At 39.3% G+C, this 71087-nt stretch overlaps 5 protein-coding genes, 1 long non-coding RNA gene and 2 pseudogenes across 7 annotated transcripts in view; 4 read left to right on the top strand and 4 right to left on the bottom strand.

The window, feature by feature from the left end:
- LOC111329008 (protocadherin-like protein) overlaps positions 1-11067 on the bottom strand; it is a 28035-nt gene extending 16968 nt beyond the window's left edge. Inside the window, exons 1-7 of the mRNA XM_022933568.2 lie at positions 8892-11067; positions 4821-5445; positions 3819-3913; positions 2395-2864; positions 1811-1950; positions 796-1247; positions 98-325 (exon numbers count right to left, since the gene is read on the bottom strand). Coding sequence (XP_022789303.2) covers positions 98-325; positions 796-1247; positions 1811-1950; positions 2395-2864; positions 3819-3913; positions 4821-5445; positions 8892-11052 — 4171 coding nt within the window. The 5' untranslated portion in view covers positions 11053-11067. The remainder of the gene's footprint in view (positions 1-97; positions 326-795; positions 1248-1810; positions 1951-2394; positions 2865-3818; positions 3914-4820; positions 5446-8891) is intronic.
- Positions 11068-14478: 3411 nt separating this feature from the next.
- On the top strand, positions 14479-17897 carry LOC111328986 (cytochrome P450 3A8). Its single transcript, XM_022933548.2, has 3 exons — positions 14479-15116; positions 15676-16391; positions 17480-17897. The coding sequence occupies exons 1-3, from the start codon at positions 14597-14599 to the stop codon at positions 17750-17752; spliced, it is 1509 nt and encodes a 502-aa protein (XP_022789283.2). The 5' UTR covers positions 14479-14596; the 3' UTR covers positions 17753-17897.
- An 8224-nt stretch (positions 17898-26121) lies between these two features.
- LOC148718906 (uncharacterized) lies at positions 26122-29610 on the top strand. 2 transcript variants are annotated; one of them, XR_015994322.1, is made up of 2 exons: positions 26122-26528; positions 27700-29610. It is a non-coding gene; the product is annotated as an uncharacterized LOC148718906 (long non-coding RNA). The 2 variants fall into 2 exon arrangements; XR_015994321.1 differs by lacking the exon at positions 26122-26528 and adding an exon at positions 26547-26651.
- A 7402-nt stretch (positions 29611-37012) lies between these two features.
- On the top strand, positions 37013-39048 carry LOC111328987 (uncharacterized). The gene is made up of 3 exons (XM_022933550.2): positions 37013-37421; positions 37898-38051; positions 38207-39048. Exons 1-3 carry the CDS (start codon positions 37101-37103, stop codon positions 38830-38832), a joined length of 1101 nt encoding a protein of 366 aa, XP_022789285.1. The 5' UTR covers positions 37013-37100; the 3' UTR covers positions 38833-39048.
- Positions 39049-50523: 11475 nt separating this feature from the next.
- Positions 50524-51385, bottom strand: LOC148718905 (uncharacterized; annotated as a pseudogene).
- A 1801-nt stretch (positions 51386-53186) lies between these two features.
- LOC148718904 (uncharacterized) lies at positions 53187-54114 on the bottom strand. Its single transcript, XM_088740036.1, has 2 exons — positions 53936-54114; positions 53187-53679 (listed from the first exon to the last, which is right to left on the bottom strand). Exons 1-2 carry the CDS (start codon positions 54112-54114, stop codon positions 53187-53189), a joined length of 672 nt encoding a protein of 223 aa, XP_088596162.1.
- Positions 54115-54177: 63 nt separating this feature from the next.
- Positions 54178-56570, bottom strand: LOC148718903 (uncharacterized). Its single transcript, XM_088740035.1, has 3 exons — positions 56393-56570; positions 55393-56100; positions 54178-54311 (listed from the first exon to the last, which is right to left on the bottom strand). Exons 1-3 carry the CDS (start codon positions 56568-56570, stop codon positions 54178-54180), a joined length of 1020 nt encoding a protein of 339 aa, XP_088596161.1.
- A 4853-nt stretch (positions 56571-61423) lies between these two features.
- On the top strand, positions 61424-66863 carry LOC148718902 (uncharacterized; annotated as a pseudogene).
- The last annotated feature ends 4224 nt before the right edge of the window (positions 66864-71087 follow it).

Raw genomic sequence — 71087 nt, 5'->3', positions numbered from 1 at the left:
TGGCTCATCTCATACTCACAAATAGCACATACTAACTAAGGAACAGGCAGTGGTAAGGCAGTCTTACGGACCTCACAGATTCAGGACAGACTCTTACCGCTTAGTGGCTGTGGCCGAGCACCGTCTTGTGCCCTGATGAACAGCACATGCTCAGCAGCTTTCTCGCGATCCAGAGGCTTCTTCAGGTTGACCCAACCACTATCGGGTTCTACCTCAAACAGCTCCTTACTGTCGCTCCTGACAGTCTGAATGATGGAGTAAGTCACTTTTCCGTAGTCACCATTGTCTTGGTCAGTTGCCGTCAAACGTATTAAACTGGGATTGACTGATGTGAAAAAAATATTTACGGGCGTTAGCATTTGTTGTGATGCGAACGAGCCATGTGCTGCTGTAACCTTGCTATTGAATTCCAGGGGCTTATATATCCAGAATTAGGAACCATTGGTTGAGTTTTGGAAGCAGTTTGGATGCAATACTGTTTAAAATCATAATTTATCCCTTTTTCATGAAAATATAAGTAAAATTCTATGTTCAGGTTTCTGCGTTATAGGATTTATTTGGCAAAAAAGGAACAAAAACAAAAGAAATCGAAAACCGAGTTCTTAGTTCTTAGACATCGAAGAGCTAGAAAATGTAGCACGATGTGAAGGGTTCACCTAATCATTTCATACCTTAGGAGGGCATTTCATGATTGGGGGCATTCCTGAGAAAGTTGGGTACAAATAAGTGTCTCGGAAATTGTGTGACTAACTTCGCATGGCATGAGGCTTTCTCATACACAAATGTCAAACAAACCTTCATTTTCAAGGACATCTATGACTACAATTGACTTCTCAAATGATGGTGCGTGATCATTGGCATCTTGCAAGGTAACTTTGACAACGGTGGTATCGTTTTTGTTATTGAGGGACACCATTACTAAGAGCTCATATGATGGCACCTTCTCGCGATCCAGAGGCTGCGCCACATTAATAACGCCCAAATAGTTTATACAGAATCTGTTGTCGGAGTCGCCTTTGATGATTGCATATCTCAACGGGGCAGTGGGGTCGTTATAGTCAGCTTTTATGTCGATTACACTGGTACCAACGGGACTGTTCTCACTGACACTTTTCAGATACTCCTCTTGTTTGAATGTCGGAGGCTTGCCGATATTCAGAACTGTTATTTCAATGGTTACGGCACTTTCTAGGCTGGCTCCGTCTACAGCCCTTACTACTATAGCGTAGAAGCTTCCTTCTGAAAATCTTAACACATCAAAAAAGTAATGAGTCAGAGAAGGAAAAGCATCTTCTAAGGGCCGAGTCGCATACGATTCCTGAAGCTTTCGAATCTCGAATAAAGTATCAGTCAAAAGGAAAAAGTGCTTTCAGTGTTGATTCGTTCATTGAATACACGCAGGCATAAGCAGTCCTAAACCAGACTCGATATAACGTGTACAAATAAGTGCATTTTTCTGTTGATCTGACGATTAGCTGAACGACTATTTAACAATTATTCGCCAAAGGCGAGGTGAATATCGTCGAATAATCCCCGAGACGAATTCGAGGGGATTATTCGACAATATTCACCGAACCTGAGGCGAATAATTGTTTTAGTATAATTCCAGAGCTGAACAACAGAGAAATTTCTAAAATCATAACATTTTAGTAACATTTATTAACATTTTATCTTAACAGTTTATATAAACCGCGCGGAGCGGTTTATATAGCGTCATATACGGAACCGTTCGACCAATCAGATTGCTGGAAACTCTTTTTTCAGCTCTGAAATTATACTAATAATTGATATAAATTATATTATAGTGTACTTGATTTCTCTGTTGGTCTTGAGTGAGCCGGTGACTGAGTTAATGGAGAATGGGATGTCGATGGATGGATTACTGGCGGATTCATGAATATTGTACGACACAGAGCCAAAGTTTCCTGTATCCTCATCTGTTGCCGTCACCTGAGGAAGAATTAGATTTGAATCGCACTTAAAGCGCAAAGAAACCACGTTCAAAAGTAGCTTTTGAATGGAAAAATAAATGAGGCGATTCGACTTGCTTTTAATTACATTACAAACAAAAGAGTGAAGACACAGTTTTCTCTGATGCCTAACAAGCTGGAGACAACGAAATAACGTAGAATTTACGTCTTTGCTCTTATAACAGCGGAAAGATTATACGAAAACATTATTTATCTCAGGCTCAGTGAATACTTTGTCTCGGATATCAGTAAAAGTAGCCTTTCTTCTCCAGCGAAAATTTGTTGAATATAAAAATATGTTATATTCTCCAGTGTTTTAATGCAAACGAGTTCTTTCCAGCAAACAAGAGAGATCTGCATCAATTTGTCACGAAAATCTGTCCTTTAGTTTATGTTCGAATCAATAACATGAATATATATTTACCTTTATCACTTCCGTGGCACTTGGTGTATAGCTCTCAATGGCAATCCGAGTCGGTCGGTTGTACAAGAGGAACCTGGGACTATTGTCATTAATATCTTGCACTGTAACCTGGCCTGTAACCTCAGCAGCAATATCCGGGATACTTCCATCGGAGAAATCAAAAGTTGCCCGAATGATCAACTTGTACTTCGTGGTAGTTTCATAATCAAGATTCTTAGCTAAGGTCACCTTCCCGCTTCTGGAATCTATATTAAAAGTATTGTCCAGATTTCCGCCTACTATGGAGTATGTAAGGATTCCTGAGTCTGAACCTGATCGCGAAGCACTTACGGTGAACACAGACGCGCCGATGGTAGCGTCTTCACTGAGAGAATTAAGGTAGCTGTTACTGCTGAATTCGACAGGTACGAAAGGCGTGCTAGGCACGGAGATTTTCAGTGACACCTCGCTTTCTCGTTGAACATTGGTACCTGTAGAAGATGAAAGATATTCAGAGATCAGGACCCTGTTTACCTGTAGTAGATGAAAGAGATTCAGAGATCAGGACCCTGTTTACTAAAATCTGATTGAAACCACGGAGTTTGGATGACTTCTCGTGTTGTTTTTGCAAAGAGCAGCCATAGAAAAGGAACGAAAGTAACCATCAAGACTGGCGACCAGTGATATTGTTTGAAACATTCACCCCTTGGTCCACCTCGTACGATCGTAGGGTTTTTTCTGATTGTAATTTTAAACTAACCGTCCCGTATGTTGTTTGTAGAATGTCAATTTGAAAAAAACTCGGTAGCCAGGCATCAAACTTAAATCTCCAACGCGTGGTTCACAAGCAGATGTTACTCTGGCTCTCACTCGCAAGAAGTCATTATTATCTAAGAATGCACTTTGTCGATCAAACGGCTCTTAAATAATTAAAAAAAATGAAACCTTGCCAGGTTATGGATGAGAGTCCTCGTTCTTAGGAAATTTTCAAAATAGCTCTCTCTATTATGGAATTTGAAGCATATTTAAAGAAGATATTCGAATGTATTAGTTATCTTATGGAGTCTTGAAGGACTTTCAATGCCATAATTTCATATAAACTTCTCAACAGTGGAGATGAAATGTTCATATGGTTTTGGGAGCACACCTCTTCTCCTGAGTCTGTCTGATTTTAAAAGATAGTCAGACGAAAGGCAACTACCTAGGAGTGTGAGTGGACCACATGTTAAATCCTCGTCTTATCAAAAAGGTTTCTTCTCGTTTCATTACGGCTTTTTTTTTCCCTGAGTGTAAACATATCATAAACCAAATCCAGCGGCATTTTTTAAAAATATCTTTCAATATCGTTTCAACTTAACAAAGCATAAATGCCTGTCTGATTCATAGTATGTTGAAAGACACTGGAATCAGGGTCACTACGAGTCAATGCTGAACTATCAACACACCTGTTTCTTTCGCCTTGACTTTGAGGTTGAACATTTTGTTTTCGGGTAGACCCGATGTAATCGTGCGAACTATGCCCTCGCTGTCTATCTGAAATCTGTCGAAATAGACCGTATAAAGGAGTCAAAGAAGAGTCAAGAGTAAAAAGATAAAAAAGAAAAAGTTGGCTATTTAACAAGTGGAACCAGCTTTACGAATTTAAAATAGGATCAAAATTTTACAATCACCACGGAAGAAAACTGAATTTGAAACATATATACATAAGAAGGCTTAAAATTAAATTGTTTGTTTTCACAAGTAAGGCTAAAAGTTCAAATTCTGTTGTGAGAAAGGTAACTAAAGCCTCGGCTAAATTATCAAAATTATCGTCCAAGATTCTGTTACGTTGGAAGTGAATTTTTCACCGTTTGAATGGCCTCCCATGTTTGATATATATGTCAAGAATTTCCGTCTGTTATGTTTTCTCTATAAACAAATATTTCATTCTTGTAGCGAACTCATGTTGTGTGCCGCTAACACGATGTTAAATTGATTGTTTGAAAAGTGTCAGTATTTTTGGATTTCCACAAGACACATTGATTACATCCTAAATTTTGCATGAACGTAATTTTTAATTTCTCCCTTCCAAAAGAAATTGAAGACAATGATATTTTTTCGGGATGGGATGAATAGGACAAGAAAACATATTACTGTGTTATACCACCTATCCATACTTCTTATTTCTCCTTAAAATACTAAGTTATATCAGTTATATCAGCCCTGAATCAAACATTGAGGTCACAGGAATAAAGAAGATGATCACTAACTAAAGAAGCTCTTGGTTGTGAAACAAATTTTCCTTGTCAGCACCTTTGGAAATGTAAAGAGAACAGTATGGAGAATATGCACAGTGAGGGTATGTTGTAAAGGGTGCGAGCGGAAGAACTACTGAAGAGACATACGGGAGATATCGAGGAGCATTATTCTAATTATTATAGTGGGTCTAACTTACAACAGTTACACACCTGTCATCAGCACCTTCGGACAAGAGCTCCAAAACAAACTCAGTTTTGCCAGGGGTATCTCTGTCAAAGACAGTCACTTGTACTAAACTGGTTCCCTGAGAAGTGTCACTGGCGACGGAAACCCAGTAGGAGGATTGCGTGAACTCGGGGGCATAGTCGTTCGTGTCTGTTATTTTAACCGTTACGCCAGCCTTGCCAATCAGGTTCCTCTGCTTGATGTCTGTAACGCGCACTTGAAAAGTGAATTCTCGGTTGGAAATTTGAACAAAATCTCGAATAACTTTTACCTGACATTCGTAACCTATTCTATTGACTTGAAAGTGATCCAGTATTTGTGTACTTGTGATGTCGTCCAGTGAACATTCAAAATCGTTTGCGGGCCTACTGTCAGTGGTGAAACGAAACCCATCGCCATCAATTAGTAGAGTTGTTCCAAATTCCACATCTTCCTGAGTTTCAACTTCATAGCTTTTCTTGACGAAGTTCGGCGGGCCGTTCTCGTTTGTTATTGATACTGTCACTGAAGCTGATGACGTTTTTGAGGAGCTTTCGCTTTCAGCTACGATTGAAAGCACATATCCTTTTTCGGTCCTGTGGTCAAAGGAAGCCAAAGCAGACAAGGTCCCTTGAGATGAAAATTAAAGAGGCAAATGAGAAATGAAGTAACAGTCAATTGAAGACAATTATTAGAGACCAATTCCCGCTAGAATTGCGGCATCTTTTCGCTTGGTGACGCGTATTACAATACTCTGCTGTTTCCTTTAGCTTTAACGTATTCAATGAAACGATTAGAAGGAAAAGTTTAAAGATAATGCTCTTAGGTTTCAATCAGCCTTCTGTGGTTTTGAAACAGTTGCTAATGTTGTCTACCAGACAAAGCACGGTGAGTTCTTGTATTTAAGTCGATAATTTTGAATACATTCGCCGTTATTTTCGGTAAGTTAGCCGTTAGTTACTTCTCGTGTTTACTGCGCTTGTAGCTCGTCACACATGTAGCACCTGACAATTTATTTTCATCAAACTTCTTCTATTCTAATCAAAGTTAGAAAACTGGATTATTTTGCCACCTCCTGTATTTGATATAACTGTGCGCCAGTTGCTTTTAAGAAATAAGCTGAGACCCAAATCACTTTTGCAAAATGTTTCTTAAGATCGTTTTTTGTGTCTGACGGTATATCTTGGCTCTTTTTCCTGGCCATAACTTGTGAAGTAATTAACTTGATTTGACATTAGCGCTCGTTTCTACCGCCGATTTTTAAAAGTCTCAGCGAGAATTTAATGTCATTCTTTCGTCAGTCACCCTCGGAATTTTCTGTTTAATCATTTTTATTGCGGTGCCTTTCAGGGAGAAAGCATTTTAATTTTTTACTACTTTTAGCTTATCTTGTTTTGAATCGCAATTTGATCGCGAGCACAATTATAGCCTTACAGTAGTCCTCTCTCTCGAAATGATAAAATATATTTTATTGCCACGAGATACAAACGAAAGGATAATTATTCTTCAATTGGAACATGATGGGTTTTTTTCGGAATCGCTTTTAGATTTATCATTTTACAAGCTATTCTAATCAAAACTAAAAAGCCAACAATTTATTGCAGAATTCCGTAATATTTATTGGACGAGGCATAATCAGTTGAACCTCAGAGTCATAATAGTGTCAAGTGATCAAGTTGAGGAGAAGCGTGCGTGGGAGGTTTTTGATACAGCCGCCAAATGCAAATGTCCCCTAATTGCAATATAGAACATAGCTAGCAGAGCCGCGCAATCATATTCAATATATGTAAGCGTGCTCAAAATCCCGATAGTGCACGCTGATAGCGTCAGCAAATCGCTTCGCCAGAATTTTTTTTTCCACGCGAGCGGCCATTGTTAGCGCGGGGAAAAATAATATATTTCGCGACAATAATGGATACAAACAGAGACTCGGCCTACTAGTCCCAAAACGAAGACAATTTTTCGACCTTCTCCCTTGGGCTAGAGTTCTTAAATGAGGCAGAAAAAGAGAAAAACAAGTTACAACGTAAAAGGAGACGGCATCAGCGCCGTTACGATTCGCTTCAATTGATATTGTTGTCCGTTTTTCGCGTCGGATTTGATGCACAATTCCACCGGCCATGTTCTAAAACAATTGGTTTATGCTTTCAGCTGTGCACTATCGAGTTATGGAGCACGTGGGAAGTTTGGAGAGCACTCAAGAAGCTAGAGTTACCCTCGGCTATTGCCTCGGGCAATTCTTACGCCTCTTTCGTGCTCTCCAAACTTCCCGTGTGCTCCATAACTAGATAGTGCACGCTAAAGCATGAACCAATTGTTAATTCTTGCTCCTCTAAACCGTTTGTATTAAGTCATGTGAGTCGGGCTAACTTCTTAACCAGTCAAATGCAAAATTCAAACCAATCGCTGAGGTTCACTTGTATATTCCCGTGTTTGATAACGGCTACCTTTGTTTTCTTTAATTTTCCGTTTTCTTTTTAAATACCTTGTCTTTCTTCCGTTTTAAGGTAATTCCTCAGAAGAAAAAATATGAATCAATTTTTTTAAAAATTTTCCTTAAATGTTCCCTACTAATATCTATTTCGAACAGTACATTCAAAAATAAAGGCTGATAGTTTCTAAAGAAACTGTTTGGGGCTAACGAAATAATTTGGATATATCAACAAAGTTGAAATGGTGAATTGGCCACCGTAACGATTACAAAAGCTGACGTTTCGAGCGTTAGCCCTTCGTGGGAGCGAAGGGCTAACGCTCGAAACGTCAGCTTTTGTAATCGTTACGGTGGCCAATTTACCATTTCAACTTAGTACATTCAAAAAGGCTGGTCACAGTGCTTGTTTAGGAGATATGATGGGCCAGTGTTACCCCATCTATGCCTGTGCTGGCACTTATCACACGCGTCACTTCATCGTTTCACAGTACATTTTGAGGGGGCTGGGGGCAAGGGTTTTTAATCAACACTAAAAAAATCTTGATAGATTGAAAGTCTCGAGCAAATGGAACAATTTGAAATATAGTTTGTGAAAAAAAATTCCCAATATCAAACGACATCGACTCAAATCGTTCCTCGCGTCGTTGCATTCAGGTCATAATTTGTATCAGTAACGGCTTCATGCACGCTTTTAGCCATATCTTTTTTCCTTTCGATAATTTTGTTTTTAATTTCTTCAGCTCGAAGATGATAATTTGTACACCGAAATTATGCAATAAAAATGTAGGTCACCGTGCTCGTTCAAGAGTTAAGGATCATCATACCAAAAACCAATACCGTTTTCTCGGAATGCGTGCGCTTATCCGCCTGATGACGTGATTGTTATGCGCAATACAGGATGCGCAATGGAATGGTTATTCCAAGTAACCTTTCGATTAATTTTGTTTTGGTTATAAGGCATTCAATCCAAGAGCACATTATCATAATTCAAGGCTAGTAGGTCTGTTAAAAGTAAAATTAGTCCAGTAAAAATGAGGAAAACCAACGCAAAAAGGCAAAAAAGAAAATAATAAATAAGTAAATAAGCTCTATGGTAGCAAAAGAAAGATCAAGAGTTATCTCGCCAATAGCTCGCATTGTTAAACTCTGGAACCTTACTTGCTCCGTCTTACCATTCGCCAGCTTTGACAACCCAGGTTCGTACCAGAAATCTGTCCGTAATGTAATGCTAGACCGCCTAAAAACTATATATGACATTGATTGGCCCTGCACGCGGACATTAGCCAGTACGTGCTCGTGCCACTAAGTTGAAATTATTTATTTATTTATTTTGTATTTTTGTAATCTTCTATTTTATAGTGTTTTTTAATTCATAATGGGCGGCGCCTCGCATGGAACTTTACGTCCCGTTCGCGCCTTCCCTTTTGGGTGCAGTTTTATCACAGTTTCTCTTCTGTTTTCTATTTGTTATTGTATTATTGTACTTTTGCCTTGTTCAAATATTTATCTGATATGCCCAATAAAGTCGTTTAAAAAAAAAAAAAGAAATATAACTTACAGCGGATTGAGTGACCTTGAAATTAGATGATCTATCACAGGTTGTTCTCGACTAGGATAACCTGATAAAGGTATTTTAATTTTTTACCTGTATTCCTGTCAATGGCGAATCTTTCGTTGGCTCCAGATTTAATCGAATATGTCACTGCGCCGTTACTTCCAGTCGCAGCTATGCACAACAAATTAGGAAACAGTCCCTGTTTTTCTCGCAAGGAGGCCTGGTACTTTTCCGGAGTAAACTTTGGACTAGAGTCGTGTGCGCTGGTGACACTGATATCAACATTCGCTTGCGCGGTTTTTCCCCCACCATCGTTTGCTGTGACATGGAGAAGGAATTTTCTGTCGCCAATAGCTCGGTCCAGCTTTCTTTTCGTCCTAACTACTCCAGTACCTGCTTCTATTTGAAATTCGGAAGACGATGTGGAAAGATCGTAAGATATCGAAGGATTGTCATGATCTATGGCGTGGATGACAGTGACAAAAGTACCCTTCTGGCTATTCTCGGGTACACTAGCGATATAAACTGGCTTAGTAAATTCAGGGTATGAGTCGTCCTCATCTGCAATTTTTATCATCAGAAACAGATGGCAATGGCGAGGAATTTTGTCCTTGTTTCTTGCTTCTATCATTAATTCATACACGCCGTGCTTTTCTCGATCGAGTGCTGCGGCCGTTTTTAATACACCCGTTTCTTCGTTCAACTCGAAGTATGGCAGCGCGGAACCGAATATTGCCGAATACACTACGCCTTTGTTCGTGCTCGCGTCGGAGATTACCGAAGCTGTGAACACAGATGTGCCAATTTTAATATTTTCTTGGACCGTTATTTCTTGTATAGGATTGCTAAAGGTAGGATAGTTGAATGGATTATCTATGGATTCTACTTCAATTTTAACTTGTGCCACAGCGCTTTTTGGTGGGCTACCCTGGTCTTCAGCCTTTACGGACAAGGTGTATGTCTTCGCGTCAAGTTCCTTGTTAATTGTCAGAACACCGCTGGTGGAATCCAGGGTAAAATCGCTTGAGGGAGTTTGCAGTGCATAACGAAGCGCACTGTTGGATCCCGGTGGATCTTCATCTACTGCCAAAATAACACCAAGACTACCTCTGATGGGAAACGATGCGTGAAGCGTAAAGTGGTACGGTGCTTTAGGAAAAAATGGTGCTGCGTTTTCTTGGTTGGAAGTAGTGGAAGCCGGGTGAGGGAAGTTGGGAATATCCAGGGGGACAGTGATGGTAACAGTAGCCGTGGATTGTTGACTGGGTGTTCCTGCATCCCGTGCGACGACAGTCAACCGGTGTACTCGCTGGTCTGTTTGTGAATAGTCCAGCTCACGCACCAGCATAATTGCACCTGTAAAGACATTTATCGTAAAATAGCTCGACAATGTTTGGAAGAAATAATAAACCTGACCGCTAATTCCCTCGTCTTTGTCAGTAGCTCGCACTTTGAGAACTTGCATCATAACCGGAGTATCCTCGCTTATTTCTCGTTTGTAGCTGTTTTTATCAAATACAGGAGCATAATCGTTCACCTCTTCAATCAGTACTTCGATTGTAGTTTGTGCCACTTTTGGCGGATTGCCCATATCCTCTGCTTCAACAGTCAACCTCAAAAAAGGTTTTTTCGTGTCTCGCTTGATCGGTCGATCGGTAGCTTTTAACTGCAAAAAACTGTGCTCACCAACGTCATATTTCTCAACCCTAAGATAACCTTTCTCGTTTCCTTTAATTATCTTATAATCCCTTACACCTGAGTTATCGCGGTCACCAGCGTAGCAATTTTCCAAGCCCATAACCACAGTTCCTTCGGGAGAGTTTTCTTTGATGTGTCCGTTGTACAGACCGTAGGTAAAAACTGGCGGGAAGTTATTCACGTCTTGTACCGTCACTCGCACTGTTGTGGCCAGGCCTCCGTTTGCCTCCTTGGAAGATCTTCGAACTATGGTCAAATCGTACTGGTTAGGTTTTCCCTTCTCGTAAATCAAAGGTTGAATTGTTCTGATAACACCAGTTTTAGAGACCTTGAATAAACCGACCTTGTCAAGCGCGTCCCCTTTCTGCGCGTAAAATAGCATGTACTCCTCTCCTCCAGTAGGATACGGTAGTCCACTGTAAACTACATAATCTTCTGGTTTTCCTTCCGGTACGTTCACCTCGATAAGATTCTTCCATTCCGCGCTAGTGTCAATTACTAGATGTAACAAAATTACCAACGCGCCCAAATGGGTGATAAAGGATAGCCACATTGTAAAAGTAGAACACAATATGTAAACTTCAGAATATTTGCAACCTTGTTATCGTGTATTGGTATCGCTTTTGTCGATCACTCTTTTGCTTGCTAATTGCCTCGGAGAAAATCTCGGTGTCTTACTTCGAGTTGCATTAGTTTTACACTACATAACCGGTTACAAAACTTGGAACCTTCTTAGTGGAAACGTCTGCAAAAATACAGCTGCGGTCACATAAAGAAAACTGTTTGTCCTTGTAACTTTAACTTGTAGGTTGAGTTGAACTTCAGAGTTTTCTGGTTCCTTGGCGTTCTGTTACTAGCCACAAACAAATGAAATCAGTAAAAAATATCTGATGAACTTTGTTTTCAGATGGCGCTAAGTTAGCAGCTGCTGAGATTTACTAGTCGACACACCTTTGCTGTAAGCAAAATTGCCGGTAAATGAGGCTTGTGATTGGTTAGTTCTGTTTCCGCTACCATTTGCGGTCGACCCCCACTCGCAAAAAGCGCGTAAACACTGCAGGTAGATGGAACTTTAGACATAAATATTCATGATAAATTTCCAAACATGGCAATGACACATGCTCTAAAAACGACTTTGTTTTATGGGTAGCGTGGTAATATCATAGAGCACGGGTATAGGTTCAAATTACGATGGGTCTAAACATAATTTGGGTTTCTTACGATTGCTATGCACGTGCGAAAAAGCTAGAGAGTTGAATTGAAATCAAAACTGGCAATCCCAGTTCATAAAACAATCAGAACACGTCATTCAGAAAACTTGGTTGCCTATACAAGATAAACATGGTGGGCTTAAATTCAGTCCTTTTCTGTGATAAAACTGACTCCCTTTCCGTTTCTATTTAACCACTTAACTCAACAACTTAAAACTTCTTTTTGCGAAAGCTAAGAATTGTTTACTACTAAGATCGCTAAAATCATTTATTTAAAGTAAACAATAATTAATTTCACAATAATGTCACGGCAGAGGAATTTAACAATTGAATTGGCTGTGTTTTACCATATGATTTACAACACTTATCGGCCATTCAGGCAAAATCAAGACTCTTAACAAATTTTCCTGTTATTCTTTGCTTGGCAGCAAAAAAACTTAAGTATAACGTGTTTTATTTAGGTTTTCCATTTCTGCGAAAGCGAAAAAAAAAAAAAAAAAGAAAAAAAGGACCGTTATCAGGAGAGAAATTTGAATGAAGCGATCGAATTAATTCATAACCACCTTTGGAAATGATTTTAAAAAAATTCAACCGTAGTAATGCTCCAATTATCACCTGTTATGATTTTACATTTTTTAAAATTATCCTCTTGCTTTAATAGCACGTTAAGATAGTTGCTTTCATTTGGAAAAGGCACCTGAATCCGCTACGCGCGTTGGATTGCCACAGTCAATTGTTACTGTGAAACTTGAAGATCGATGTTTTGGGAACGGTACTTAATTTTGTCTGGTCGTTTAATAATAATAATGACAAATGTGAATTATAGTCTCAAATAAAAACTGTCGCCTTATGAAGGTTTAAAGTACTGTTTAAATGTAAGCCGCCTGCAGAGCATAATTTGTGATAAAAATTTTGCATGTCGAAAAAAAAATTAGACCTTGAGCAATCAAAGGCCATCAACGAAAGTTAATCAGAGGGTTAAAATTACATTTTTTCTTTAGACTAATTTTGTTTTATAATTATAAGTAAATTAAAGTAAACGTTTTAGCTCAAATCAATTTCTACTCTGTTTTTGATTTGTTATTATTCTACATTTAAACTGCAATTATAATATTTGATACAGGGATTCCACCATGTAAAACCCCTCAAGGAATGACTCGCACCATATAGTCTTTTTTTCGACACTTTCAACTTGATAATTAAATTCATGGCAAAATAAAATTAAAAATCAGAACTAGTTTGTTTTCTTGTAGCTAGCAATGAAGCTTTAATCCAATTGATTTATATGAGAATTTCTAAATGTCTCGGGAAGAAAAATAGCTAAATGTGTTGTTAAATTATTTGAGAATATCATGCACAGACCCTTAGGTGACGTAAGCGAATAGAAAATATGTCAATCAACAGGTACCTGCATTTCTTTAACTGAACCTGTTAAATCCTTTTATCCCTAGCAACGGGTGTCTCAGGTTCCAAGGGAGCTGTAAACGTCATGTGGAATTGAGTATAAAAAAACATAAATATAAAAAACTTTCCGGAAACGCTATGAAACGGCCTCTAAACGACACGGAAACTCAAGTACTGTACAAAAGGGGAAAAGTAAATCGCCTGTTCTAAAGAGAGGGGGTGGGGGTGGGGCGTGCCCTGTTCCTAGATCCGTCATTGAGGAGGCGAGCAGACAAGCACACGTGCAGTTGAAATAATTTACATAAATTTTTATCGCATGAATTTTATTTGGCTTTGCAGCCACCACTCATTTCTTTCATGTCAACATAATCTGGGATAAGAAAATCTACCCTAACAATACCTTGCACCGCTCAGAATTGTAAAGAATAACTGAAAACCTTATGTAAAACTTAGCCGAGGGGAAAGTTTCATCAGCGTTATTAGAGCGAATTTCTACATGGTGGAAGTGGGTGGCAAGTAATATTCTCAGTTTTAATTATGCAGACTTTAGATTAAGCTACGGCAATGATTATATTGAGCTAACAACAATGTTTGGTGACAAAGGAATTTTTTCGGTGACCGACCTAAGCCGTGGTGGATATTTGCCCTTTTCTATTAAGACAAAGCTTTGGTTATAAGCCCTTGAATTTGGAAGTTTTGTGAGGGTTCTGGGTTGGGCTCGTAAGAAAAATAAAAACCTCAAGGATAAAAGTTTAGACAAGCGCTGATAAGAAATAATTATATTCGAGAGCAAAATTTAGGCGTTTACTTGGAAGAAGGTGTTTTTTTTTTTTGTAGGGCAAGTCTGTTGCTAAGAGTTAAGTTACTCGTCTTTATTTTTCATTCGTACTCTGTCACATATTTCTTTCCTCAAACAGCCAAGAAGAGAAAGATTTACCACTCCACTGGTTCCATCGGTAATCTTATTCCGTGATAAAGTTCACAAAATAAATAGTTAACTCAAGTAAAAAAGGCTGTCATGTTGTGAACTAATTAGCCCATGATGGAAAGCGTTAAACTTTCTGCTAATTCTAAATTATCATTCATCAGCTAGATTTACGTTTTACGAAAGCCTAATCCTGGATGAAGAACACTTTGAATTCGTCTTCCTCGATCTTAAACTATCCTGAATTTACTAAAAGTAATAAGCATCCTTTTCATTAATTGAACTAAAACTAAGCACACAAATGTCACTAAAATCTACATTCTACATTCATCAATGGGCAAGCACATCAGATATCAATATATCTCCTTGTCAAGTTTGATTCACATTCCTTCAAATGAACAAAAGATTGGCATATTTGCTTTACTCCTAATATCTTTGGTACTTACTTTGCGTTACGATAACGCTTTAAACGGTAGCGAAACAGATTTATGACTAGACTGAATCAATTTGAAATAGGTTGGCTTTACGCTTTTACAGTGTAAGGCAAACGAAAGAAAATGGTCGATTTAGCTTCAGGATTACCAGAATTCTGTCCTTATAGCTGGATAGGTCTTTTATTCCTCTTAGCAGCAGCTGTTTATTGGTTTGGCGTCTCTGGATACACTCTAACAAGTCATATCTGCCTCCCGGGACCGACGCCTTGGCCTTATGTCGGAAACCTACTCGATGCTTCAAAGTATGAAGGTCTACAAAACGCTTTCCTAGCATATACCGAGAAATATGGGAAGGTTTTCAAGATGTATATGGGCAGAGAACCCATTATAGCCGTTGCCGATCCCGAAATTTTGAAGAATATTTTGGTTAAGGATTTTCATAAGTTCAGGAACAGACCAGACTTTTTAGCCGGACGACCACCGCTCAGCAAAGGTTTGTTTGGTGCAAGAGATAATGACTGGAAAAGAGTTCGCTCCATTCTTACACCGACATTCAGCTCGCTTAAGATGAAAGAAATCGTACCCATAGTTGAAGAAGCAGCTGGAATTTTGGTGTCGAAGTTCGAAAATTTAGCGAACGAAGGTCAGTACATAACGCAGATATCAAAGGTACCGGTAACACATCGGTCAAAAGCCTGCGCTTGTATGAACGTCGTTGAAACAAATTGGCGTGTTTTTAGGCTATCAAAATCATGTTTTCCCATAGACAACCACACAAGAGAGGAAGCTACGATGTTTGAAAACCTTATAATGTTTTTGGAAAACCTCAAAACTAAATGGTAAATCAGCATGATACCTGTAATTAAAAATGCTTTTTGTCAAAAGAGTCCCGATTTCTGTCCTTCTCCCAGTTGCTGTTTCTCTTTGCCTATTTAGACAAAAACATCAAATTTTTAGCATATATAGCGTGACACCAGTTTTGTCTTGTTTTCTGTCCAATGCGCATGCCTACATTTGACCTCTCTGTTGGTACCGGCGTACTCACAAACCTGCGACGGAGTTGAATCTTAATCAGGATAGGTAGCAATATTCTTAGCCAAGAGTTTATCCGAAGCTTCAAAACCTTTGCAAGAGACTGTTTTTAACTCTAGAAAGTAGATATAAGACTATTTTAATCTGGGTAAAACCAAACTCTTTTCCAGATCGAAGTGTGGATGTGTCTACTCCTTTTTCCCAATTCAGCTTGGATGTAATTCTATCCGCTGGATTTGGACTAAAGGCTGACGCGCAAACCAACCCCGACCCAGAGCTGTTGAAGAAAGCAATGACAGTGTTCATCGTACCAGTGTATGTACGAGCGCTGTCCATGTTTCCTTTCTACCGCCAGTTAAGAAAATTTATCGACCTTAATCCTATCCAGCATGTGGAGTACTTCGAGACGCTAGCAAGGGGGATACTGAAGCTCCGAAGAAATGATTCAACAGGACGCAAGGATCTTGTTCAGCTCATGTTGGAGGCACAAGAAGTGGTCGATAACAACGAAGTCAAAACGTTAACGGACGAGGAGATTGTCGCCCAGTGCATAACGTTCTTAGTAGCGGGCGCAGAAACAACTGGGTCTACATTGGCCATGATCGCCTACCATCTCGCTTCTTATCCGGAAGTTCAAGACAAGCTGCTGCAAGAAATTGATGAAGCTACGCGTACACGTGGCAATTTGTCAACTTACGAGTTTGTGCAAGGCCTTGAGTATCTCGGTCGAGTCCTTTCTGAAGTTCTACGATTGTTTACGGTTGGTTACGTAAATGTTCGTGAGTGTATGGAGAGCTGTGTTATAAAAGGAGTGGAATTCCCTGCTGGTGTCAGCGTGTATATTTTGTCGTACTGTGTCCACCGTGATCCTCATTTCTGGCCAGAGGTAAAATAGGATTAAAAAATTTTATTTTAGTCTTTCTCAGTTGAAGGAGTCAGTAATCTCGGACGGACACCCAGAAATATAAATGTACCATGAAAAACGACACGTTGCCGGAAGCAACAAAGGACTAGCGATTAGCATCCCAAGGAGGGATCGTTCACTTTATTTTAAAGTGAAAGAGTTTTACAATGTTTAATGTGCGCAACGTTTCATTGGCTGTATCATTAAGTTTTTTTGCACTGAGTATTGCAAAAACAAACCCTAAGTTACGTATGATGCACGATCCTCGCTGTAGATAGCGCTATTTATGCAATAGCGAAAATCTGACCTGAAAAAGATCAGGCCTGTACGGGACTCGAACCACTGACCTCTGCGATACTAGTGCAGCGCTCTACCAATTGAGCTAACAAGCCAACTGGGAGCAGGCCGTTAAGTTGATTCGTAATAAACCCGTGAAAGTGATAAAGGAGATAGAATGAATATATGAAGTTCATATATTTTGAACTGCGGTATTAGATACGTATGATGCACGATCCTCGCAGTAGATAGCGCTATTTATGCAATAGCGAAAATCAGACCTGAAAAAGATCAGGCCTGTACGGGACTCTTACAGGCCTGATCTTTTTCAGGTCTGATTTTCGCTATTGCATAAATAGCGCTATATCTACTGCGAGGATCGTGCATCATTCGTATCTAATACCGCAGTTCAAAATATATGAACTTCATATATTCATTCTATCTCATTTATCACTTTCACGGGTTTATTACGAATCAACTTAACGGCCTGCTCCTGGTTGGCTTGTTAGCTCAATTGGTAGAGCGCTGCACTAGTATCGCAGAGGTCAGTGGTTCGAGTCCCGTACAGGCCTGATCTTTTTCAGGTCTGACTTTCGCTATTGCATAAATAGCGCTATCTACTGCGAGGATCGTGCATCATACGTATCTAATACCGCAGTTCAAAATATATGAACTTCATATATTCATTCTATCTCAAACCCTAAGTTGTTGCCTCAGCCAATTCTTTTTTCAGGAAATCATCATTACAGCAGGCAAAGTTTAACATTAATTGTCTATGTCCGTTTCTTTTGCAGCCCGAGAAATTCGACCCAGATCGTTTTCTTCCAGAGGTGGCCGAGAGGCGCCCGAAATTCTCTTTTTTACCATTTGGCCTGGGTCCCAAGCAATGTCTTGGAATTAGATTGGCTGAACTCGAAATGAAGACAGCCCTGGTTCAAATTTTACAAAAGATGAAATTTGAGAGAGTCGATTTCACCAGCTCTATACGGTTACACGCTTCCACTATTTTAGAGCCCATCGAGCCAATTCGCGTTAAGGTCGTGAGTAGATCAACTGATGGGACATAATGCTGCTGGCGTCTCAAGATCGATGCATTTAGTGCGAGGGAGAACAGTTTTTGGATGTCGATCAGAACTAACGTTAGAGGCGATCAGAGAGCGCGACATCATCATCCGTATCCTCGTCTAGTAGTGCATTGTCTAGGACTGCCTCTGAAATGATCGGTCAACTCATTAACACTTTTCTAATTATTAGAGTTACAAAGCTTACCAAATTAAACTAGTACTGTATTCTGCCAAAAATTAGATAAAATAGCAGTTACAAAAGTCCATCTACAACCGTTACCGCCCACTTTAACATTTTCTAATCATTAGAGTTACAAAACTTACGAAATTAAACTAGTACTCTATTCTACCAAAAATTAAACAAAATAGCAGCTACTAAAGTACATTTAAAACTGTTACCGGCCACTTTAACATGGAGAAGCCCGCCAAATCATTAACTACAGAGGAAGTAGTTAACGATTTGGCACATGTTGTAGTTAGCTCACTGGCTAACTACAACATGTGCCAAATGGTTTCGTTTGCCACGAGGTCTGCGTATCGTGTGCTGGATTTGTTGTTTACGTTGTTTAAAATAGAGTAGACAACAGTGACTGGAACAATGAACAAGCTGTTTCGTGTTTTTAGATAATCGCATAGGAGAGCATATCAATTTAAACTGGGCTTTACACGATATTTTGAACGATACTTTGAACGATACTTTCCAAGTCTTAATGAGTCAAATTATAGAAATCCATTAGGTAAATTTTCCCATTGAGTTGTCTACACCGTCAGACTTAGACCCAGTTCATATCATCTTTCGTTAATTGGTTGTTTGCCCTTCTTATTCTGCTACGTGTTTATCGGTTTTCGTCTCCGTACTCAAGAGATGAAAAACTGAATAACAATTGAGTCAGTGATAAATTTGCGTCACTAATCATCGGTCATCGGATGGACTTGCTGTGTACATCTGTGTTCATTTGCACAGGACTACACGAGTTAATGAGAGTCAACTGTGCATATAAGTGTGAATGTGCTTCCATTTGACTTTTTCGGGTGATCGGCTACAAAACGCCGCCTTTGTGCAGAAGAGTTTCTTTTCTACAATTTTTTTGGCATGAGCTATATACATTGAAAATTGTGTGAAAACTTACGTTGTTATTTATGTTGGCTATGGTGTGTTCAAAGCCCAATGAACGTCTAACCAATCTCTTAAATCGACCCTCTGAATCCCACCTTTTGCAGCCGATTTGATGGAAGCCGCTTGCGCGTATAAGTGTTTCTACTCGACAATACTTTTAGGCATGAATTATAATAATTCTTAACTATATAATACTGAAGTTGTTAATTTTTTTACCACAATGGATTCAATTTCATGATCGATCTTTGAATAATAATTAATAATAATAATATTAATAATTAATAATTGTCTTTTTCGGGCGATTTGATGGAACGCCGCCCTTCTGTAAAAGTGTGTCCTTACACTGACTTATAATTGTTCAATGAAGGAGGTCGTTCATCTTGATTCGCGTGGTAATTTCAATGCTTAACTAAGACAAATTCAATTTCAATGATTTTTCTCTGTTTTTACCTTGTCTGGCGTGATTTGATTGACCGGCACTTTCATGTGCATGTGCTTCCACTTAACGGTTTCTCGCTCATTTCTGTCAGAAATTTCTTATTGTATTGTGTTGAAGTTAAAATTTTGAAAATGTTTAAAATCACGGAATAAGTTTGGTTTGGCTCAAAGAAATGTAAGACTGGAATAGAAAATAGTGAAAATAAAAGACAGGGAAGAGTTAGAAAGGGAAAATTACGATGAGATTGGCCCTGATTGCGAATGATAAACTCCCATATTTAAGAAAATATTAACTTATCCAGTGTTTTTTTTCTTTTTAACCTAAATTTTTCCTTAAGGTACAGTCTCTCTGAGGGCTAAGATACATTTTTACGTTAGCAAGAGGGGTTTTTACTCGGGCCTTCCGAAGGAAACGCCCGAGGTTTAAATTCGGCTTGTTTTTTATTTTTTTGCGTTCAGTCACTAAACGCAGTTCCACTACAGCGCATGCGTGAAGTTAAAGCGCATGCGTAAAATTAACCCTAGAGCGCACGGTTTAAAGCAATGGCTGCCTTCGTGGACAATTTCTTGCCTGATGTACGAGTAGGAAATTCGATGGCTATTACGCTCAAGATACAAAGAAAGTCAAACACCGTTCGCGGTAGACCCACAGTAAAACTTGTGGAGCGTTTTGGGAACGGGTCGGTCCGCGAACTTTACGAGATATCAATTTACGAGCGATCCTTTGCGAGTGAACCTTCTATCGAGGAATATCAAGTGAAACCTGCTATATTTTAAACGAGCTCTGTCATATTATGTTTACATGTAAACACAACCGTGTATTTAGACGTGATCGCGAACCCAGTAGAAAACAAGAAGCTGCTCTGAAACGTCTCAGAAGAAAGGGCAGAAAACTAAAGGAATTTGTTTATGAGCGTATTCGTCTACTAGTAAGCATACCGAAGTCCTCTTGGCTACGTCGTTATATGAAGGTTAGAAGAGTTACAAAGAATGTTTGTAAGCTTAATAAGAAGAGGGTAAAGTTACACAACATGAGAAGAAGTATTTTTTGAATCGTTCTGTGAGGGTATATCAAAGGATAATTAAATTGAAGTATAGATTATAGTGTGAAATAAAGAAAATTGATAAATTGAAAATTGAAATTGTGAGCTAGTCGGTATTTATCAATGTTTTCTTGCAATAGACCCATGTCTTTATAAGAGTCGGACATACGTTAATTTCAACTTTGTTCAGATAATTATAGAGAAAAAGCCTGGTTTCACTCTAATGTAAATTGACCCTAGCAAAACAATAATGGCACCATATAGCCAAGCTAATGAGTTGATATTTGGACAAAATTCAAGACAACATTGTATTGCTATGAGTTTATGCTCTTTGATTTACAATAACAAACAAGGAATCAGTTCTACTAATGATCTTGTGTCAATAACGAATGTTGGAAATCAGTTGTATCCAAGTTTGTCTCAGTTAACTAGACATTCATTTTTAATGCAGACATTTACCCACACTTTAAATATGTTCGAGACTGACTATGAACTTCAGTACAGTGAAAGCTATACTGGTACTATTCATCAAGAAGCTACAATAGAAGGATATCAGTACTGTACCTCCCCAGATAGAGCCTTTCAATCAGTTATATTAAAAAATTTCAACAATTTTGTCTTGACAATAGGGTGTACTGCAATTGTTATCTATTGTAAAGGTAATGTGGGCTTGAAAATATTTGATTCTCATGCAAGGGATATTTATGGTAGAAGCTATCCTCAAGGTACATGTGTGCTGCTTGAGTATACATAACAATGATATATTTAAGTTGAAAGGGGTTAAAATTAATAAAGTTCAAAATAGTACTCTTTTTCAGAGTCATGCCCGCCTGTGAAACCAGAAAGTTCAATGTGAGTTGTGCTGTGGCTATCTATTCACTCTGCTACCCCATAATAAAATCGTGTGGTTACTGGAATTCAAATCCCTTATCTAATGTTACTCAGACTCACTGAGACTCAGTATGGCAAAAGATTATATGAAAATTCATCTTTAAACAAGTATTTACCGTCCGGATGATTAGCCAAAAACTGTTGATGTTTGTGGAACTGAAGTAAGTTTAGATCCTAAAAGTGATTACAGTTAAGGAATATTGTCTGATTCAGTTGACAGCAAATCAATTCTCGAAAATCTTGTTAGAAATAATAGTGAATGCACAGGGTTTTTGATGTGGTTTTCAGTTTTTTGTATGACATGTATTTTCAAACCCACAAAAAGGTCAAAATATGTGTATTCCCTCTTGGTATTTAATGAAAGTCAAGTGCCTCTAATTTGATATACTAAAACTGTAAATAGCACTGCTTCTCTTGTTGCAGCCATTAGCAATATTCAATATTTAGAGATTTTCCTATTAAAAATAATATGAATTATTGAACAGTAATATTGCTTCAAACTATTGATTTCTGAAAACTCCCCTTGGGTGAACATTTGGCAACAGACTATGACTCGGTACCTATAATAGATAAAAAATTCCCTTCTCCTTGCAGTTAAAGTCAAATACATTACCTACTCAGGGTTCGTAAAAGCCTTGAAAGTCCTTTAAGATGCTTGAATTTAAAAATGAAAAATTCGATGCCTTTATAGTACTCGAATTTGAGGACGAGGGCTTGATTTTTGGAGTCCCCAAAAGATAACTTCAGAAGTGCGATATTGAAAGCCCGAGTTCACGCAGCTATGCGTATAGTTTATTTTAAGTTGGAGTTTAATCATAAGTGGTGATATTAAACTTCATAAAGCAACCAGGTGGACAATCGGATATCGTTTGATGCTATTCTATTTCAAAGATTTAATGGATGTTAGCCAGAAGGTATAATTCATAAACCCAACGTCTCGACACACTCCTGTCTAGTGGCCTCATCAGGGGTGATCTAATCTACCTTTCTTAGAGTCGACCTTAAACTTATTTCGTAATTTTAACAAAAATACTTTAACCTCAAGAAAAACAATTCGAAATTTCTGACACTATTATCATCAGTATCATTTTAATTTTTTAACTTCATTATCATTGATTAAGGCGACAGAAGGACTACAGGAACTGACGCTAGAGCTTATGTTATACTCGCTTTTGAAATAGTTTGCGTCTTCACTCATTCTTGACAGTAGAAACTATGGTTTATTCAAAACTTAGCACTCTGTCTCCATCTCAATTAAAAGTTTAGTTCATCGATTAGGTTTTTCAGCTCCTTCCTCACTAGATATAGCTGGATGCACGACCTGGGTTATTTTCCTAAACATAAACTTCCGCAATTCCTTTTGTCTGAAACAGTAAATCATTGGATTTAAAAGTGAATTGAACATGATACATGTTCGCCAAACTTGACTGTCGACAGGGCAGATATGTCCTGACGTAATAATGCAGAAAAGAACTGGAAGAAAGCAGACAACAAGAGCTCCAACCACTAACACAGTTTTCGCCTTGCTTTCTTTGGCAAATCTTTCCACTTCTTCTTGGCGGCAGTTGTTGTCCTTTCATCTTCTTTTGAAGGCGACGGGTTTCTTGATATAAAATCACATAAGCGAAGGTAACGAAAACGATACATGAACTAGGAATTAAGGCAATTAATTTTCATTTCATTTCATTTCTGACACGCTGACAATCGCATTGATGAAGGCAAAGATCCAAACTACTACCGCTACTAACTTTATACTATTATTAGTTAAAATGTTTGAGTGTTTTATGGTAAATTTGATCGCCAGGAGCCTCTCAAAATGAAGAAACTAACATCAGATGAAGGTATTAAGCCATCATCAAAACAGCCATAAACATGAAATGGAACTTTTTTTCAGTACTGTTTGACTGCTACTGAGGTCTAATATTTGAAATATCCTCCACATCCTCCTTCCTGAACGACGGCTGGCCAAGGAGACCAGTTAATGCGTAAGTCACCGCCAGACAGGCCAGCAAGATCTTGCGGTTGGTTCGGAGTCGAGCCGGTTTCGTTTCACAGCTATTACGACCAGTACGTTAAGCAGAATTGTGAAGGGAAAAGCGATGCAGTTAAAGACAATGCTGATGATGCAACTAACCTCCTTCTTGTAGCCTTCTGTGCTGGTCATCTTTAGAGCGTTAGTAAATTAAGCACGTGGAAATTTGATTGGCTGGATGCCAATATGACTATTAGCCAAGTGAATTTTAGCTGAACCTGCGGAAAATGAATTGGCTTTCATTGACCTGCCTCACTTAAGTGTAAATGTGTTTCCACTTGAATTTTTCGGGCGATCGGTTATAAAACGCCGTCTTTGTGCACAAGAGTTTCTATTTTACTTTATTTCTTTGTTTTCTAGCTTTTCTCATTTTTTTATTTTCTATTCCAGTCTTACCTTCGTAATTTTCAACAAAAATATATTAACTTTAAACTCAACAAGACAATTCGAAATTTCGGACACTAATGAGCGAGAAAATGTCAAGTGGAAGCACATGTACATGAAAGTACCGGTCAATCAAATCGCCCGAAAGAAGGTAAAATTCCAAGAAGAATCATTGAAAGTGAATTTAAAATCCCCGTGCAAATCAAAATTAGCGACCTCCTTAATTTGAACAATTAAGAGTCAATATAAGTCACGCCTACGGTAACACTTTTACAAGAGGGTGGCGTTCCATCAAATCGCCCGAAAAAAGACAATATTCAAAGATCAATCATAAACTATTATCATCTATGGTTGTTAATTAAAGATTTTTACCATGCATAATTTGATCTTTGCTTTAGCTATGAAGATCATAATCTTTTTCTATGATGAGAACATTCTGGCAACCAATCACGTGACCATCGCACTTTTTATGGAGTACAAATTTTTATAATTGTCGTCTTCATGGTCATTACTATTATCATCGTTATTATTATCATTATCACTTTTTATTTTAATATGATTATCATTAAGGCAGCAGGAAGGCCTTAAGGAACTTATGCTGGAGCTTATGTTGTTCTCGCTCTTGAGGGAGTTTTCGTCTTCACTTGCAGTGAAGACTATGGTTTATCAGTTCAGTTACGTAGCGCACTAACTCTGGCTCGAATATATACTCGTCATAGAAGACAACAATATAAGGTTTTAGTTTATCAAGTGAGAAAAAAATGAACAGTGCGAATTTTTTTTTTCAGTCTCTCCTTCACTGAATAGCTGGATGCAGATTTTAAACAGGGCTAAAAATGTTAGATATGCAAAAACTGGAGGAAGAGAGACAAAAAAAAGCTCCAACCACTAACACAGTTGTCTTAAGTGCCTTGCTTTCTTTGACAAATCTTTCCACTTCTTCTTGGGGCATTTGCTGTGCTTCTATCTTCCTTTGCTTTCTTTGACAAATCTTTCCACTTCTTCTTCTTGGGGGAAATTGCTGTGCGTTTATCTCCCTTTGGTGGTGACGAGTTTCATGATATAAAATCGCGTAAGCGAAAGCAGCGAATACGATGCTGGTACTAGCGATAAAGTTTGAAAAAGGAATCATCATCATCATCATCATCTTTATTTGCCTTATTTTAACAATTAAAAAATAGTTAATTATTGCGATAACAGTTAGAAGGCGAGGAGACCCAAGAAGCCACCAGGCTTATGGGAGAGCCACCTCACTTACAATAATAAATTAAGTAAAAAAAAAGTGCTGCGAATGTGCGGCTTGGCCAATTCAGTGATTATTTAAGTAAAAACTCTTGCAATTTCGTTTTAAAGCTGAGAAAGTTCGACAAACGAGTGACTGAAATAGGGAGAGAGTTCCAAATTTTAGGACCTTGGTAGAGAACTGTAAACTGCTTGACATTTGTACGGCACAAATGCGTTCGATAATTACTGGCTGTTCTGGTACCATAGTTGTGAATTTGGCTATTCCTTATAAAAAGATCGAGAAGCAATGGGGGCAATAAGTTATTTTTGAAATAAAACATAAATTTAGCGATTTCAAACGTATTGGCTTGGAAAATATCTAAAATTCCTAGTTTGGAGAATAAAGGGGCAGAGTGGTCTCGATAGTCTGAGTCGGTGATAGCCCGCACAGCTCGCTTTTGCAAATAATAAATTCTATTTAAGTTAGATACGTATGTGGACGACCAGACGCAGTTACAATAGACGATATAAGGATAAACTAAGGTGTAATACAAAGTGAGCTTGGTTGCAGAGGATAAGGAAAAGCGAGACCTAAATATAATACCTATTGATTTAGCGATTTGTTTACATACATAGCTGATATGGTATTTCCAGGTGAGATGATTGTCAATATAGACTCCAAGGAATTTAGTTACATTAGCTTGTTATAGGGGTTTACCTCCAAAGGAGAGAGAAATGCTGCAGTTAAATTTCTTCTGTCTGGGTTTAAAAATTATATAATTGGTTTTCTTTACATTAATTGAAAGCTTGTTACATTTTAGCCAAACGTCAATGTTTTGAAGTTCATCATTAAGTATAGATTCTAAGCAATTTAGATTTGAGTGAGAATAAAAGATACTGGTGTCATCAGCGAAAAGTAGAGGGTCTGATAATTCAGAGGCATTAGGAAGGTAATTAATGTATAGAATAAACAATAGTGGGCCTAAAATCGAACCTTGAGGGACACCACACTTGATGGTTTGCATCGGAGAGCAAGTTTGATTGAATTGGACAAATTGCTGGCGGAAAGAAAAGTAGCTTTTAAGCCACTGCAGAGCCACGTCACGGATACCATAGTGCTCCAATTTGGCAAACAAGATTTGGTGGTTGAATTCTTTGCAAAGATCTAGGAAAAAACCCACCGTTGTTTGGTGTTGGTCGATTGCAGATGCAATTTCATTCACCAAATGAATTAGAGCGTGCGATATTAGAGAGCTTTAGATTCGAGTACGAGAACGAGTACGAGAACGAGTTTTAACCGCGCGAGATCTGGCACTAGTATTTCGTACTCGTAGTCGTGCTGACGAAAATTGTAACTTTAGATTGTAAACAAATGTATCGATCCGAGTGCGAGGGTTTTACTGTAACAATCTCGCCATGTTTAGCCAAAAAAAACTATCCTAGAACCATCCGTCTACCTCCTTGGCGATTTATGAAATCACAACGATGAGAAGGCAACATCCTTACAAGCAGTATGAAAGGATTGACGATGTTTTTGACCCTATTTCTCCTGAAGAGTTTGAAGCCGAGCTCAGGTTTGGCATCGCAGGATTGCCTCTCCTTCTTCGGGCATTAGCAATTCCAGAAATGTTTACTTGTGCCAATAGCACGGTATGTTCAGGAACGAAAGGACTGTTTATTTTATTGAAACTTTTTTCTTACCTATGTCGTCTCTCGGATATGATTCCTCGCTTTGGTCGTTCAGTGCCCGAGCTGAACTTAATCTTAAACGAGGTGATTAGCTTTATTTACACAAACCATGGATACTTGCTCAGAGATCTCGATCAACCCTGGCTGAGTAGCCAACATCTGGAAGACTTTGCTCTTGCTGTCCATGGAAAGGGAACGGCTCTTGAGAATTGCTAGGGGTTTATAGACTTGACAGTTCGCCCAATTTTTCGCCTAGGAGAGAACCAGCGTGTACCCAATGGGTACAAAAGGGTACATACCCTAAAGTTTCAATCATTTGTTGCGCCAAATGGTTTAATAGCCAATTTGTATGGACCAGTTGGTAAGCTAATACGATTATTTGCATCGTTCTGCTGTAATGCCTCCCCTTATTTAAGCCCCCAGATTTGAAACTGAATTGAAGTGTCACCACCGCAAATCCTCGAATTAGCAACCCCTCGAATAAGCACCCCTCCTATCGACCAAAAATTTAAAATAAGTACTCCCCTCAAATAAGTGCCCCCTCCCCTCCCCTCATTTTGTGGATGAGTACTGAGACAGCAAAGGATGCATAGTTTTCATCATGTAGTATTAGATTTGTACATTGCACTAATGGTGAGTTAAACTCTAGGATCAGTTTTTTATGTAAATAAATAGTTAATTTTGTTTATGTGTAGATGATGTATTAAAAAATGGTCATGTCAGGCCACCATTTAGGAAAAATTAAATAAGTCCCCCCCTTGAATAAGCACCCCCATTTTCTCATAAATTTGAATTAAGCTCCCTGGGCACTATTATATTTGAGGATCTACAGTATCTACACCTACAGGAGTGGGCTGGAAAGATCAAATCTTTCAGGAAACATTTTTGGTAGTCAGCCCCTTGGTAAGAGCTTCATTAACTGTAGCCTACCCTTGAATCCTTACACAAATATCTATAACCCAGCCCCTACTAAATCAAAATGGCTATTAACCAGTTAACTTGGAAAATTGAAAAAAAAAATTAAATTAAATCACAGTCTGTAACTCAACAGTTACCTGCAGCTACAAGAGTGTTATAACACTAGCTACTGTTATAAATCCAAGTATGTTTACTCCATAAATTTTCATTTCAGAGGGTAAAAGGCATGATGATGGTATGTTAAGAATGTCTGGCCTCCTTCGTAACCTTCAGCAGCATTCATTTGATACCAGTGGACAACCACTGTGTATATATGGCGACCTTGCCTATCCACTCAGAATTCATCTTCAAGGATGAAGTAAAATCAGGGAAGCTGTGGAGTGGGTGTTTAGCAACATAGTAACATACTTCGCTTTCCTAGATTTTAAGAAGAACTTAAAAATTGGATTAAGTCCAGTAGGTGTAATGTATTCAGTGTGTGCTCTGCTTAGGAATCAACTACAAGCACCTATTTTGATGTTGAACCTCCTACATTAGATGATTATTTTCAGGTTTAAAGCTCTTGATTTGCTACATCATAGTTAGTAGTAACTTTGGCTACATTTAAGCAATGCAATTTGGCAAAGTGATGAGAAGATAAAAGAGAAGAATTGAACCAAATTATAATATTGTAATTACATTTTCTGCTTGTAAATTTCTATGTATAGTTAGCTAAGAAAGGAGTAATTGATGAATATGGGATGTGGATCCATGGCCATCAATTTCTTTTCCTTACTGGAGAATTTTCAAATCTAAATTAATTTAATTGAGAAAATCAAAATTGTATATAGGTATAATTTTTAATTTCAAAACAGCTGAACTGACTTTGTAATAATAATACAGTACATTTATATGACACAACTACATATATATTTGTAAAAAGATGTAAAAATAATGTATTCAGATATTTTACCATACAAACTCTTCCTTAGTTTTCATTTCATAAATATAATGGTATTAATATGACAATAATTAATGAGAAGCTAATATCACAGTGTTCGGCGATTTTCGTCCAAGATATACCTGTCTCTTTTAAATCTGGTCAGTACTTGTGAGGCTCTTCAACCAGTACTTCTCTGAGAAGCATAGTTTCGTGTTTCCTTTCCAATTAAAAAGTTCTTGTTTCGCCATCGCTACGAATTGAAGAAAGTCGGGAAAGTGTCAACCACATCACAACAACCCACTGTTTATATCTCTCATGCATGGTTAAAATTCAAAGGGTGAAAGTGCTGTTTAAGGCCCTCATTTTTCAATTTGAATTTATTCGACTGGCGATATGTCGTTTACGTGTGTAGACCATAGAATTTCTTGAAAATAGGTCGACCAAAAAGTATCAAAAACGAATGGAATCACGGTTTGTAATAACATTCAATTCGATAAAACCTCTGTATACGGCTTTATGTTTGCTTTTGCTGACTTAGAAAAAGACTAGGGTAAGTTTAAAATACAAAATATTCACCTTTCGAAACTCGTTCTCTGGAGGAGGACTTCTGGTCAAAATCTCGTTGTCGACGAGCAGCACACGACGAGTTTCCCGCTCCCGTGACAGTGTCACGGAGAGCTACGCATGCGCAATGTGAGCACACTAGTAAACTCGTACTCGTAGTCGTTCTCGTACTCGAATCTAAAGCTCTTTATTTAGTGATTTTTCCGAAATCCGAACTGACAGCGGTAAAGTATATCGTGTTTTTCGGAAAATTCTACCATATATGACTTTTTCGAAAAATTTGGAAAAATGAGACAATAAAGAAATGGGTCTGTAGTTTACAAAAAAGCTAGGATCCTCTGCCTTGAAGATGGGAATGATTTTAGCGATTTTAAGTTTGTCCGGGAAAATGCCTTTTAGTAAAGATATATTGATGATATCTGCCAAAGGAGCAGCGGAAATAAGGTGAAATGAATATTTAATGACATGCATTCGGATACTGTCAGAGCCAGGAGCTTTCTTTGAAGCGAACATGTTACAAATACTCTCCAGTTCACTAGTTGTGGTGGGCTTTAGGTTAATGGAAGGATGTTTGTTGTAATCATTATGGTAAAAGCACATTGTAAATTAAACCTTTAAACGTGGACTTACAACTTGGAATTTAAATCGTTAACTTTACTTTCTTTACATCACTGGATTAACTCCTACTTGATTTCAGCTGGCAAGTGTATTTGTTCCAGTAGCGAACGTTGTTTGATTTTCTCAAGTAGCATACTTTATCTCCTTTGTCCCCTAATCCTTATCACCTTATGAACAACATTATGATGATGTTTATAATTTTTCTGTTGACATAGGAACTACTAATACCTCACCATTTACACTTGACATTTGAACAAGGCCAGACCACAACCCTCCCAATTCCCAGTAAACAGGCCAGACCACAACCCTCGCAATTCCCAGTAAACAGGCCGGACCACAACCCTCACAATTCCCAGTAAACAGGCCAGACCACAACCCTCCCAATTACCAGTAAACAGGCCAGACCACAACCCTCACAATTCCCAGTAAACAGGCCAGACCACAACCCTCCCAATTCCCAGTAAACAGGCCAGACCACAACCCTCCCAATTCCCAGTAAACAGGCCAGACCACAACCCTCCCGATTCCCAGTAAACAGGCCAGACCACAACCCTCCTAATTCCCAGTAAACAGGCCAGACCACAACCCTCACAATTCCCAGTAAACAGGCCAGACCACAACCCTCCCAATTCCCAGTAAACAGGCCAGACCACAACCCTCCCAATTCCCAGTAAACAGGCCAGACCACAACCCTCCCGATTCCCAGTAAACAGGCCAGACCACAACCCTCCCGATTCCCAGTAAACAGGCCAGACCACAACCCTCCTAATTCCCAGTAAACAGGCCAGACCACAACCCTCCCGATTCCCAGTAAACAGGCCAGACCACAACCCTCCCAATTCCCAGTAAACAGGCCAGACCACAACCCTCACAATTCCCAGTAAACAGGCCAGACCACAACCCTCCCAATTCCCAGTAAACAGGCCAGACCACAACCCTCCCAATTCCCAGTAAACAGGCCAGACCACAACCCTCCCGATTCCCAGTAAACAGGCCAGACCACAACCCTCCCGATTCCCAGTAAACAGGCCAGACCACACCACAGTAATCTCGTGAGTGGGTTCTTTTATTATTATTATTATTATTATTATTTATTACAATGTACGGTCTAAAAGGCCAAAGGATAATCTGCAAAGGAGTTCTAAACCCCATATAAAAACAGATCACCTATGAACTAATATAAATACACTAAAGATAATAAATTAAAGAATTGCATTTATGAAAAGGAGAAATACGTAAGAATCACCAATAAATTTCTTAACTCTAGACTTAAAAATATTTACATTATCAGAATAACGAATATCGAAAGATAACTGATTTCACATGTCAGTTATTCGATCACGGGAAAAAACTATACTTAAAGACACTATATAGTTCTTGAATATTTCTTATTTTAAGTTAAAAAGTCCTTAAACCTAAGTGAAAAGCGGCCTGCTTCAGAGTGGAAATCTATAATTTTACTGACGCCAATATCTATGTTGCCATTAGGTACTTTATATAAGAATGGCACATCAGTCAGTAATCTTCTCTTCTCCATTGACATGAGGTTTAACTTCCTCAAACGAATGTCATAGGGATCATCGCTCTCTAAGATAAATTTAGTTTCTCTTCTCTGTACCCTTTCCAGCTTATCAATATTTCTTTTTGTATAGGGAGACCACACCAACGAACTGTATTCCAGGTTTGAGCGAACCAATGAGCAATAAAGAGTACGCAAGGTCATAGGGTCATCCAAACCTTTACAAGTTCTTTTAATTAAGCCAAGCATAAAAATTCTTTATCTTTGGCCATCGTAGCTTGATAAGAAATAGCACACAAACTGCAGTTACAAACATGACAGTAAAACGCATGTTGGGAAACAAGATTAGTAAACTTTACTTCACGTTTCGTATGTTTCGACCTACATATTCAGAAGTGACAGTTAATAATACACGTGGCGACTAAGTTTAAATTTAAGATAAGTAACTAATTAACAAAACAACGAACAAAAGTTGAGAAGAAAAGAAAACAAAAAAAAAATTGCATATACAAAGATGCAAACTAATACAGATAAAGCTTATCGCTGGTGACATTATCGTTTAGAGTAGGTTTAAGTTGTTGAATTAATAGTCTCCTTTATCTTACAAGGTCAGAACGACCTTTTGTTAATATCTCAAAGTGGTTCCATTTCACGTTCTGACCAGTTGACGTGACTTGGTCTGTTATGACCAGTTGACGTGACGTGGTCTGCGATAGCAGATGTATGACAGGCACTTGTTCAGTTTTTCTGTCATGCAATCTACGTTTTGTTTTTCCAATGTAAAAATCCGGGCAGTCCCAACAGCTGGCCTAATAGACAACCTTTGACATTTGGGAACGGTTGATTTTATCTTTGTACGGAAAAAAGGATTAGATGCGATGAGCGCTCTGAAAAATCACCATAACATCAATGCAACCATAAAATTTATTAATGCAGGTCTTAAGTTGTTTGGTAACAATTCTACTTTGCATCCCTAAAAAGGTAAAACTAAGATTGTTTTCCTTTTGGGAACTGTGGTGGTTGGATTAATCGGTCTGTTTTGCTGTCTGATCAAAATATCATTGATGTTGTAATTTACAACTCCAGCAGGATAGCCATTCTGTAGCAACAACTTGCTCAGTTCACCCAGACAGGATCGCAAAAGAGAAGGTGACGAACAGATGCGAAAGCAACGAAAAGTGAGTGTGCGGATGAGGTTTTACTTTGTATTTTCATGGTGTGAAGGAATCCCATTTTGTGTACAGGCCGGTAAATGTCTTCTTTCGGTAAATAGATGTCGAGAAAGTGTGATCGTTTCGTTTGATGAGGATGTCTAAGAAAGGGATTGTACTGTTCTCTTCAAATTCAACGCTGAATTTGATATTTGCGTGACAGTTATTGAGGTAGTGAAGAAACTGGGTTGCTGTGTTTTTATTGTCGAATATGGTGAAGGTATCGTCGACGTATCGAAACCAAACTGAAGGGTGAGCGTTGTTGCTAAGGACCCATTTCTCTTCAAAATGACACATAAAGATGTTGGCCAAAATGGGACCTAAAGGAGAGCCCATAGCCACGCCGTCAATTTGGTCGTAGTATTGACCATTAAATATGAAGCTGCTCTTCTTTGTGGCAAACTCAAGTAGAACTTTTAAGACTGAGCGGGGCATTGTTGGGGGATCGGAGAGAGCGTACAATTTGTCTAGACAAATTTGAATTGTCTCATCTAGCGGAACGTTTGTGAACAAATTAAATAATAATAACAATCTTTTATTAGGAAGCTCCATCAAAATAGTGGTTTACATAGAGGTCCTAGAAAATTTGAACAAAGAACTAATGTCAAACGAGCACGATTTCATTGTTATGGTTATATGTCTTAGCCTAGTCCGCGAAACTGAGAGTCCTTGATAGTGAACTGATTCCTGGAGATGGGCTGGAGCATGCGTACAAGATATGATGCCAGATTGCAGATTGTAGTTGTAAGTACTTACGCAAAATGAAATGGGACCACTTTGAGATATTAACAAAAGGTCGTTCTGATACTCATTACAAGATAAAGGAGACTATTAATTCAAGAACTTAAACCTACTCTAAACGATAATGTCACCAGCGATAAGCTTTATCTGTATTAGTTTGCATCTTTCTATATGCAAATTTTTTTGTTTTTTTTTCTTCTCAACTTTTGTTCGTTGTTTTGTTAATTAGTTACTTATCTTAAATTTAAACTTAGTCGCCACATGTATTATTAACTGTCACTTCTGAAGATGTCTATCGAAACATAAGAAACGTGAAGTAAAGTTTACTAATCTTGTTTTGCAACATGCGTTTTACTGTCATGTTTGTAACTGCAGTTTGTGTACTATTTCTTATTGCCAAGCATTCTGTTGGCCTTGGATACAACGTAATAAATGTGTAGGTTCCATTATAAGTGTTGATTAGTAATAATTCCCAAGTCTTTAAACTCTGTGACCTCTTCCAATCCAGAAGTTTCCAGGAAGAAACTAGAAGTTTTATTTATTTAACTTCGCCGAAAGGCAGGGACAACGCGGCAGCTTGCGCCAATTACCGCGAACCCAGTAAACCCACCCATCCCACCCCAGGGGAGGACATCCACCACACAGTAATCTCGTGCATGGGAAATTAACGTCTCCTACCCTTAACCCTGCAGGAGACGGGACCTCCATTTATTCGTCCCTATCCGAGAGGACTAGAATATCTAACCATTTCTTATCTTTCATTTTTCGTACTGCCACGAAGAACAACTTCATGGTGGTCACTAATAAATATGACCAAAAATAAAAGCCCTAATAAAGAGTCCTGAGGGACTCCAGATGAGACATTAGACCAGGAAGAGGATATACCATCCAGCACAACTCTCTGTCGACGATTGGTTAAATAACTTTCTCACCATTGTGATAATGATCCAATAATCCCAAAGTTGCACAGCTTTTTCAACAAAACTGAGTGGTTTACTTTGTCAAAGGCTTTGGAAAAGTGTAAGAAGACTACATCAGCTTGTCTTCCTTCATCAAGGGCAGTAGCCCATTCATGATGGGTTAAAATCAGTTGAGTCTCACAAGATCTACCTTTAACAAAACTATGTTGCCAATCAGTTGAAAATGGTGAGATAAATAAATGAATAGCAGAATGTAAAATAGGCTCCAAGCACTTGGCCGGGATTGGCAATAAAGAGATTGATCTGTAGTTGGTTAAGTGCTTCTTACTATCATCCTTGTGGATTGGGGTAATATTGGCTGATTTCCATAAGGTGGGAATTTTCCCTGCCCTCAGGGATAAATTAAATAAATTCGCAAGTGGGTAAGAGAGCTCTTTTGCACAAGTACGTAAGATACGAGCAGGTAAGTTATCCACACCAGGTGCCTCGTTTATGTTGATCCTACTTACGATTCCGTCAAGGTCTGGAGCCGTTGTTATAGTTTAAAATAACAAGTTTGGGTTAACAACATCTGTGACCAACAGATTGACATCAGTTGTTGATTTAGGGTACACATATTGAAAAAACACATTAAATAGTTCCACCTTAGAATTCAAGTCTCTAGACCTGGTGTCTCCAGAAATAACAGTTTCCGGAATTCGTTTTTTCTTAGATTTAGTAGAATAGAATGCCCAGAAATGCTTGGGATTTTTTTGGAGTTTTTCAGACAAAGACTGAAGATGCTATTGGTAATTTGAATTAATAAGCTTCTTAGTCATCCTTCTAAGATCCTTGAATTTCAGAAAAAAATCAGCAGATCCATTAGTTTTCAAACGTTTTCAAAGTTTCTTCTTCTTTCTAATCAATTTTATAATTTCGTTATCAATCCAAGGAGGCCTAGAACGCCGTTTCAGAGTTCTTTGTGGAATGTGCTGGTCACTAGCGCAAAATAACATGTTCTGGAATTTCTCTAAGCTAGTATCAATACTAGTATCTGATGTTACCTGGTCCTAAGGCAGAGCTCTTAATGTCTCTCGCAAACCTTTGAAATCTCCTTTTCTGTAACAATATACTTTACGTTGAGCATGTTTTGGCCTTGTTTTCTTAACATGTAACTTGAATGTTAAAGGGAATGATCAGAGTCAAACTCATTTGGATGCACCAAGACGTCTTTTATAAGAAACTCATTATTGGTAAGCACAAGATCAAGGGTATTCCCATGGGAGCCAGGATTAGTAGTATTACTGGTCACATGAAGGTTATTCTTCTGAAGAAAGAAATCATCCGGGTCATTACAGAACTCCACAGTTTCAGGGTCCGAGACACAGTGGGGCATCCGAGGTTCCAATTGATGTTAGGAAAGTTGAAGTCTCCTACGATCACTAAGTTTGTCAAACCCGTGCCTGAATATCTAAAATCAGCCAAAAATGATTCATCTGCATTAAGAGGTTTGTAAACCACCGAGAGAAGAATACTACAAGTAGGATTTGGGTGGAATTCAAGAGCCAGCGTCTCAGATTCCGTTTCCAGGTCTGTCCTATATATACAGGAAATCTGATCTCTGATGGCCAAAAGCACTCCACCACCACGACGATCACACCTATCCTTCCTAAAGATATCGTTACCATTAAGATGCAGTTCAGAATCTTGAAAATTATCATCAAGCTAGGTCTCGGTCATAGCAATGATATCCGCGCAATCAGAAAGCAGTAAAGCCTGCAAGTCGAACACCTTAATCTGTATACTTCTGGCATTTTTCAACGTCCCCTGCCTAACCAAATTAACCAATTAATAGATGCAGGAAACGGGGCCTACTGAGTATTCGTCCTTATCCGAGAGGACTAGCACATTCTCCTCAGTTATTTTAAGACCTTGAGTGTTGGTCCGGCCGGGGCTCGAACCCTCGACCTCCGGCACAACAGTCCGGCGCTCTAACCAATTGAGCGAACCGGGAGGCTCGTGTTAGGATTTTAATTAAATTTTATGATTTCTTCTGTCTCACTTGTCCATTGAACATATTTTAATGATAATGGCTTTAATGATACTTTATTTAAAATCAAAAATGTAGGAAGTAGTTGCCGAATCTTCCGAGCCGGTGGCTCATGTTAAAAACATTCTCTTATTGCCTTAAACAGTCTTGAACGCTTTGCTGCGATTTAAATGATTTCTGTCGTAAAAGGTATAAATTAAATAAGACGAAAAATTTTATTAAATAGACAGCTAATGCAGCATATCCTTTATTCATGTATTCAATTTAAATGCTCTCATTTCTAACTTGAGGGTTAAACAATTGGGCAACACAAGTCTGCATAAAGATCACATTTGAAAAATAAATTAAAGAAGTTTAATTAGTAAGAGAAAAAGAGTGGAAATTTGAAATATGTGCAAAGAATAATGGATATATATTCATTTGTCTTTTCATCATTTTATGTTCTAATTAGAACGCTGCAATACAGCGTTAAGGGAAATAAATACTCAAAAGTGAAAAGGGGCTCCGGGAAATATAGTAGACACAGAGAGCTATGACAGAGTACCTTGTTTCCCGTGAAATATAAAATTAATGAACCAGTTTAAAATGGCTTGAATTAGCAGCTGACTTAAAAATATTGGGTAACTCGAATGCAAGAAACGTTTAGATTCTCACTTTTACCTTAACAGAATTCATATTTCGAAGAGGATCTGAAAGATGCCATTAAATTTTGATGAAGAAAGAGTCAGTGTTTCTGAATATTTAAATATCTGTGAAAGACAATTTAAAATTTCGTTCATCTGGTTGAGAATATTAGGTAATACTAACAACTCATTTTATAATTTATTTCGGCTTTTTGAACGAAAAATAGATGAATCATACCTCCCTCTGCGTAAAATAGTCTAAGTGAAAGAGACAACAGTGCATCCTTATAAGAGTTGAAAGAAATTTGATACCAGGCCTAAGCTTATGGTCACCTTAAAAGCATCATATCAAATAGCCTGTATCGTTTTCAATCGGTCAATTTCATTGCACCTGCTCACCTAGTTAGGCACCAGAAGTGAAGCATGTATTCTTCTTCATAATACACTTTCTGACGCTGAAGACTACACATGCATCTCTGTATTGCATTTCTACTTTGTGCCGTTGTATATGGCATAAGCCGCATTTCAGAGCCAGATCTGAGGGCTGTTAACTTTGCGGACAAGATAGAAGGACAGAAGCTGAACGGAAGCCTGATTAGAGAAATAGAAGTGGATTCGGAAAGTTCCTGTCAGCTTGAGTGTGTGGACGAAGAGCAATGTCAATCTTATAACTTTGGAACCATGAAGGGCGACTCAGAGAAATTCAAGTGTCAGCTAAGCGACTCTGATCGATTTGTTGGATCGACTAACTTTAACGAGGATAAGGATTTCATTTACAGCGGAGTAATGGTAAGCTAAATCTGTCTTAGCGCATCAATAATTACTTGTGGCTCATTGTTTGAATCTTTATCTAAAATCGTGGCTTGATTCTTTTTAGAATGTTTTCTACCTCTAAGACATCAACCTCATTCTACCTAACTTATGTCCTTAGAGTTTTATGGAATTTAAGGATCTTACGACAAACTGGAGAGAAAGCTGCCGATGTTTGCATCCGGGAAAGAAGCCTCGAAGAGCCCTGATAAACAAAAACAGTTAGACCTTGTTAGAAAAGATTCTAAACCTTTTTAAAGGAAATTGCAATGAATACATGTAGCCAGTAATCAAGTCCATAAAATGCGGAAATAAGCCTTGCTCTATTTTTGACATAAATCATGTCCCGTCATAAGTTCGCCCCTTAAAAGTAAAACATGTTCACCCCAAACCAAATGTTTTCTACATAAAATCGACTTCATGAACCTGTTGTTATCACACATTTTTGCGTTTAGCGTGAAAAATGTACAACGAGCATTACTGGCACTGTTCGCTACAATCCTTCCCGAAAGGCCTCAGAACGGTGCAATGGTAAAGTTTGGCTATCAATGCTGATTGGTGTGGTCGCTACTGAACCAGGACGTCACTGTCTCGACATTTTAAAAGCGGGTGAGTTTGAGATTGAGCGAATCAATCATTTGATTAAAAAAAATAACGTGTCCTTATGAAGAAAAAGGGGAGTGCGAACGTTTCTCTTCATCAAGACAAAAATTTATTTTGGTTTAATTTTTAATATTATTCCTGATCACTTTTCATTCTCTCAGGTCAACGTCGGGGTAATGGACTTTACTGGATCGATCCAAACGGAGGCTCAACAAATGACTCTTTCCAAGCTTTTTGCGACATGGAGACCGAGGGTGGAGGTTGGACACTAATTGCCACGAGGGTGTCCCAAAGCATATCCTTTATCAAAACAGCATTCTCAGTATCGGCAGCAAAAACCACAGACGCAGATACGGCGAGTCACATTCACCCTGACATGAGGGACTGGGAAGAAGTTATGTTCCGGTTCAGTGACGTCAACACCATCCGGGTTGTTTACAATAGGAAAGCGGGCGCTCCAAATAAAGACAAAACAGACTTCGAGAAGTTCTTGATGGGGACAGCTTATCGTGAGATAAGGAGTATCCATGGTTTTTACAAGTACAGCCCGGCAGACCACAATAAGAGGAATCCCTCTACTGGGTTTGTCACAATATCCGGTTGGCACTTCTTCTCAGACAGGGGGATATCTGAAAACTTTGGTGGTACTGACAGGTGGATTGACATGTGGGATCATACTGACGGCTCGAACAACTACGTAACTTCTGACGACAGCCGCGCTCTTGGCTTGAAATGCATTGCGGGGTACTGTTATCTGAACAAACCAATCTGGATGATGGTGCGATAGAAACAAACTGTAATTCAAAACTAAGGAAAGGCGCTGTCAAGTTCCTGTCAGGTGTTGAGATAAAAGAGAAACTATGCAAACACAGCAAACCTTTAAAGCAATTGTATCAGGAGCTAAGAAAAATTTTGAAAACGTTATTAGATAGTGAAAGCATAATGATTGAATAATGCGAATGATGATATCTAACCGAATTAAATTTATTTCGTTTTAATGGCATTTTGGTGTCTTATTGTCCACTATTAAAGCGATGCCTGCTATTGTCACCGCGCACACGGGCTGCGCATCACGCTATGTTCCTGCGCGCCCGCGCATGGGTGGCAAAACTCGTCTACCACAATAATCACGAAAGAGACCAATCGTGGTGGAAGGGATTTAACGCGTTCTGATCAGTCAAATCAGTGTCTACTAATTGCCCATGGGTGTACGCTGCTGACGTTGGCAAATGTTTCCAATTAAGCAAATGTTTCGTAAGAAATTGTTTCTTAAATAATGGCTGGAGTCTTTTCTACCAGAAAAGAGGAAATGCCTAGGAAGTTTCCACGTAATGCTAAAAATAAGACGAAGTTAGTTGTTGAAGCCTTTACTATTCAGTAAAATATCTGTAACCGTGGAAACCCATTTAATGTTGTACGTAAACAATGTTGACGAAACGTTTTGAATTTGCTTTGTTAAAGAGCGTTTACCATGATAAGAGGTTAAAATGAATTCAGACTCAAGGTCTTTAAAAAGCAGATTTGATAGACCGTTTCCTTTTCTGTTAATTTCAGCTTGTGCAATTCCCACTTGAGACTATGAAAATCGGCCTGCCAGATCAAAATCTACGAGGGTTCTATGCAAGGGCCAGAACGAAAAAGGACGAAGGTTACAGCAAATCTACCTTACTGGGATTCCGTCACTCTATAGAAAGATACCTCAATGCCCCCCGCCCCCCTCCTTTAAAAAGAGGGCTAAAAATTTTCACTGATCCAAGATTTTCAATATCAAACTTGATGATAAATACACGAATAAAAAGTCTTAGGCAAAGTGGCAAAGAAGATGTTTCACACAAACCTGCTATCGAGGAGGACAACAACAACAACATTGACTTTATTTTTGTAAAATTAAAGAAATAAAGGCTCAGGCTTTTGTAGCCCGCAGTTAGCAAAGCTATTCTAGGCGGTCTACCTAAACTGACACTGTATAGGCTCTCACACATACACACACACACACACACACATACACGCAACAATGAAATAAATAAATAAATGAGCAAATAAAAATAAATTATAAATAATAGTAGTGATAATCATGTTAAAGGTTTTAACTGGGCCAGTCACACAAGGGAGTTTTTAACAGGTCAAAGAGAAAGCTAATCAGTTGAAATACAAATATAAGCTAGAAAGGTCAAGGTAGCGCAAGTCAACATTCATCTCCTCAATTTCAAGAATTTCCAAAAGCAAGTGAATTAGCTCACGTTTAAAAGGTGCTTTCCTTAGCTTACGAATTTCAGGGGGGATGCCATTCCATATTTTCGCACCAAGTCTAGAAAAGGAAAACAACTGATGATTTGTGCTCGCCTGTTTTATATAAAAGCTTCCAGCTACTGAGAAACGAGTAGAGTAGGAATGAACCTGTTCAGAGTGAGTAAAAAGTTCAGAAATATTGGGAGGAGCACAGCGATTTTTGATGTCATGTAACAGAGAGGCAACCAATTTGAAGTAAAGCATCATTTTATCGGTACAATTCCCGTACGACTAAAAAGAGGAGCACTGTGAGATGTATAATCGGAAAAGTACATTAGACGAAGAACCCACTTTTGTAAAATGACGATTTTCTTTAGATGAGTATTCGCTGCTTGGCCCCAAGCAACGAGACCATAGGAAATATACGGTTCAATGAGCGAGCGGTAAATGTTTATAAGAGTAGTGAGCGGTACCAAGTGTCTTAGCCTTGCAACAATACCGATACCTTTGCTTATTTTCGTGGAAATGTAGTTAATATGGTGCTTCCAGGAGAGATTATCGTCAGTTAGAACACCTAGGTATTTAACATATGTTTTACGTTCAAGAGGTACCAATTGCTCCGAGTTAAGAGGAGGAAGACCCCAGAAGCTGAGATCTGGCAATGTTTTTCCCTTGTCTCAACTACTTTCCTTGCTGAGGATCGTTTGGTTTCACGTTGTCCTTTTCGTTTGCCGAAGGGGCCGTCAAGGTCAAAGAAGCTTGGTGACAAAGAGATTCAAGTTTTAAATCGATGAGGCTGGACGAAGGAACGTGACAATGGGCCACGATGAAATATCAAAGAATCATCCAGTAGGATTGAACGATGTAGAAAGCACAAGAAAAGAAGCAAGAATGTATGAAACCCGAGATCAAGGTGACAGCTACAAGGCGCTGAAGCTATACCTGCAGAGGGTCAATCCGAAGTGCACTGCCTTTTTCTAGCCTCCGAAGAAAAACAGCACGGCCGAAGATGCAGTTTGGTACGAAGCACGACCGCTTAGAATACACTGTCTCACTAAAATGATGAAAAATATCAGCGAATAAGCACGTTTATCCAAGTTTACACAAGTCACTTTGTAAAAGCTACTGCGATCACTCTCAGGCCAACTCTGGGATTTCAAACCGCCACATCATAGCCATTACAGGACACCGCAGGAACAGTCTCTTTGAGCTACAACTCTCGTCCGTCGACATCACAACTGCACAACTGCAGTTAAGTCTTGTCGAGAGCCTTTTCTTCTTCCACCAACAACCACAGCCATCAGAAGTTTCTCAGCAATCCATGCTGTTCCAGACCAAACAAGAGGCAACGAAGTCGCTTTTCGTCGACTGCAGTATTCAAAACGAGCAGATCTTGCTTTGGTGGAGAAGAATTCCGTGGTGTAGAATGACATAGCGAAGTAATACTGGATACGTTTTTCAACACACTAAAAATCCCACACGTGACAGCATAGATCCAAAATGCTACCATTGCTGTTTTTAAATAATTGTTATCAGTTATAACGTTTGAGTATTGCTTGGTAAACTCGATTGCTATGAACCTCTCGAAAGTAATCAAAATCAGATGAAAGCATGAAGCATTTCCAAACACAGACATCTTGCAATTGAAATTTTCAACTCCTTCGCTGCTACCGACACCAAATATTACGAATATCATCCACAAGTCTGACGACGGTTGGCTACAGAGACCAGTACGTTAATACGTAAGTCACCGACCAGCGGGTTGTTGTTTTTGAACCACTCTGAGCCCATTTGTAATTTGCACTCGTTTTACAACTTTGCACTCGTGCTACAACTTTTGCGCTTGTGTTACATATGAAAGCACCCGTTTTAAGCCAATCAGAAGCGCATAGTTTTTTCATTTATACTATTAATGCGAATTGACTACTCTAGAAATCTCCTTTAATACGATTCAAACAGAAAAAGGCAACATTTTTGTGCAGGACAGAGCCAGAATTGCAAAGAGTAAGCTAAAACAGTGTCACTCCTGGAGTGGATATTTGATTCTTTTCATTAAGTTTTAAGAGAGTTAGGTTTGGTATGCAGAAACTCAAACTTTCCTGACCAAAAGTACATTGTCTGAAAGACATACACTTGTAAATACTAAGAAATTTCATTATAGATTGGAAGGAGATCCGTCCGAAAAGTGTACATAAATAATTATCAAGGTTTTCTGTCTTCTATCCCTTTATGGAAAGATGACTATAATTAAATCTTTGCTTCTACCGATGGTTGTGTACGTGGAATCCTTGTTACCTACCCCTGAAACTATAATTAAAGAATTAAACCATTTGATTTACAAATTTTTATGGAAAGGAAAAGACAAAGTAACTAGAAAATCTAAGATGAATGATTATGAGGGAGGAGGCATCAAAATGGTTGATATTGAAAGTATGATTAGATCTCTCCGTCTCGCCTAGCTGAAAAGAACCTCTGGCGATAATTCTGGCGCATGGAAAAATTATTTAGAATATCTTTTAAAAGAAACAGGCCGTCTGTTTCTTTTTAATTGCAACTATAACGTCAAAGACTGAAGTATCAGTTCTCAATTCTACATGGAGTTATTGAAATGGTGGTCTGAAATTCGGAAAGATAATGTGGTTGAAACTAATTGGCTTTACCGAATTTGGAATAACCAGGAAATAAGAATAAACAACTGAAAAACCAGTATTTTATAAAAGGTACTTAAATCATGGAATTCAGACAGTGGGAGACCTGCGTTTCGATCTTAACAACATCGATTGTTATGATGTAATCGCAAAACACCTAGAGAAGACGAATTTTCTAGAATGGACCGGTCTTCGCCACTCTGTACCGCTGGATCTAAGGAATGTTTATCGTAATCCAGATTTTACAGTCCTAAATCCATCTTTCAAAATTGACTGCAGCCTTTTTGATGTAACAAAAGAGAAATCGAAAGACCATTACTCTCTTTTTGTCAGTAAATAGGCTTACTTTTCAAATAACTCGAGAAAATTGAAGTGGGAATTTAATTTAACCGACGAGGCACTGAAAAAAGCCTTTTCTCATCCCAATTCAGTTGCTTTTGAGCCATATGTTAAGGCTTTCTAGTTCAAAGTATTGAACTCTATACTTTACACGAATTCAAAATTACACAAAAATGGGGTATATTGTAGATGATCTATGTTCTCAAGTTCTGCAAACGTGAATCAGAAACAATGCAGCATTTCATTTATGGTTTCTCTTATTCAATTTCTTTCTGGAAAGATTTTGAATTGTATTACTTATCTTTGACAAAACAGCAGATACATCTTAATTTAAAGGATATATTAATCGGTCTTTTAACACCAGAACTTCCCTTACTTAACTATCTGTTATTTCTAGGAATAATTTATCTATGGGCGTGTACAAGGAATAAAGAACTTCCAAGTATACAAGGTTTTCAATTAAAAGTCAATTTAAAGTATGAGACTGAAAAATATATCTGTACAAAAAATAATAATTTAGAAATGTTGAGGAAGAAGTGGACAATATAAATACTAGAGGTAGTTGAATAGTTTAGAATATGTCGGGCTCAAACGGGTGCGACTTTGCTATGTTAACTTGTTCGTGAGTGTGCGCACGTGAGTGAGTGTGAATTAGCTGTGTCATACCGTAAGTCCTGTTTGTTATGATTAGTGCAGTAGTTAAGTATTGTAATGAAAGTTGTGTAAATAGTTGTGTGCAATGCAATACAAAAAAAAGGTTTTCTGTCTTCCTGCCCTTTCACTGAACACCGGCTGGATACACGACGTGGGTTCTTTTTCTAAATACAAATTTCCTCATTTATTTTTGTCTCCGTCAGTAAATCAGTGGATTAATAAGCGAGTTTGCACCAATACTTCGTCGGTGGGACAGGTATCGCAAAGGCCTGTAATGAAAACGAACAGACAGAAACCAAGTGTGAGAAGGCAGACAACAACAGCACCAACTACAAACACAGTTGTCTTAAAGGCCTTGATCTCTCTCATAAATCTTTCCTCTTCTTCTTGGGGCAGTTGCTTTTGTGTCGACGAGTTTCACCATACAAAATCACATAAGCAAAGTCAACGAAAACTATACATGAATTAATTACCAGGCATGTCATAGGAAGTAATACCGGATACATTTTCAACACGATGAAAACCCCGAATAAGAAGGCAATGATCCAAACGACGAATACTGCTCTCTTCATGCTACTGTCAGTTACAATATCTTAAGTAGTGTATCGTAAATTTGATCGCTATGAGTCTCTTGAAAGTAACCAATATCAAATGAAGGAATGAAGCCGTAAACAATACTGTAACAGAAATGAATGGACATTTTCTATCGTTTCACTACCTCGGAGATCAAATATTTGGAACACTCTTCACACGATATACGATGGTTGGCCAATAAGACCAGTTAATGCGTCCGTCACCGCTAAACAGGCCAACAAGATGTTGCTGTTGGTTCAGAGTCGAGGTCTCTTCATCACAGCCTTTAACACCAGCACGTTGAGCAGAACAGCGAACGGACAAGTGATGCTGTTGATGATGATAACGATAATGTAACTTACCTCCAGTGGGACATACCATGCTGTGTCGCCTTTTGTAATAGTCATCGTCGCAACTTTTTCAAATTAACCCTGGGAAGGCTTGAAATTTCGAGGTGGATACCGAGTGAGGACCAAAGGAGTCTTACGGATGAATATTTTAAGTTTTACTGCTTTTTAAGAGGCTTTAATCGACGCATTAGACTTTAATGTGCGTGTGTTTCCACTTGGCTTTTTCTCGCGTTTGGATTACATTACTGTTATTAATCAATGTTTAATTGATGAGGCTGTTTATGGTTTTTTTCAAGAATACCAAAAATATAAATTGATTAGAATATAAAGAAAAGATGAATTGGAAAACTAAACAAGAATGGGAAAATGTGGTTGTGAAAAAGATTGTTAATCAAATGTCTTCCATATTTAGGCAAATCTAGGCCACCAAGACGAGGTAAGTATCAGCTGAGATCATTGGCGTGAATCTCTAGGATAACAAATCAACGTTTTTGTTGCCATTTAGACTTTTAAAAGCATACCGCAAAAGTCAATTTTAAAAGGCTAAGGATAAGCCAAGTCTCTTAGTCATGCTTGCGTGTTTCTGTCAATAACTTCAACTTTCATCTGCCAAGTTTTCTTTCCAAATGATTAGCTATCAAGGTTCCTTCAAGTAGGCATTGATCCCAAAAATCAATTTTTCAAGTGAATAGCTACTATGTAACTACATGCAGTGGTAAATGAACTCTTTTTTCTGCAAAAAAGTAAGCTCCAGTTAAAAGCTATTAACATTGTAATATTGGCCGACAATCACTTCATAAGAAAGGACGCTTACGCGAGTATGACGACGAAATTTACTAATCTCCATTATCTTGAGTGTTTGTTCGATGAAATCATATGAATCTATTAATTCGATTGTGCGAATGCTCATCGTGTAGTAATCACTCAGTCTTTCATCTGTCCCTTTTCAGCAAAATTGTTTTTGGAGGTGACAATCGATTAAATGCCAAGGAATATCACGTTGATCCTTTTTTACTGAGTGATTTATTAATCTCGGAGAAGTTTGATTATGTTGTGCTGGATACAGAATGAAGATCAAGTAAAACCAGATGAATCAGTTTTTCAAATCTGAGCCACTTTTTAGGAGGCTTTGATCGACTAATTTTACTCAAGTGTTCATGTGTCCCTACTACACTTTTTCTCACGCATGGGTTGTACGTTGTTGTCCTTGTTGCTTTGTTTTTTTTTCAATAAATGTTTTTTAGACGAAAAAAACAGATAAATTGGGGAAAAAACTAATTGGAAGGGTTATAAACGGCAAAGCCTTCAATATTCTCCGAATTCCTTTTACTTTCATACATTTACGTTCAAAATTTCCCAGAAGCGAAAAAGGAAAAATACGGCTGTAAACGAAAATCGACGACTGGGAGAATTGCCATAGACCGTAGTGACCTGAAAGAGTTCCTCTGCCAGTAGAGAAAGGACAAGAACAGAGTATTTTGTGATTTGAAACTAAAGCTATACCCATTGTGTGTTTTTCTAATGATTTTTCTTTTAAAGCCTCATCGCCGACGCACTATGACTTTTTTTCGCAGATTTTGGATCTTATTTTTCATTCATTAATAAAAGAAAAGGCCTCTTTTGTTTATTTGATAGAGGAAATAATTCGATAACTTGATAACTCACAAGTTCGCTGTGCTCACTGATGAGTTATCAAGTTGAACACTCGAAGTGATATTCCAAATCTACTCACGCCCATGTGATATTCTCTATTAAATGTATATATGCCTTGAAGTACTATGCAAAAGAAGATTCGGTTTTAAATCTGACAACTTTCAGAATTTTCATCACAACGCTTTGCAATTTTTTGGCCGTGAAGTAAATTATACAACATTTCAAGCATTGTAAACTTTTGTCGCCGATTACAGACACCAAAGGACCTCTGTATTTTTTCGCCTCTAGATGTGATATTTGGTGTTTATTCGAATAAAGCACATGTCTCAAATATACCTAGGTCATTTTTATTGTGCTTTTTAGTACGCGGTTATTTGGTAAACCCGACGGATGTGCATATCGACTCTGAAATCTGATCGCCAAGTATGGGCTGCGCTTTTTAGTTGAAATTTCTGAGTGCACTCCCAGACGAATACGACAACAACTCTGGTTTAATCACCGCTGTAAAGATCACGGCCTTGTTCCGGCCGGGCCTAAACTTAAGTCCCCATTGAACACATAGGAGGCCTTCCAGATTTTCAAAGCCACCTGCAGACGACTAGTCAAAGCGCGGATAAATGATTGTCACAGAAGACTCAAATGCTCCAAAAACAAAAACTACAACAACTACGTGACAAACTGAAACAACTGATACCAACTAACTTATTCGACACTGTTACGACAATTACCAATCAACCAGCCAACAAGATGACTGAACGTGCCCGTACTGGATATCAACAGAAACTGATACGACACGACGACTGCTACGCGACAAAGAACAGAGGCGAAGTAAACCAGACGACAACTGGGTAAGTAACATCTCCTCCCCTCAGACAAGACTGAAACTTGTATACTCTCATACGGGCTGAAACGCTCACAACACCGAAACGTTTACCGACCGAGGCTATTGTATCTAGTGTTGAGGCGGCGCTGTCTCGGCAACGAGAGCTGTCTGCGCCGACCAAGGATAACATCAGAAGCAGAATTGCCTCCACTATACAATCAGCGTCATTTCATGACAGCAACTTGACTAAAGACGAACGCCATGCACTGAGTCGACTGAGAAACTACGAGAACATTATTATTCTACCAGCCGAAAAAAGGACGAGCTATTGTTGTCATGGACAAAACTGACTATCACGACAAATTGGACGCTTTAGTTAACGACAAACAAACGTACGAAAAACTCAAACGTGACCCGACTCATGCACTTCAACGCAAACTCAACAGTAAACTACTGAAACTCAAGAAAAAGTACGCCATTGCCGAGTATTTTTCCATCAGTTAAATTTATAATCAGATTTTGCAAGCGGGAAACGAATCAATCCTAAAAGTGAAAAATACAATTATCATACAGCGATGGCAAAGGAGTTTCGTTTATCAGGTGAACGTCAAATGCGTAAGAAAAGTGTGCATAAATAATTGTCAAGCCTTTTAGTCCAATCTTATTTTGCTTTCTCTATTGGATGGCTGCATGTACGACCCGTCATCTTATACTAAATACGAGCTTTCTCATTTCTTCTTGTCGCCAGAGTGGTTCGATGATGATATCATAAAGGCCTGTAGCTAAAAAATCAATTTAACAGAAACCAAATGGAAGCGCGAAAACAACAACAGAACCAACTACAAACACTGTTGTCTTAAGCGCCTAGTTCTGTTGGGTAAATCTTTGGAGCAGTTGTTGTACTTTAATCTTGTATTGGTGGAGAAGAGTTTCATGATTTTATTGTAATCTTTATTTAGACATGATCAATTCATCAGCCTATAAAAATACATATCACATACGCTAAGATATTTAAAATCAAAACTACATACTATAACGCTAAAGCTGTTTTCCGTGAATGCCGTGCGTTAGACTTAAAGAATGTCATTGATCTTACGTTTAAATAACCCCAGAGACTCTGTGTTCCTTATATCGCGTGGTAAACTGTTCCATAATGTGGCGCCATTGTAGCTAAAGCTTTTTCTGTAATAATTAGTGCGCGGTAGTGGAACATTAAGCTTATTTTCAGAGTCCCTGAGGTCATAAGCAGAGTCACGCCACGTAAACTTTGAATATAGATACCTTGGAGCTAGCCCGTGCAGACATCTAGACATCATGGTGGCTTTATGGATTTCCTGTTAGCGTGCAAGATTTTTCCACCCTAAAAACTCGAATAGCTCAGTTGCATCAGCATCATAGTTAGAGAATGTCAACACGCGGGCTGCTCTATTCTGCAATTTCTGCAGTTTGTCTCGTAGCGTTTTCCCACAGCTACCCCAAACAATGTCACAGTAATCAAAGTGAGGTTTTACTAAAGCTTGGTAGATGAGATGTAAGGTTGATGCTGGGATCAGGTGCCTAATTCGCTTTAGGGCCCCGATACCAGAGGCGATCTTTTTCGTTAGTTTTTCGATATGACTATGCCAATCGAGTTTATCGTCTATTATTACACCAAGCGATTTTGTAGCTGTAACCTGGCTCACTTGAGTATTGTTCATTCTAATTGTTAGTGAAGCTGTGAGAGTATTCAGTCTCTGCCTCGACCCTATTAGCATGAATTCGGTTTTAGTCATGTTCAACGTGAGTTTGTTCGCTTGTAGCCAGTTGAAGACGTTTTCTAGGTCTTCATTTAGACAAAACTACAAACGAAGTAGTACGAACGAGCTACAGCGAACTACAGCGAAGTAGTACTAAATACATTTTTTAACACACTAGATCCAAACTGCTACCACTGCTGTCTTTAGATTGTTATATGTTATAACGTTAGAGTGTTACATAATAAAGTTGATCGCCATAAGCCTCTCGAAAGTAATCAAAATCAAATGAAAGCATCAAGTATTTCCACACAAAGACATATTGAAGTGGAAATTTTCAACTGATTCACGGCTACTGACACCAACTATCAGGAATATCATCATACGACGGTTAGCCAAAGAGATCAATACGTTAATGCGTCAGTCACTGGCGCTAAACAGGCCAGCGGGTTGTTGTTTTTGAACGAATCTGCGCCCATTTGTAAATTGCACGCGTTTTATAACTTTGCACTCGTGCTACAACTTTTGCACCCGTGTTACATATGAAAGCACTCGTTTTCAGCCAATCAGAAGCAGGCAAATTTCTATAACCGCAGTTCAAAATATATGAACTTCATATATTCATCATATTATTATTATAGATAATCACATGATTTCGAGTGTAATTTGGAATAAATAAGCACGAGAAAATCTATTCAAAGACTAACAAAATTGCATGAGCTCGTTGGGCGAGTGCAATTTGTGGTCTCTGAAAAAATTTACAAGTGCTTACTTATTCCAAATTACACGAGAAAAATCATGTGATTATGTATTAATAATATACATGAAAAAATACGAAGTAGCTTATCATAATTATGCAGAAGAAAAGCGCGTGTATCACGTGCAAAAATAATTTATTCAAACCCCGCAAATGACATTGTGCGTTCGGTCAAAACAACCGCGTACGATCAAAATGATAAGATAAAATGAAATTTTCACATCTTTAAGGTGCAAAAAAGTTCAAAGTCCGGCCAAACAGTTTAAGGAATTGTTGAGTAAGTTTGGTAATTCTGTGAGTTTCTTTGATTATTGACAAATCAGAATGCCTGGTTTGTTACTTTCTTTGCGCTGAATTAACCCTCTTCTGCACTGAATTAACTCTCTTGCGCACTGAATTACCTGAAAACTGCTATGTTATTAATGCAAATAAACCACTCTAAAAATATCCTTTAATGCGATTTAAAATAAAGCATAGCCAGAACTGCAAAGAGTAAGTTAAAAGAATTCCAATCCTGGAGTGCAGATTTGATTTTCTACATTAAAGTTTTAAGAGAGTCAGATTTGGTATGCAGAAACTCAAACTTTCCAGACCAAAATTGCATTGTCCGAAGACATACACTTATAGTTACTGAGAAGTTTCGTTTATTGATTGGAAGGAGATCCGTCAGAAAGGTGTACATAAATAATCATTAAGGTTTTCTTTCTTTTCGCCATTTTTCACTCTTTCACCAGATCGATGCCGGCTGGATGCACCACAATGGTTCTCTTTCTGAATACAAACGTCGTTATTTCAATATGTCTCCAACAGTAAATCAGTGGATTAAAAAGCGAGTTTAAATGTTTGCACCAATGCTTCGTTGATGGGACAGGTATCACAAAGGCCTGTAATGAAAACGAACAGACAGAAACCAAGTGGGAGAAGGCAGACAACAACAGCACCAACTACAAATACAGTTGTCTTAAGGCCTTTGTTTTCTTTGGTAAATCTTTCTCCTTCTTCTTGGGGAAATTGCTGTGTTTTCATCTTCTTTTTGTGTCGACGAGTTTCATAATACAAAATCACATAAGCAAAGGCAACGAAAACTATACATGAAATAATTACAAGGCATGTCATAGGAAGTATTATCACGTACATTTTCAACACGATGAAAACCACGCATAGGAAGGCAATGATCCAAACGACGAACACTGCTATCGCCGATAGTGCATCGTAAATTTGATCGCTATGAGTCTCTCTAAAGTAACCAACATAAAATAAAGCCATGAAGCCAAAACCAATACAGTAACAGAGATGTAATGGACATTTTTGACCGTTTCGCTGCTTCTGATATCAAACATTTCGAACACTCTCCACACGATACACGATGGTTGGCCAATAAGACCAGTTAATGCGTCCGTCGCAGCTAAAGAGGCGAGCAAGATGTTGCTGTTGGTTCGGAGTCGAGGTCTCTTCATAACAGCCTTTATCACCAACACGTTGAGGAGCTGTGAAGGAACAAATGATGCTGTTCATGATGATAGCGATCATGTATCTTACCTCCAGTGGGACATATGTTGTGTCGCGTTCTGTAATAGTCATCGTTGTAGCTTTTGAAAATTAACCCTGGAGAGGCTTGACATTTCGAGTTAGATACCGGATGAAGATCAAGAGAGTCTTACGGATGAATATTTTAGGTTTTACTGGTTTTTAAGAGGCTTTAATCGGCGCACTGGACTTAAATGTGTGTGTTTCCACTTGGCTTTTCTCGCGCGTGGATTACAGTACCGTTAATAATCAATGTTTAATTGACGAGGCTGTTTATTGTTTTGGTTTTCTTTTTCGAGAAAACAAAAAGTTTAACTTTGATTAGAATATATAGAAAAGAGAAGTTGGAAAACTAAACCAGAATGGGAAAATGTGGTTGTAAAAAAGATTGTTAAACAAATGTCTTTCATATTTGGGCAAATTTAGGTCACCAAGATGAGGTAAGTATCAGCTGAGATCATTAGCGTGAATCTCTAGGATAACAAATCAACGTTTTTGTTGCCATTCAGACTATAAAGGCATACCGAAAAAGTCAATTTTAAAAGGCTAAGGGTAAACTGTTCTCTTAGTCTTGCGTGTTTCTGTCAATAAATTGAACTTTCATCTGCCAAGTTTTCTTTCCAAATGATTTGCTATCAAGATTCCTTCAAGTAGGCATTGATCCCAAAAATCAATTTTTGAAGTGAATGGCTATTATGAAACTACATGTGGTAAATTGATCAACTCTTTTTTCTGTAAACAAATAAGCTCCAGTTAAAAGCTATTATCATTGTAATATTGACCGACAACCACTCCATCAGAAAGGAAGCTCACGCGAGTATGACGATGAAATCTACTAATCTCCATTATTTTAAGTGTTTGTTCGATGAAATCATATGAATCTATTAATTCGATTGTGCAAATGCTCCTCTAGAAGTAGACACTCTGTTTGGAAACAAAACATCAGTCTTTCATCATTCCTTTGTGAACACAAATTGTTTATGGAGGTGACAACTGCTAAAATACCAACGAAGATCTCGTTGATCTTTTCTCGCTGTATGTTTTATAAATCTCGGAGACGTTTGATTATGTTATGTTGGATACAGAATGAAGATCAAGTAAAGCCATAAGGATCAATTTTTCAAATCTAAGCCGCTTTTAGGAGGCTTTGGTCGACTAGTTCCACTCAAGGAGTTCTGGTGTTCATATCTCACTTTTTCTCGCGCATGAATTACAGTAATTCAGAATTGTTTAATTGACAAGGTTATACGTTGTCGTCCTTACTGCTTGAAATTTCTTTTTTGAAGCCAAAATATACTTTTTAAGTTGTTTAGACTATAAAACAGATAAATTGGGGAAAAAACTATAAGTAATTAGAAGGGGTACAAATGTGGAAAACGTTTTCTGTGACACCAAATTAAATAGAACGTCACCGAAACGTTCTGCACATGGTAAACTAATCTAAATAAGGCGAGGCCGCCAACTCACAGTCGTCATGAGCCGTCACGCAATGCAAACAAAACATTCTGAACACCCTCCCCCCATTTAAGTGTCTAACAGCTTAAATGTCGTCTTGTTGAGTAATGTTCCTAATGCAATCCCTAGCAATCTGTTTGGACACTCTGGTTGCACTCTTGGAACGAATGGTTCTGCTTGCGGGTTCGGTTTCCAGTGCGGATCTTCTCCCCCGACCTCTAGGTCACACACGAGTTGTAAAGGTCGCTCCACCACATAACCGTTCCCTTGCTTCAGCTTCAAACCACGCACTATCCCATCCTTGCCGGAAATTTTGCTTACTACTCGTCCCAGCTTCCACAGGGCCTTGTCCTTCGTATCGCCTTTCAGCAACACTACCGCTCCTATGTTTGGTGTCTTATCAATGTTCCCAGTGGAGCCATCTCCCGGTGGTCAAAAATGTTTTCCCGTTGTCACTTGCCATGGTCTGAGGGCATGGTCTTCTGGCAACAAACTCCTTCAGGGCTCTTTGAAACTCAGTGGCAGTGAGATCACGGCAAAGCTTTAGGTGCACTGCTCGAGTGGTGGCACAGGTAAATAGAGCGACGTAAGCCTTCGCAGTTGTGGACTCCTTAATCTTATAGTACATTGGTCCGGCGAAGTCTACTCCTGTGACAGCGAAAGGATCTGACAGTTCAGTTCTGAAGACTGGTAACAGAGAGTCTGAAGTGTATGAGGTGGTCAGTGGCTTCTTACGGTAACGTCGGCAAATTGTACAGTTGTGAATAACTTTCTTTGTCAGCGATCGCAGTTTCGGCGTCCAAAAGTTCTCTCGCATGCAGCACAAGGTTGCGGAGACTCCCCCATGCAAGGTCTGCTCATGGACATGTCGAACGATCAAAGTTGCCAACTTGCTATGGCGGGGTAGAAACACTGAGTTGTAGTGTTGAACTCTGCCTGCACATCTGAAGTTCCCTCCTTCATCCTTCCTCAAACCCACATCTGATTTTTAATGATTGGGACGTTTGTAGCCGAGTGATCCAAAACTTCTCTGCAGCCTCGAATTCCTTCATCGTTAATGGTCCTCTCTGCTACTCAGACTTTCTACAGTTGTCAATAAACCGTTTCACGAATGCAGTTACTCTCAGGAGCTTCCAATATCATGCATACTTGTGGAGAAGTGGATCTGTTGTCTCATTCTGTTCTTCTTCCTTTGCAAACAGTTGTTTCTCTAACTTTGGCTTTACGGTCTCTCTTGCAGTCTCAGAGGTTCCTGCTACTTCAGGTTGTTGCGACCACTTGTCTGGGCTACTTAGCCACTCTGGTCCTTCGAACCACAGGTTACCCATCTTTCTGGGCTCAACTCCTCTGCTCCCTTGGTCGCTGGGGTTGTCGTCAGTCGGTACATGATGCTACTGTATATACCCTTTCTCTTGAATGGCTTTGGTTCTGTTCCGCACGAACTGAGACCAGGTCCCCTGACCCTTAATCCAGTACAGAACTGTGGTGCTGTCAACCCAGCAGTGATAGTCATCAATTGGCTGATCTCTCAAGATACAAATGAATAAAGGCTGATAGTTTCAAAAGAAACTGTTTGGGGCTGCGTCGGTGGGAGTAACGAAATAATTTGGATATATCAACAAAGTTGAAATGGTAAATTGGCCACTTTAATGATTACAAAAGCTGACGTTTCGAGCGTTAGCCCTTCGTCGGAGCGAATAGAGGAATTGTGGGTTGTGTGTGCTTTTAAAGGCAGAAATTGGAGCTACGTTATTGGTGGGAGCATGGCAACGAGAAAAACATGAATAAATTAGTGGAATGAAAAGCGTTCGTTGATCCCTGTGGGATTTAGACTGCCGGTTTAAAAGACGAGCTTTTGTTCAAGATTTTTACGGCTTTCCGTGCCACCTAAGTGCAAGGAAAGACCGCAGATTGCCATATGTTGCTTAGAATGATTAGGTAAATTAAAATGTCTAGCGACTGGTTTCGATGCGTCCTTGTCATTCCTTTCCACGTCTCGAAGGTGTTCTCGGAATCGGTCACCTAGTCTTCTGCCTGTTTCGCCGATGTATATCTTTTTGCAATAAGTGCAAGTTATGCAACAGATTACATTGGCGGAGGTGCACGTGAAGTGATCGGTGATCTTAATGGATCGTTTAGGTCCCGATATTTTATCAGTGTTGTGAATGAAAGGACACGTTTTGCATCGTGCACGAGCGCATTTAAAAGTGCCTGGTTGCTCATTAGTCTGAAAAGAACTTTTGTCGCGTTTGAATGAAATGAGCGGAGGCTGCGAAAAGATAGTGCTTGTCTCTGGATCGTTTTGAAGTAATTTAAATTTTTTAAGAATGATGGATTTAACTGAGTGGTTGTGAGGGTGATACGTGAGAGTGAATGGAATGCGGTCGGAATCTTCCTTATCCGACGTTTGTAGTGCTGAATGTCGATCAATAAGTTGAGCGCGGTGGTAACCCGCTTGAACGACGGAAACAGGGTAACCACGTTTGTCGAAGAACTGGCACATTGACTCTGATTTGTGGTGAAAATCAGAGTCATCACTACATAAACGAAGAAGTCGACGAAGTCTTGATCTCTCAAGACTTCCTTTACATGGTTTACTAGCCTACTCAACGTGTGTGCTGCGATGAGTTCCAACAGTGGAATTGACAAGCCTCTTGGTGCTATCCTCGACTTTGCTACAAGCAGGTTCTGTTGAACTGCTGAGGTGGTGTGGAAGGCTAGTGTGTACACAGCAACTGAGACGGCCACCTTGCTTGCATCTGCAAAACCATGTAGAACAATTTTTGTTACACAATTGTTTACGACACTGCGTGGAATGCTTATCCAGGGGCGTTCTGCCATTCCCTTCAACCACTTCTTCCAAGGTCTCTGGAGGTCATCGGGCAGTTCCTCAAGCCACCTCAGTTTCCGCAAGCACGCTTGGCTATACAGGACCTTTCCTGTGATGATAACTGGGGCTGAAATCGCCAACAAGTCAAAGATACCATTGATGGCAGACAGCATCTTCCTCTTCGCCCATTTGCTGTCATCGACTTCCTTCAACGGTTTCCTGAAACCGATCTCGAGCCTGTCTTCAGTCTTTTTCCACGATACCCCAAGTATCTTTGCATAAGAAGGACTCACTGTAGATGCTAATGTATCGCCACTGTCATTAAGTGGTGCCTCTACCTCTGGGACGTTTCTGTGCCACTTGTGGAGCTGAAAGCCGCCCTCCTTCACTATCTTGATTGCTTCTCCCTTAAACTTCAACAATTCTTCCTTCTGTCCGCCACCTGATTGAATGACGTCTACGTACGTGTTCTTCAACAACTCATCTGTAGTAGTAGGATACTTCTACAGATACTGGCTTACATGCTTCTGAAGTGTAGCCCCCAGAATGTATGGGCTCGGCCCTGATCCAAATACTACTCTCGTAAAGCGATACTGCAGAACAGTTGTTGAGTTAAGATTCTCGTACCATAGGAGAAGTAGCGCATCTCTGTCCTTAGATCCACTTTAATTTGGAGAAAGGCCTTCTGTTTGTCACCTGTGATACACAGAAAGTTAAGACGGTTCCCTAGAAGGATGTCAAAGATCATGGGCTGAAGGGGGGTCCAACTTCCAAACAGTCATTCAGTGATGGCGCTTGAGAGTCTGGCTTTGCTGAGCAATCATACACTATCCTCCTTTTAGTAGATTGTGCCTGGTCACGAATGACAGGTTGGTGGGGAATGTAATGAATGACCTCCCCCGTGGGAACTTCTGGTACTAGTTCCAAGATCCCTTGCTCTAACTGTTGTTCCATTACTTCGTGGTACTCATCGAGCCTCTGCATTCTCTCCAGTTTTCTTGTTGTGCTTCTCAGCCTTCCCATAGAAAGTTCCTTGTTTGTGGGTAAATGAGCATGGTCTGGTTTCCATGGCAACCTTGTTGAATAGGTTCCATCTTCTAATCGCTGCAAATTGGTCCACAAACTCTGCATGGAATGGTTCCTGTGCGTTTACCACATCTGTTAATCCAAGTACTTCCTGAGAACACATTTGCACAAATTCATCTTGACTAGAATTTAAGAAGAAACCTTTCTCTTCTCCAGTGTTTGGCAAGATAGATCTTCCAGCGATCACCCAACCTAACATAGTGAACTCGGCCCCAGGGTCGATGTCTGGGTTTGATCCGAGAACTGCAGGCTCAGTCGATTTTATCCTTTGAATGTCAGCAGCTCCTAGGATGTACGGGCAATTTCTCTGCCGTTGCTGCTTCCTCGCTGAAAACTAGCCTCCTGATGCGACTATTCTTCAGTTTCAACTCTGGGATTCTTGGATTTGGAAGGTAGGTCAAAACAGGCTTCTCCGCGTTGATACATGGCAACTCCATTTCAAAGTCATCATTGGCATCTGATTTCAATGAACTTTATAAATCTCCACTTGTTTGTCTACTGTTCCATACATTTGTTCGATGATTTTCCTCTCAATTCTGTATGGCTTGATGTTCAATTCAGTCAGTAAGTTCGCATTAATGTAAGAGCTACTAGCCTCACTGTCAAGCATGATCGGTGCCCGTACTCCATTAACTTTGGCTATCACAGTTGAATGCAGTGTTGTTTGGCAGTCATTTACACTATAGAACCTGTCATTGAGGCCCAGTGAGGTAAAGGCAGTGTTGCTAGGAAGCGTTGTATTGAGTCGATCACAGATGGATGTGTGATGTCTGCCGTTGCACTTTCTGCATACTCTAAATCTGCACTAGGCTGCTGCATGCCCGAACCTTGCGCATTTAAAGCACAGCCTGTTGCTCTTCAGAAACTCTCTTCTGCAGGCTACCTCTAGAACCTTTGTACACTCCAAACTGCGATGACTATGTGAACTGCAGTAGACACAAGTGGGCATTTGTTGTTGTCGAGGCTGCCGAGAATTAGAACCAGACATAAGCAATTTATCTCCCCTCCTCTAGTGACTTCCTTGATTTGTCAGTGGTTTCTTGACTTCATTGGAAGGGGTGAGTGACTCTGATAGGGGATTTCTGTCTGTGTATTTCCGCAGATTTTCCACCAGCTCCTCCAACCCCCATTCCTCCCATTTGTCATCCTTTTGCACCATTGCCTCTCTTACAGGCCCCAATTTATCCATAATGTTGTAAACATAGCTTTGTGCACCCTGTAGTTTCTTCATGGTGGCAAGTGTTCTTACGGTTCTAGACAGCTGGCCATAAAAGTCATGAATGTCGTTGATTCTGCTGACACTTGTGATGTTTGGCAAAGACTCCAAATCCTTAATTAAAGCCTTGTGTACCTTAACGTCCTTTCCAAAGGTCATCTCGAAAGTCTTCTTTGCTTCAAGATATCCCTCTATAGTGTGTGGTAGGCCAAGTATGCAATTCTTGGGTTCCCCCTGCACCAACTCTAACAAATAGTTAAATTTACTAATCTCCGAAATCTTCGAACTATCGACTTCCACGACGAGCTGATTCCAAAATCTGAACCAATTCTTACAGTCCCCTCTGAAAGGTGGGATGGTGTATTCCTGTAATTTAACGGCCTGAGGCTTGGAATTTTCATGTTCGGCTCGTTTTTCCTCTAACATAATTTCCAGCTCAAGTTTCTTTTTCAACCAATCTTCCTCGCGTTTGTATGTCTCTTGTTTTTCCAATTCCACTAACTCTTGTTTCAAGCTACTTCTTAATTCACGAATAGGGATTAAATCGTCCTTACTGGCTTCCGACCAGGCTCTCACCTGTTCAAAGGTCTTCTCGTCTTCCAACGTGGCGTCTTTCACTTCGTTCGCTGCCGTTTCCATTGTCTTGCTTACTTCGCAAATCTTGTCGTAGGCCAACTGCAAATCCTCTTTCGCACCCGTACCCAGCTTTTCCTTGATCTCACCCATATAATAAGTGGTCTTTTACCGTTCCTTCGCGTAGCGCTGCTCAGCAATATCTACCATGTTTGTGTTCTGTGCTCTTTCCACGTGCACCCCCAAAATTCAGCCGATGTTTTAAAGGTTTTTATGCAATTTTTTTGCAATTTTCTACGACACCAAATTAATACATATGGTGAACGATCCTCGCAGTGGATAGTGCTATTTAAGCAATAGCGAAAATCAGACCTGAAAAAAATCAGGCCTGTACGGGATTCGAACCACTGACCTCTGCGATACTAGTGCAGCGCTCTGCCAATTGAGCTAACAAGCCAACTGGGAGCAGGCTGTTAAGTTGATTCGTAATAAACCTGCGAAAGTAATAAGTCAGATACAATGAAATATATGAAGTTCATATATTTTGAACTGCGGTATTAGATACATATGGTGAACGATCCTCGCAGTAGATAGCGCTATTTAAGCAATAGCGAAAATCAGAACTGAAAAAAATCAGGCCTGTACGGGATTCGAACCACTGACCTCTGCGATACTAGTGCAGCGCTCTACCAATTCAGATCTGATTTTCGCTATTGCCCCAGACCGATTTTTGTCGTGTACCTGAAGATATTTCATCTGTCAGTAGGGAAAAGGCAATAAATGAGAATTGTGTGATTTGAAAGATACGCCTAGTGTGTTTTTTTGTAATGGTTTAACGGATTTTTTGATCCTTAGCCTTATCCCCCACCCACGGGTTTTCGCGGATCCTATTTTTTCATTCATTAATAAAAACGACCTTTCCGCTCATATAACAAACAAAATAACCCAAAAACTCGAGCTACGCCTTGAGCAACTCTTACGCTTCCTTCCTGCTTCATATCCCCGTGAACGCGCACTGATTGTTAATATTAAGAAATAAGGAACCACGAAATTAAAGACGGAGAGGCTTAACGACAACTCCACAACAAAAAATGATTGCTTAAGTTAGAGTTAGACTGGCGATGGCAATGTACATACAATAATATTCCTTAAAAAATACCCACAAAAATAAGTATTTAAGTGCCAGTTTCGTTGGAAGGATGAAACACGCTCTTATATGATCAGTTTGTCTCGTTCGGCCTTCATAGTAGATTGTGGTCTGGAGCTAAGATGGGTTACCTTGGTCGGTCTAAGACCTTTTGCCAAGTACTGGTTGGAGTTACACGAGAACACTTGTATTGTTACTTTAAATGTGCATTCATATTTTTTTTTAAGTATCGTTTTTCCCCTAGATTTGGTAAAAACAACTAAATTTTGTGTGGGCTAACACACCATAAAGTCTGCTGGTTTGGGGGATTTAAAAGGCAATCTTTCGATAATGTTCAATGGCTGGAAGTCATTACTTTAAACTTTCAATAAATATACTAATTGAAAAGCATTTGCGCTATTGAAATGACATGTCCCATTGACTTCCCGGAACATCTAAAACATTGACAAAACTAATCTTCCCTTCTGATCGACTGGCTGCGCGTCAATTATCATAATTATAATATCTTTCAACTGGACCGCATTTCGACTGAGGTTTTTAAAAGCCAACACCAAAGAAAAATTCATTTGGAAAGGAAACATGTGGTTAATAAGACTAACAAATAAAGAAAATCCTGAGTTTTTATCAAAGATAAAGTTTATAAATATCCTTATAAAGTTGATCTTAGCAATACATGCAGATTGGCATGAAGGCAAAATAGCAAAAAATTGAAAACAAGTGGAAGAGTTACTCCGGCTTGAGATTCATGTAATTCGTTTCAGTTGATTTTTTGCTCACCGTGCTGCTCTACATCTAAGTATGAAAGGAGACATACTCGTTCGCAAACAATGCCAGTCTTCTCCTAATTTACCCATCCCAACTGCTGTGTCAGTTTGTCCTATTTTACCTTTTTTCGCGCCCAACCAAATCTATTTTTGTGGTTTTCGACCGAATGAAAAACTTCGTCAATTATACAATTATACAATTCATGTAGTAGAAAAAGTCCAGTGGATACAGATGAACACGAAAGTAGTGACACTCAGGGTCTTCAAATAATTGAGAAGAATTTGCTACCTTTCTATAACATCAAGAAATGATTAGATATTATAGTCTTCTCGGATAGGGACGAATAAATGGAGGTCCTGTCTCCTGCAGGGTTAGGGGTAGGAGACGTTAATTTCCCACACACGAGATTACTGTGTGATGGATGTCCTCCCCTGGGGTGGGATGGGTGGGAGGGTGGACTGGCACGAATGGTTCCTATGTTCCTTTCTAGTCCGACCCCACTGCTAAACTTAATGCAGTGGAAATGGACTAAATTAAATTAAATTAAAAGCGCGCTCTGATTGGCTAATATGCTCGACCATTTGCCTTTGGATTGCACGCTGACGTCAGTTTGTTTCGCTTTTTTTTCACGGCAACTTTTTTCGTCGATGTCACTACTTCTTACAACATAATTCCTGTTTTTTGTGGTTTTTTTTTGCTCGTGAAACACGGAAAAATCTAGTAATTTTTCCGGAGATAAGGAAGATAATTCTCGTGAGCTGTCAAATTTCGAACTCAATTATTTTGACGGGCCTCCGCTAAGAGTTCGAGATTTGCGAACTTAAGTGGGCAGGAGCTTTCTCAGCTGGTTGAACAAAGACACAGAAAAGACCAAGAAAACAAGAAACTGGTCTGTATCAACCTTTCGAGGTGAGTAATGAATAGTAGCAATTTTAGAGAGTGTGTTTCAGCGATCTAGCGATAATAAAATTCTGTACAAGCGTTCGTTATAAAACTTTTTCGGCGTAGAAAGGCGTTTAAATGCTTCCGGCTTGTGAGTTATACAAAAAGTCTTTCCTATAAGCCTCAGTTGTCTGTTCTTTCACTGTACTAAATAAAGAAAGTAACAGAGATCAATTCTTTTGAGCCATTCACGTTTTCAATTTCAGCCCGGTGCTCAGAGAAAGCTATACAAACACCGCCCGAAAACCTGACGATTGGTCAGCTGAACCACAACCTGAGGCAATTTTACGCCGAAGCACGAACTCAAACAGGGCAGCCATACAGTAAATCCACCTTGCTTGGATTCAGACAATGGAATTGAAAGATATCTCAACTCTCCTCCATACAACAAAGGGCTTCAACTAGCAAGTGACCCGAGATTATTGCGGTCAAACCAAATGTTAGGCCTAGTTCAGACGCCGTACTTCAGCCGAGCCGAATCGAATTGAACTTTAGGCCGACCTAAATTAGTTAATCCTGGCTGAATTGATTCAGACGCCGAACTTCTTCGATAAGTGTTAAAAAGAACGAAAGTGATTTGTATGGCATGGTCGTTGTAAGGAAGTATTTTAGTTGGTCACTCCTTTAAAGACGTACCTAAATAAAGTCCGGCAGTTGATCAGTATGTGTTTCGGCGCGACCAAATATAATTGCTTGAAATGTGAAATTCCAATATGCAGTAAATGTTCAATTTTTGAAGAAAACAAAGATTACCATGCTGGTCAATGCGTCGCTTTTTGCGAGCGATACACGAAAGAGGCGGGAGAGGACGTTGTTGACGCAGAGGACAACTAAATAATGCCCAAAGAACCGACAGAGCGAAGAATCAGTGTTAATTCGAAAGGCGTAGAATAGGGCGCCCATTCAATATCTGTCAGCATCGTTTTGCTCGGCCTTTCAAGCCGCCATTTTTCTTCTGAAACACTCCTTTGCACAGGTTCACATGTAAAAACGGCAAGAAAAATACTTTAAAATAATTTATGCATTTGATTCAGCTCATGTGAAGTACGGCGTCTGAATCAAAGCCGGACTACAGCCGTTCTTCCCGGCTAAGTCAGGCAGGATTAATTGACCGAGCCGATCTAAATTAAATCAGCCGTCCCGAATTGATTTAGACGTCGTACTTCACATGAACTCAATTCGTTGAGTTCGATTCGGCTCGGCTGAAACACGGCGTCTGAATGGGGCCTTAGACGCGCAACTTGTCAATTTAAAACGAAGCGGAAAGGAAAACGTAACCCACAAACCTGCTATTGAAAGAGAGCATCTCAAACAGCTCAAGGCTAGTGAAGTTTTTTCGCTTTCCTCCCTGCTCTCGCTTTTGAAAATTGTCTGGTTCCATATTGTTCTTTTCTGTTGCTGGAGAGGCCGTGAGCGACATGGAGGTCTAACAACCAAAAATTACAATTTTGGAATTTTGGCGTCAATGCAGCCGGGCGAAAATTCGCAACCATGGCCCATGATGAAGCTTCGAAGAATCATCCCGGCGGTGTCAATGACAAACCCAGTCACGAAAAGGAAGCGAGAATGTACGAAACTGCAGACCGATACGACCAGGCGCGAATCCATACCGGTTTCCACTGTTTTACGGAAATTGGTCAGAATTTTTATAATTAAAAAAAAATATATAGATATGTATATATTTATAGTAAAAGCAAACTGCAAGTAGAGTCCCGAAAATAGTTTTGACATTTATTTTTTAATTTATTCTTTTTTGCCAATTACCGGAAATAAACAAGGGTCATAGACACGTTCTGGCGGCAAAATTTTACAGCCGGGAAATCACTAGTCTCCCGATGGCGGTCACGCTATCACATCATTGCTGTGGGCGTCTAGACCAAAACTAGATTTCCCCTGGCGATTTGTGCAATTCTGCTTCTCGGTTAGCCTGTATGATGATTCAAAGTCTTTGGACAAGGACTTAAATAGGAGTGTGGAATACATAACAAAGTCAAGATGTCCCAAATTACTGACTACTTCAGGAAAAAAGGTTAGTTCGGGTCTTTGTTAATAATGGTTGAGAGTGGACAAATTAATTTTACTGAAAAGTTATTTTCGTTCGGTATGCACACGTCTGGCTGACGTGATACCCAGACGTGTTTCTCTAGGCTGAAATTTGTCCTCTTTCTAATACTTGAACAAATGATTTATCTTTGCAGTGGAAACTCGTTCTAGTAATGAAGATGGAGAAAGAGAAAACACAGATAGATTGTCTGGACTGGAGGGTATAACACATTTCTAAGATGACCTAAGATTTCCTGGCCCACTGATTACACAATTCGAAATATAATACTCAGCTTTCGAAGTGATATTTATGGAAAATTGTCTTTTTTGTAGATTCCCTTGGTTGACCATCTGATCAATGAGCTAGAAAATCGATTTGGTAGTGGTGACCAAGAAACAGCAGTGCAGTGCCTAGTTGCTGTTCCGTCAATACTACTGGCATCAAAAGAAACATATGGTTGACGTCCTTTGGCCGGTTTTCCACGTTCCGTGAAGATTCGTTGCCCTCACCTTTGAGCCTTGATGCCGACATGACTTTATGGCAAAGAAATTGGGAACGACACGATTCCAAGACCGTCCCGACAACTGCATCAGCAACTTTGAAGGAGATCGACCATACAATATATCCTAACATCACAGAGTGCCTCAAAATATTTTTCACCTTACCAGTCACCACATGCGAGTGTGAAAGGAATGTGTCGGCTTTGAGGCGACTGAAAACATTTTACGAAGCAACTTTATCAAACGACACCAGCGTGCCCTTGCAAAAGGAAATATGAACACCTTTCGAACGCTTAGAAATTGCGTGAATCGCGAGCGTAAGATCTGCCGGGCAAAGTACTACGAAGCAAAGTTTAGCCATTTGAGGGAGTGCAAGCCATCCGTGTGGTGGAAAGAGGTGAAAAAGCTCAGCGGCATGTCACCTGCCTCAGAAACGCGTGATGACACCTGCAAATTACTGCAGCACCTAGGTTTTTCACCTGGTGATCTGGCGAATTACATCAATTCAGCGTTCCTTACTCCAATGCAGAGTTTTGAGCCTCTTACCCATAATCCTTTTGATCCACCACTAATTAACAACGAAAGTCATGCCGTAAATACGATATCGGAGTTTTCAACCTTTATGAAACTGTCCGCACTCAACCCCTCCAAAGCACAAGGGCCAGACGGCATCCCGGTATGGGTATTAAAAGAAAACGCTGATCTCTTGGCGGGACCAGTCTCTGTGATCCTTAACTCCTCGTTCCACGAATCCCGCCTTCCGCCTTCCTGGAAAGAAGCTGATGTAGTCCCGGTCCCAAAACAAAGGCCCATTAATGATATTAACAAACACCTCCGTCCCATTTCTGTTACCCCTATCTTGTCCAAACTCGCTGAAGACCACATTGTTGAGAAATATGTTAAACCAGCCGTGTTACAAAGTATCGACCCTCGTCAATTCGGATCTATACCCAAATCGTCTACTACACATGCTCTGGTCAACATGACGCATAACTGGCTTGTTAACACCGACGGAAATGGTTCCACGGCAAGAGTAGTCCTACTTGACCTTCGTAAGGCTTTTCACCTTATCGACCATAGTGTTCTCGTTAAAAAACTAGCAACATATGATATTCCGAGTCAAGCCGAAAGCTGGATTGTCGACTTTTTGATGAACCTGAAACAAGAGTTAAACTAGCTCAAGATTGTCACTCTGAATGGCGCTCTGTACCATCCGGTGACCCCCAGGGAACAAAATTAGCTCTGGTTATTTCTCATCATGATTAATGATTTGGACACCCCAGCTGACTTGTGGAAATACGTGGACGACACATCTTGCTCCGAAATAGTTATTAAGGGCAGTGTGAGCAAGCGCCAAGAAGCTGTGGATGACCTTTCAAGACAAGCGAGTATCGATGGGTTCTAACTGAATGAGGCCAAGTGCAAAGAACTACGAATTGGATTCTCTAACAGCATCCACGATTTTGAACCCCTAGTCTTAAATGGTAAACCCCTTGAATTAGTCACCAGTGCCAAATTGTTAGGCGTGACCATTAGCCACGACTTAAAGTGGAACATGCACAGCTCTGAACTAAGTAGAAAATGTTCCTCTAGTATTTACTTTTTGAGACAACTCAAGATATCCGGAGTTGCACCAAGCGAACTTGTGCAATTCTATGTGACATGTATTAGGCCCGTCTTGGAATACGGAAGTCCTGTATTCCACCGTTCTCTACCAAACTACATCAGCGAAGATTTGGAACGGATCCAAAGAAGGGCATTCGGAATCATTTATCCTGACCTGTCATATAGTGTAGCACTAGAAACAGCTGGCCTACCGAAACTTCACGAGAGGAGAGAAAAGATTTCAGCCAATCTGTTTGACGAGATAGTCCGTAACCCTACCCATAGACTCCACAGCCTCCTCCCCCAAAGGAAGAGTTGTAGATAGGCACTGAGGCGCAAACGTGATTTCGCTCTCCCCATATGCAAAACCGAGCACTTGAAAAACAGTTTTATTTTTTAGTCATATTTATAAGATGTAGATAATTTTCCTTCTTTCTTAATGACGAAGTTGTAATATTTTATACTTTTATCATCTGTACTTGTAAATATTCCGTAATTCAGCCTATGGCTGCAAGGTGTTTATAATAAAGTATCTATCTATCTACGATGTCAAGACGATATTGATAGGACTTGCCTTGTTGTACATTGAATAAAACATGGACATTGACTTTGACGAAATAATTCGCAGATTTGCAAGGCTTCATCCAAGGAGAGTGGAACTAGCAAAAATATTGTCTTACTGACTCAAAAACCTGGAAAGGGCGCTTTAGGTAGTTAAAATTGAAAAAATTTCCTGGGCAAGCTTGTGCCTTCGGCACTCGTTTTGCAGTAAATTGGTCAAAATTTTTCCTAGATCCGCGCCTGACGACGGCTACAAGGCTCTAAAGCTCTACCTTGAAAAGATAAACCCGAGATGCAGTGCGTTTTTCCAGTATCCCATGGCAAATTTCAGAGCTGAAGAAGACGTGCGGTTCGAGCAACGACCACTAGACGTGAACACGCTGGCAAACATGATGAAAAAAAACTCAGCGAATTGGCTGGGCTGTCCAAAATATACACAAACCACAGCATCAGAGCAACGGCCATAGCTCTGTGGTCCAATGCTGGCGTCCCAAAGCGACATGTCATGTCTATTTCTGGCCATCGAAACGAACAGTCTCTTGCCCACTACAACGCTCGACCATCCGTTTCACAGCTTCAAAATTGCAATGATGTGCTGTCAAGGGCGCCTTCGGTCCCAAGTACTTGTTGTGTATCTACAGCTTCCTCAACGGTGCTGCCAGTGCAATTCACGATCCGAGTGATCAATGGTTCACGTGAAGAATTAAATCCTTCACAGTTTGCGAGAAACGTAGCACCACTCTTCCAATATTGCTTTATTCAAAATGTGCAGTTTGTCTTCAATTCTCCGGGAAACCGACGCAACTGAGACGAAGTTTTACCGACAGCACTTTCGCGTGTTGCCAGTTCAATATTCAGGTTAACTGAGCAGGTTGAAATTGTTTGTTAGTCCGAGTTCGAAAAAACGCAAACTATCTCACCGCGATGATTCAGGAAAATTGTTGCTGTATCGCTTTGTCAGTTCTTGAATGAACATACTCTCGCGTTGATTGTGCTTTTGCCTTCATGTAAACAGAACGAATTTCATTAAATATTTATACACGAAACGAAAGATGTTTGAAAGTCTAATGTTATAAAAGAAATGGTTAGTATACAGCGTACAACCACCGAGTTATGGATGCACTTGGGAGGTTTGCTAAGCACTCAAGAAGCTAGAGTCGCACTTAGCTATCGCCTCGTGCGACTCTTACGCTTCTTTCGTGTTTAGCAACCTCCCGCGTGCATCCATAACTCGATGGTTACACGCTGCACGCTAACCATTTCTTAATCCTTATTTTCTGAAAAAATACAAGACTTTTCCATATTTCACGAGCAAAAACCCACAAAAAACAGGAAGTATGTTGTAAGAAGTAGCAACATCGATGAAAAAAGTTGCCGTGAAAAAAAAAAGCAACACAAACTGACATCAGCGTGCAATCCACAGGCAAATGGATCGAGCATATTAGCCAATCAGAGCGCGCTTTTGTAAAGCTATGTTATAATCTACTCTAACATACGGCTGTGTATTGTGGGGTGACAACTGCGAAGCTCCGCTGTCTCAGTTGCTAAAGCTATAATACAATCTTTTCAGAATCATTATCTTGAGTCCTTTCAGAATAAAATGAAATCAGGAGATTCTGTCCAACAATTGTTGATGCTTACTATTGGAGTGATATTCTTATATCGATACGGGTGAATCCCACGAAAAAAAAAAATTGACATAGTCCATTTAATGTCTTACTTTTTTTTCCGTATTAATTAATATTTACGAAAGGTTTGTAATTGTTGAAATGGATGAAAACATAATATATAATTATAAAACAAACACACTGGTTTACTCCTTTTTCTGTACATAATTACTTTCTTATTGGGAAGCTTTGATTTCAAATCTATTGCTGAGCATGGATAAAACTGAGACTAATGCTCAAGATTTCTAGAATTGAATCTGCAGTTCATGAAACGTACCTATGTAATGTATTAATACTGTATCTCAGAGCTTATCTGGTCAGGACAATTAGAGAAATTGGATGATATTACTTAATATCTAGCTGAGATTTATGAATCAAGGATAAATTTCCACATCGAGGACAAAGATAAATATATATAAATATGTTATAAATAAAAGACCATCTATGTTATTGCTTACCAAATGCAGTTTGTGCAAGTCAGTCCATCCTAAATTTATGTTCTGGGATAATTTATTGTTTATACTTAATTTCAAGTGGCAGGGTATGCCTGGTATTTCTTCCTTAACCCTTTCACTCCTGAGATCTCAAAAGTAACTCTCCTTACTGTCTGCCACACAATTCCTATGATATTAGTTTGAAGAATTTGGCATAGGGTCAACTAACTATCCCCCAATTGATATTTTTCTTATTCTGACTCATCACTTTTCTGCTTCACATTGTATTGAACAGATATTGTAAGGAGAAACTCTGTCTTGGTCACTTATGGGAGTGAAAGGGTTAAAAGCTACCTAGAGATGAGGGTTTCCTTCAGTGATATAGGCTTTAGCAGATTGAAGATCACTAGAGATAAATATTGGTTCTAAAAAAGAAATTCTTCAGAATAAAACATGTGACTTGCTCAAGGTGATCAATCTTATTTACATACTTTGGTGTTTAAGGTATGTCAAATTCTTTACATTCCCTAAGCTCCCAAGTTCTCACCATTTGAAATTCATTTGAGGATCCATGTGGGATTTTCCTGAATTTATGATTTTATACCTTCTGTAGGTTCATCAAGTATATCAAAGTACAATTCAGGTTTGTGTAATGGTTGACACTTCAGAGTGAAATAATTATCTCTGTCACTTGGATTAATTGAACTTTTATGAATTGCATTAATAATTTCTTGAGGGGATTTACTATTTAGTTGTTTAGGGAGACAGTTTATTGGTAGAAATGTGCATTCAAAGTCACATCTGTCTCTGCTGCTTGAGTTAATTGCACTGTAAGGAGTGACCGAAAACAATCCTAAAATGTGGTGGTCCGAATTTTGGCGGTTATGTGAAACGAACAAAACATCTACAAGTGTCGCAAATCAGCGCCTAGCAAGTAAACCAGCTACCTCAATCAACCTTAAGATCTTGGCTAATGAAATCAAAACAGCTCTGCTAGAACCTCAAGCTTCGTTTGACCAACTTTTAGATAATATCGAAACTGTGAGCATTGAAGGTTTTAAAACTCCCATTATTTCACTGGAAGCTACCTTCAAATGCCTTAGTACGGTCATCTCCTACAAAGCTGGGGCCCAGATAATATCCCAAACTAGGTCTTGCGTGACTTGGCTCCTGAGCTCACCCAACCCCTTCGTTGTATCATCAATTCCTCTATTAGTCAAGGGACTTTACCGGACATTTGGAAATGTGCAAACATCACCCCTCTTCCCAAAACAAAGATAATTGAGGATGCGGCGAAAGATTTGAGACCTATTTCATTGACAACCACGTTGTCCAAAATTGCCGAGCACTACGTCGTCCATGAACATGTGAAACCGGTACTTCTGAAACGCCTGGAACCCGATCAATTTGGGTGTATTCCAGGATCGTCCACTGCGCACGCATTGATAAATCTGATGCACAATTGGGCGCAAGCAACAGACAGAACGGGAAACACCGTGCGGATCTTTGCGTTGGACTATAGAAAAGCCCTAGATCTCATAGATCACAGCCTCTTGCTATCGAAACTCTCGAGCTACAAGATCAAACCTTACATCATTAATTGGATAATGGCCTTTCTTAAAGATAGGAAACAAAGGGTCAAACTAGTACATGATTGTCTCTCAGGGTGGGGATCGGTCCGAGCAGGAGAACCGCAGGGAACAAAATTGGGACCGTGGCTATTCTTGGTTATGATAAACGATTTGAAAGTACCATCAGCCAGTGATTGTATAAAATATGTAGACGACACGACAGTGTATGAAATCATAAGCAAGGGTGGTCCTAGCAATGCTCAGTCTATGATAAACGAAGTAGCTACCTGGTCAACACTCAACTCGTTTCAACTCCATCCGAAAAAATGTAATGAGCTAAAAGTTTCCTTTGTGCGCTCCCCTCCTTCCGACGATCTCATAGAAATTAATGGCTCTAAGGTTAGTGCCGTCAGTGTCGTGAAATTACCGGGTGTGTATTCTCAAGACAACCTCAAGTGGAACACTCACGTTACTGAGACGATTAAAAAGGCCGCTAAGCGCCTTTACTTTTTAACTCAGTTAAAGCGAGCTAAGTTACCATCACCAGAATTAGCAAATTTTTATGTTGCTTGTATTCAATCTGTCTTACTTTATGGATGTCAGATCTACCATTATAGTCTCCCCAATTATTTCAGCTTAAGTTTAGAGCGCGTCCAAAAGAGAGCCTTGAAAATTATATGCGGTTATGATAATCATTATAGAGAAGTGCTTCAGATGGCAGAGCTGAAAACCCTAAGGGATTGGAGGGAAGACCTTTGCTTAAAATTCTTTAAAAACATCGTCTCCAATCCCTTGGATTGTTTATACCACTTACTGCCTTTCGATAACCGAGATCAACTTATGGAGTTAGGACTACGCAGACCATTTAGAGTTTCCTTTAAAACAAATCGGTTCAGAGATACTTTCATTCCAGCAAGCGCAAGAAATTTTAACTAACATTTATTATAATTGTATATGTAAATTAGTTCCCTTTCAGGTTTTATTTTATTGTATAGTTCTATTATATAATTTGTACACCTTTGCAATTCAGCTTCCAGCTGCTATTAAGGTATTCTTAATAAACGTCTATCTATATCTATCTATGTTGCTTTGTTGGATGCCTTTCTAGTGTACATCCCTGCTTAATAAAAGTCAAATCAGCCCCAATTTGCTCCTTTTCTTGTTTCAGCACACATCTATTGGTCATCCTTTTTTCCGGGATGGGACAAAACATGGACCCCCCCTTCTGGACCCCCTTTTGGACCGCCTTAACTAGATTAAGAAAGGAGGATAACAAGAAATACCTGGTGCGACTTAGAAGGTTGTCATCAAAGTGGCATTTCATGCTACAAACATTTGCCTGAATCTTCAAAAAGTGATA

This window comes from Stylophora pistillata, chromosome 12 (genome assembly GCF_964205215.1).
Source record: "Stylophora pistillata chromosome 12, jaStyPist1.2, whole genome shotgun sequence".
Lineage (NCBI taxonomy): Eukaryota > Metazoa > Cnidaria > Anthozoa > Scleractinia > Pocilloporidae > Stylophora > Stylophora pistillata.
This window is presented reverse-complemented; position numbering and strand designations above follow the sequence as displayed.

Excerpts from the sequence above, each read along its gene's own strand:
- LOC148718904 (XM_088740036.1), bottom strand. The coding sequence starts at position 54,114 with ATGGGTAACCTGTGGTTCGAAGGACCAGAGTGGCTAAGTAGCCCAGAC. Across the intron at positions 53,680-53,935 it reads ACAGATCCACTTCTCCACAA|CAAGTTGGCAACTTTGATCG; the intron begins GTATGCATGATA and ends ACCCCGCCATAG.
- LOC148718903 (XM_088740035.1), bottom strand. The coding sequence starts at position 56,570 with ATGGAACAACAGTTAGAGCAAGGGATCTTGGAACTAGTACCAGAAGTT. Across the intron at positions 56,101-56,392 it reads AGCGCCATCACTGAATGACT|ATGAGTTGTTGAAGAACACG; the intron begins GTTTGGAAGTTG and ends CTACTACTACAG. Across the intron at positions 54,312-55,392 it reads CATCGCAGCACACACGTTGA|ATCAGCCAATTGATGACTAT; the intron begins GTAGGCTAGTAA and ends GTATCTTGAGAG.
- LOC111328987 (XM_022933550.2), top strand. The coding sequence starts at position 37,101 with ATGCATCTCTGTATTGCATTTCTACTTTGTGCCGTTGTATATGGCATA. Across the intron at positions 37,422-37,897 it reads TCATTTACAGCGGAGTAATG|CGTGAAAAATGTACAACGAG; the intron begins GTAAGCTAAATC and ends TTTTGCGTTTAG. Across the intron at positions 38,052-38,206 it reads TCTCGACATTTTAAAAGCGG|GTCAACGTCGGGGTAATGGA; the intron begins GTGAGTTTGAGA and ends TCATTCTCTCAG.
- LOC111328986 (XM_022933548.2), top strand. The coding sequence starts at position 14,597 with ATGGTCGATTTAGCTTCAGGATTACCAGAATTCTGTCCTTATAGCTGG. Across the intron at positions 15,117-15,675 it reads CGAAAATTTAGCGAACGAAG|ATCGAAGTGTGGATGTGTCT; the intron begins GTCAGTACATAA and ends ACTCTTTTCCAG. Across the intron at positions 16,392-17,479 it reads ATCCTCATTTCTGGCCAGAG|CCCGAGAAATTCGACCCAGA; the intron begins GTAAAATAGGAT and ends TTTCTTTTGCAG.